Source organism: Rhipicephalus sanguineus, chromosome 1, assembly GCF_013339695.2.
Source record: "Rhipicephalus sanguineus isolate Rsan-2018 chromosome 1, BIME_Rsan_1.4, whole genome shotgun sequence".
Classification (NCBI taxonomy): domain Eukaryota; kingdom Metazoa; phylum Arthropoda; class Arachnida; order Ixodida; family Ixodidae; genus Rhipicephalus; species Rhipicephalus sanguineus.
The window spans coordinates 72,591,263-72,653,722 of NC_051176.1; the positions used below are offsets into that span (position 1 = coordinate 72,591,263).

Genomic DNA, 62,460 nt, shown 5'->3' on the forward strand with positions numbered 1-62,460 from the left:
TCGAACTGCGAAAGCCCTCAGCGAAGCCCATCAAACGTGTTAGACGTTTTTGTGGACGGTGTGCGCGCATCTGCCCTTATTGACACTGGCGCCGCCGTATCCGTTATTGACGCCAAACTTAGCCGACTACTGCGAAAAATGACGACGCCACTTCCCGGGCTCTCCCTCCGTACAGCAAGCGCCCAAAGTATTCACCCTACAGCGGTGTGCACAGCCCGCGTCATGATTAAGGATGCTCTGTACGCCGTGGAATTGATAATAATTCCAGCATGCTCTCACGACGTCATCCTAGGATGGGATTTTCTCTCCCACCACGACGCCGTGATTCATTGCGCACCCGCCGAAATAGAGCTCTCACCATTCTCTGATCTGACGCCGGCTGACAGTCCATCGTCTGTGAGCAAGGTACTCGTCAAAGACGACACCAAACTGCCTGCAAACTCGTCAACGGCTGTGTCCGTCTATTGCACCGGTCCCTCCGACACCGTTGCACTCCTTTCTCCCTCTGACCGCGTTTTTACCAGGAAAGGTTTGCTGGTGCCATTTGCGACCGTGCAAGTCACTCAGGGCGACACCGATATTTTCGTTACGAACCCATCCCCGTACATTGTTACGTTGGTGCGAGGGGAATGTCTCGGCAGAGCGGGAGCCCTCGAAGACGCAGAAGTTATGGACGAACCAGATGGCACGCACTGCCCCAGTTCCGGCACGCTCATTTCTGTTACCACGTCTGATTCATCGCCCGCTGATGTATTTGCTTCTTCCATTGCTGACAACCTTACGCCGGTCCAGCGTTCCCATCTTCTAGACCTCTTGGAAGAATTTCGCGCTTCTTTCGATATTGCTCAAACTTCTCTCGGCCGCACGTCCACCGTTACGCATCGCATCGACACTGGCGCCCAACCACCACTGCGGCAACGTCCATATCGCGTATCTCCCACAGAACGCCGCGTAATCAACGAGCAAGTCGACGACATGCTTCGACGCGATGTTATTCGACCATCTAACAGCCCCTGGCCGTCTCCTGTCGTACCTGTTGCGAAGAAGGACGGTTCTGTGTGGACTACCGACGACTCAATAAGATCACTCGTAAGGACGTGTATCCACTACCGCGAATAGACGGCGCGATTGACAGCCTACAAGGAGCCGAATTCTTTTCGTCTATCGATTTGCGCTAAGGGTACTGGCAGGTAGCTATGGCTGATGACGCTCGACCGAAGACCGCCTTTGTCACGCCCGACGGCTTCTACAAATTCAACGTCATGCCGTTTGGGCTGTGTAATGCGCCCGCCACCTTCGAGCGCATGATGGATACTGTTCTGCGCAACCTGAAATGGCACACGTGCTTGTGCTACCTCGACGACGTCGTTGTTTTCGCTCCAGACTTCTCCACGCATCTTCAACGCCTCCGGCATGTGTTGACGCGTTTGAGCGACGCTGGTCTGCAACGGCCCCTACAGAGGTACACACAGACGCCAGCGGTGTTGGCCTTGGCGCTGTCCTTGCGCAGCGCAAACCAGGATTCCCTGAATATGTCGTGGCATATGCAAGTCGTACGCTTACTAAAGCCGAGACCAATTACACCGTCACCGAAAAGGAATGCCTGGCGATCATATGGGCCCTTACAAAGTTCCGACCCTATTTATATGGCCGCCCATTTGATGTCATCACCGACCATCATGCACTATGCTGGTTGTCGTCATTGAAGGATCCCTCAGGCCACCTCGCTCGCTGGGCACTTCGCCTACAGGACTATGATATTCGCGTGCTGTACCGCAACGGACGCCAGCATGCTGACGCCAACGCCCTCTCGCGCTCCCCCTTGCCTGACGACGATGCCCCCTGCTCGGTACCTAACAATTTTGTTTCTTCCATCGACGTTCACACCATCGCTACCGAACAACGCAAGGATAAATGGATCGCCTCGCTGATAGACTTGCTCACTGATCCGTCGGCAACACCAACCACTCGCGCGTTGCGTCGTCAAGCCCACCATTTCACCATTCGTGACGACCTACAGCACCGACGCAATTACAACGCCGACGGCCGCCAGTGGCTACTTGTGATACCCCGCAGTCTGCGTTCTGAAATATGCGAGTCTTTCCACTCTGATCCACAATGCGCGCACTCTGGGGTACCCAAAACTTACCACCGCATTCGACAACTATACTTCTGGCGAGGGATGTACCGCTACGTGCAGAAGTTCGTTCGCTCCTGCCTCGATTGCCAACGCCGAAAACCTTCAACGCACGTGTCACCCGCCGGTCTACAACCATTACCTTGCCCGAACCATCCGTTCGGGCGCGTGGGCATCGACTTGTACGGGCCACTTCCTCTGACATCGGCTGGTAACCGCTGGGCCATCGTCGCTGTTGACCACCTTACGCGATACGCCGAAACCGCCGCTCTCCCAGCGGCTACAGAGCGCGATGTTGCCTCCTTCCTGCTACACTGATTCATGCTGCGTCACGGTCTACCCCAGGAGCTTCTCAGCGATCGAGGCCGTGTCTTCTTGTCGGAAGTCGTCGAAGCCATTCTAAAAGAGTGCCGTGCTGTTCACCGCAAAACTACTGCATACCACCCGCAGACGAATGGGCTCACCGAACGCTTTAACCGCACGCTCGGCGACATTCTCTCAATATACGTCGCCGCCGATCACACAAATTGGGATGCCATTCTGCCATTCGTCACCTACGCCTATAATACCGCCCCTCAAAGCACAACTGGTTTTTCACCCTTCTTCCTATTGTACGGAAGGCATCCGTCGCACACCATCGACACGATACTCCCATATAAGCCGGATTCAACTGAGTGTGCGCCAATATCTGACACAGCCAGGCTTGCGGAAGAGTGTCGCGAGCTTGCCAAGACGTTTACAACGCAGGAACAAGAGCGGCAGAAGAGCATTCGCGGTGGAACCACCACTTCTGAGTCCACGTTCCTCCCTGGAGCGCTCGTATGGCTCTCGGTCCCTACCACTGCAACTGGCCTCTCTACAAAACTACTGCCGAAACACGAAGGCCCCTACCGGGTCGTCGAGCGCACATCCCCGGTCAACTACGTGATCGAACCCATCGAACCAACTTCGGACATGCGCCGTCGAGGGCGCGACATCGTCAACGTGGAGCGCCTCAAGGCCTACTATGACCAATTCATAGTGACGAGCTGTTAGGTCGCCGGACGGCTCCCTTTTCGTACCCGGGGAAATTGTAGCGAAGCCTTTAATGAGTAATGGGTTGCGCTCTCTATAGCCTTCTAGTGGGTCGTCGCCTTTGGCTCTTCGCGCTCGCGCTCTGAGTCCGTGTTTGTGCCTTGACTGTCGCCATTGCATATCGTCGCCGACTACCGTCCAATAAACGCCTCAACAAAACAAGCAAAAAACAAAATTTCAATTTTCTGTTAAGTTTTATTATACCCTGTGTTTTCCCTACCTAAATTTAAGCACTCGGGCCAGATTATCATTTCTCCTCAATGGAAATGTGGCTGCCACGGCCGGGATTCGATCCCCGACCTTCGGGTCAGCAGTCAAGCACCAATACCACCAGACCATTGTAAAGTGGTCTATACTGTGCAGAGCGCAAAATACAGTGCACGAAGAAATTAACACGTACGTCGCACCCACTCAAACGGTTTGTGAGCGCGCGTGATGTGGCGTTGCTTTCTTGGTCCAGTGTAGCTAGGGCTTCTAAAATCATTCAGTAACAGCTGGCCCACCTATTCAGAATATCGCAACGAGTGCAGGGCCTGAGAACGTAAAAGAATACTCCTGGAATGCTCCCACGTCCCCTTCAGCCCTGAATTTTTAGCTAAGGGAAGCGCAAAAACACAAGTTTCGCTCAAAAAAGATTACCCTTTTGCGGCTGCTTTATAGCAGTTGATGACAGTCAGAACAGGGCGCGTGCGCAACCGCTTCATAGGGCCAACGTCAATTTACAACCGCCGGCCAATAGAGCTCGCGTCAAGGACACAGTCCGCGTCCTTGGCAAGATCTGTAGCCAAGCACGGGGGTTTCCTCGCCAAGCACAGGAAGCCCTTCGATGACTTCAGAACTCTCAACACGCCGCCACCACAACACCAGCGCGCCCGAACGGTCACAGCGGACGCGAAACCGGCGCCTCGTCGAAGTTACAAGAAGAGTTTCCCGCTTTTCCAGGCTTCTCATGCACTGTGTACGTGTGACTCATCTCAAAAGCTCTCGAACCCAGACGGAAGCGAATAAGCGGGCAGAGGTGAAGTAATACTGTTACTGCATTTATTGTTATATCGAACACCCACTGCAGGCTACACAGAACCACACAGGACAGACACGGAAGTCAGCCTGACAGCAGTGAGAATGGCCATATGACCAGCCCGACGGTGGATGGAGGCAATCCCTGTCATACAGTAAAATTGTGTCAACATGAATTTCTTCAACATTACGCCCTGGTCTGTTGACTGGGAACATGCAATGGTCAACATTAAGGAACATTTGAAGTTCTTGAAGCGTTCTTTATTGCTTGTGCTTGTACATAAATTGACGTTACAATATTATTGTGAAGCCATCTTTGATTTATTGGGATCTATTCAACCATGCATGCATGAGTATGGAATGTTTGTAACAACGCAAATTAAGAATATACCTTTTTTATAGTTTCTCTCAACTCTGGGCTCTGACAGGGTCCTTGGACCACCACGAGCGTTGGGTTGCGCACCAAAATACATATACTAGTAATTATACCTGCTTTTGTGGGGCGTATAGGGGGGGGGGACAGATGCGGGCGGTTCCATAGTGTCCGGCCTGACACCTCACAGCGAATTCAAAACAGCAGCCTCAGACACATAGCGCCATCTATTAGTAGGTCTCTATATGAGTATCAACAAAGCGCGTTTGATTACGTGAACTGCATGATGCAATAAACGAGAAGAGGCCAGGATTTTTTATCATGGCATCCATGACAACGCTCCAGTTCGCACGGCGAGCTTTGCGAAGGCTCAGCGAAGGTGTGTGGCTTGGAGGAGATCGATCACCGACCGTACGTTCCAGACCTACCACCCAGGGAATACTACATCCTCTTAAGGTTGCAGGAAGATCTACGAGGCTAAAAAAAATGCTGCTGATTACAGTCCGCACACATATTCAACACAAAATTTAAGACTATTTTATCAAGGGCATAAAATATTAGTATAGAGCTGCGAAAAATGTGTTCACGTGAATTAAGATTATATAGAAAAGTAACTTAGTGTGATTCATATCGCCATTAAAAATTGGTCAGGCGATAAACTTACGGAACCACATGTACGGCAGTCCTTGAAATCCGCCCGGCGACTGCGACTCATTCGCGGGGTGCGACACAGACACTAACAAAACACAGTGTGAATCGCAAAACAGCCAGAAGTTCAGGGGAACAGAGAATTTTGAAGAGATGCTTGAGAATTTCGTGAACGCCCCGTGTTTACGAGTTTTTCATCACGATTGGAATGCGTGGCGTCATATGCGCTTATACAAACATACGAACGTAGGCCTTGAACATGTGGCAATCATTTCCACTGGTTCTTCTCGAAACATTGAAAGCATTCTACATCGTCTGCATTTACATAGAAATATTTCGCGTTCTTGAACTTTACGGCAATCTGCGTCACTCCTCCAGATGCTGCCTTAAAGGACCCCTGACACCAAATTTGGAAACTCGAGATGTTTGTGTTGTTTGATAGTCCTGCATGAGTGGGCACTTTTGACCGATTATGAATAACGAACGTTGCCTTTAAAATATTTTAATTTGGTTTTAAAGTAAGCGTGAGTGCTCATTTGAGTTCTCAGGACCTTGCGACATCGTCACTAGTATGGTGCAGGCAGAGGCCGCTGTGACGTTCCACAAGAAAGGCGAGTATTGTGACTTCGCAAAGCCTTCACGAGGCGCACACGAAACCACGAGTGGCAGCCGGCGAGGGCTATTGTTCCTCGCCCCTCTTGCTCTGTTGTCGGGCTGCCCTCAAGGTGGTTATGGCTGCTTACGCCAGGAATGCATTTCTTTTTCCTGGGGGGGACACGCTCAAAGCAGCCACATCGTTTCATTCTTCACCACTCTACTTTCGTACGGCGCCCGGATCCCCCAATTTAAAAAATGCGCGTTCAGCGTCACCGAAACTTGAGCGCACGTGGTCTCGATGATAGGCAGGCGTTTTGAAGTGGCGCTAAAACATGTCACAATTAACGACGGTCACATTAATTATACCACACGTTAGAACATTCACGATTCAATTTCGGCATTACCAGATACAATAGGGCTACAAATTACATTTAAAAAGTCACAAACAAAAATTTCGTTGTCAGGGGTGCTTTAATGACCGGAGTGATCGCCGCCGTTGGGTTATCGAGCGAGGTTTGGTCCTTCCATCTGGTGCCTACATTCATTTGGTGCCGACATCTGTCCATGTTACAGACTTGTTCACGACTCGCCCCGTCACGGTGGTCTAGTGGTTATTGCGCTCGAGTGCTGACCAGAAGGTCGCAGAATCGAATCCCGGCCGCGGCGGCTGCATTTTCGGTGGAGGCGAAAATGTTTGAGGTCCGTGTACTTAGATTTAGGTGCACGCTAAAGAACCCCAGGTGGTCGAAGTTTCCGGAGCCCTCCACTACGGCGTCTCATAATCATATCGTGGCTTTGGGACTTTAAACCCCAGATATTATTATTATTAGTCTTGTTCACGACTGGTGTCACCAGCGACGCATTCGCTGTCGCGACCACGCTCCGTGTAGAGAGCACACACATTATATTGTTACGATTCAGTGACGCCTTGTACATGGCTTTTCAAAGCAAAATATGCTTCTCGCTGATATGTTAGACACAGCTCGCTGAGCTTACAGCTGTCTATTTCTGTGCACATGCGTCGTCAGCTTTGTTGTAAGCATATATTGAGTGATTAAAACTTAATACTCTGGAACCCCGGTTGTATTGGGGAGATAAGTTGGCTCGTCATGCGGTCTTTCGAACGGATATTCCACGTATATGTGTATATAAGCAAAGGCATACGCGAGAGATAAAGAAACGGAAAAGCACGGAAATCACAAAAGCGATCACCTGGTCCGCTAGCCTACCAGCACAACAGAGAAGTTTATCCAGGTAGCACGTACAATTCAGAATGAATGAATGATCGCCAGTATTGTAGCCAAGCGCTTTCGATCCGGAAACGCTTAAGAAAGACCTTTGATGATGATGAAACAACCTTATTTATGAAGTAAGTCCAGCGAAGTTCATTCGGGGCAGGCCTCAGCCCCGGCCTAGCCATAAGCTGCGAGCCATTGGGCTCGAGTGGCCTTCTCGGCTCGCTGGACGGCCCACAGTTCTTTTGATGCAGAGCTGAGCAGAGCCTCCTCTCAGCGCGCCCTGCGGTTCCAGACTACGTCCTCATGGTTTCTGTGTGCGTTGTCGTCTAAGATCGAGCACTCCCATAGTATGTGACGAAGTGTTGCGCTTGATTCGCATGCCTCAGATTTACCTGTCGAATAGAGATCCGGGTAACAGAGACGAAAGAAAACTGTGTTTGGGCAAGCGTGTGCTTGGGTGTCGGCGCCATGCAACTGTCTGCGTTTTATTTAATTTGTGTTGTGGTGGCGGGTATTTTCGTCTTCCTTGCTTCTATTGCTGCGTTATTTCATTGTACTTAGTCATACATTCCTCACATTGCCACTCTTCCCCGCGTGGGACCTCAGTCGAGACGGCGTCGGCGTTCGCAACGGCTCGGTTCGCGAGCTCTCGAGCCGCCGCCTGTGCCACCTCGCTGCCGGCCAGCGGTGTGTGTGTGTGTGTGTGTGTGTGTGTGTGTGTGTGTGTGTGTGTGTGTGTGTGTGTGTGTGTGTGTGTGTGTGTGTGTGTGTGTGTGTGTGCGCGCGCGCGCGCGCGCGCGCGGGGGTGGGGTGGCATAAAACGAAAGTGTCATTTGTGTTTTAGTAAAACTTGTTGTTGGGCTAGTTGGTGCATGTTACAAGAAAATTCGTCGACGCACACCACCGTGGCTCTTTCCTTTCGCCTACTTTCCTCGGTGGTGTGCGTCGTCGAATTTTCTTGTGTCATTTGTGTTTAGGATTTTTGTCCTCGTTATTCGTTAGGATTCGCAGCGTCTCTCGGAGACTCGGCCGTTAGTATAGTTACGTATTGAGTTAAAAAGAAATACCGATTTGGGTTCGGATACAACGCTCTCCGATTTGGTTCCGCTTCAATTCCTGATCGAAGGAACTCATATCTGCAATGGGTCACCTAGTTGTTCGGAATACTCAGCTTGTGCTGGGGCTATTTTGGCCCAGTCCATTTAATACTGCTTTATGGCTACGCGCTATGATGATCTGGATCTGTCTCCATGGCGCGCGTACCTGCTTTAGAATGAGCAGGAACAAAGGGGTCTCCTGGCAAATGGGAAACATGAGTTCATATCTTTACAGTCACATCTGATAGCGAATTTTAATATTATGCTCCAGGCGAGCACATAAATACAGACATTATGGTGCACCCAGAGTGTACAGCACACGGCAGAGCCGCATCGACGCCTCATTCCCAGCGCTCCTTCGTTCTCGCGCATGCGTCCTCTATAATAAACTTCAATATTGCAGTTGCTCGAATTTAAATATCTGCACACGTAAAATCTGCTACTCATGTCATACTTTTTCTTCGTGGATAACAAATTAAACTTCGTCGTACAAAATAGCAGACGTGGCCATAGGTCGGCAAAAAAAGAGCAGCTCACTTAGACCCACCCAAGAAATGTATATTGCTCTCAGGGATCACTCGGACTCAGACTCACCAAAATTTTCCTCAACCGGACTCACTCACTCACACTCACAAAAATTTTCCTCAACCGGACTCACTCACTCACACTCACTAAAATTTTTCTCAAGCGGACTCGCTCATACTCAGTATCACCAAAGTTTTCATATGCCGGACTCACTTGGACTCAAACTCACCAGAGCCGGACTCACCAGACTAAGACACACGGCTCGATTTGAGTCTGGGTCAGTCAACTCATGAGTGCCCTAGAGTATCATTACCTTATTTGATATCGTGTCGATGCTTTTGAACGTCTATATATAACCTAATCCGTGCACTACGCGGCGCGTTTTGATCTTGTACCTTGAAATGTGAGTTATCAGTTGTTGCCATTTAGTAAGGTCATATTTGTTTAAAGACACAACTTCCATAATATATTTTTATCGAGATCTTCCCGTAAAAAAGTTTGCGAGGGGTAAGTCAAAGGCTCGCCCCCGCCCCCCTTTCCCCCAACTTCCATAACTCACGCCTCTGATCAATCATAATTGCGCTGCAGTAAAACTCTAGTGCGTTGAAGTATGTGAGAGTAAGCATGGGTATAAAATTGACTAAAATTGAACCGCAGGTGGGTAAGCTATAGGTGGAACTCACCCAGACTCACTAAAGAAATATAAATTGCGCTTAGGGCTCACATGGACTCAGGCTCACCAGAATTTTCTGTAAGTGGGCTCACTCGGACTCATTCTCACCAAAATTGTCCTCACCCGGACTCACTTGGGCTCAAACTCGCCAAATTATAACTACGCCGGAACTCTCTCAGACTCACGGCTCGATCCGAGTCTGAGTGAGACGACTCATGACTGAGGTCGCTGGACTCTCGACGCGGCACAAGCGACGTGAGTGGGACTCACGGAGGCTCATTTTGACCCGGATTTTCTGTACACACACGTATGGTGCTATCAGTGTCACCGGATCAACTTCTGATCACCGCCTACCTGCAGATACTCGAGCCATTATCTCCGTGACTGTCGGGCACGACAATCACGCGGGTTTTGTTGACAGTCCATCTACGCATGCGCGGGAAACGCCTTATAAACACGTGGTCACCACCTACGCCGGCCAGTTGAGTGAGGTGACGAGGACCCAGGCACACTTGGGTTACCTCTGCTTTTCTACTAAATCAACGCAGCCAAAACATCGGCTTGCCCTGTGTCTGCAAATTCGCGAGCTCACCTTCAGCGACAGTACGGTCCCTAGAATATACTGGCTAGTCTGCCGTCTCCGCGCCGTTCCCATGCAAGGCCGCGTCCGCGCCGCGGATGCTTGCGTAGGGGCGTTGCGATCCATCGGAGCGCCTGCACGGTGCATATCGCGCAGGAGGAATTGGTGGAGTATCGCGCCTTACCGTTTATTTTGCGCTCCCGCATGAACTCCACGTTTTCGTTCTGTTTGTGTGGGCAGGGACTGGAACGTCTTGAACCGACCGAACATTGCATTCAACGTCGTCTCTTGTCTGGACACTGCAGTGATCACACTAAGATCAGTGGTGGATCCAGACACTCATTTAAGAGCGCGTAGTTACTCGAAGCAAAACCAAAGGGCGAAAAATTGACCTTAATTGTTTTTTTAAGGAGTTACTGTTATCACAAGACTGCCATCATAATATATATGCTGTTAAATTGTCCTTAAGAAGGTACCAAATATTTCCAAGATCAGTTTTTAATAAGCAAACAATTCTGAGAGTAAAAACGTTACTTCAGATATATTTAGTGTGCTAAGTCTCGTAATCATAAAGGTTGGTTCTCGATGTGTTACGGAGAGAATAAACGCAATGAAGTTCTCAGAATGGGTGAGTATATTAATTACAGACATTTTAATGTTGGATAAGACTTTTTTTTCAACGATAAGCAAGGTTCATACGATTTCGCTCACAGTATTATTAGATCTATTTACCGTCCTACAATATATATATATATATATATATATATATATATATATATATATATATATATATATATATATATATATAGAGAGAGAGAGAGAGAGAGAGAGAGAGAGAGAGAGAGAAAAAACTTTATTGTTGTCCTTGCTGTGGTCCAGGTTGGCGGCAGCAGGAGACTATATAGCTATGACGCCACAAATAAGTTGCGCCTCCAACGGGCTGAAACATTTACAGCAGCATTGGCACATCAGAGCCATGTGTATCAGCCGAAGAACAGACATATGGGATCTTTATATTTCCACGAGTATCTTGCCACAAGGTTCAAAATTATAAAATGAAAGAGGTCTTGGCTTCAGCTTTCATAATGTGCGTTCTATTTGGTTTTTGGCTCCTCCACTGAAAATATATAGCTTCGTTCTTTAATGACACTGTTGCATGCCGGAATAACACATTCGCGGCACAAGAAATGCTCAGATGTGTCGTTCAATGTCAGTTCGTCGACTGCTCGCCCACCGCACATGTTTCGCGCTGCTTATTTCTTCTTGCTTTTTTTTGGGGGGGGGGGGGGGTATAGCGATAGCTGACCGTTCTCTAACACAGCCACTAACACAATTGGCGGTTTCCTTTCATCGAGCACAGCAGAAGGGCTCCGTGTCACAATTGAGAGCACAGTGCAGCTGCTCGAATTCCTCAGGTCTGCTGGGTTTAGATATTTGATGATCTCAAATTTAAGGACAAGCTGGAAAATATATTTGGAATTGTTCGGCAGTCTTCTGGCACAAATGATCATCCCATTGCTGCTCAGTTTTGGATTACTATAAATACCCTTGCATTTTATAACCTCGCAAGACCACCAAAGTCGGGGAACTTCTCGCCGCAAGTAATCAGCTCTCTTTTATCTGGGAATGACAAATCACGCACGCCTGCCACAATTGACGTCGTTGACAGCCTCATTGATGGTGGAGACTTCAGTGGCGCGGAGACTGCGCTAGCGTCAGGCACAGACCACAGTGCATACGTGGGGAAAAAAAGCCACGATATGCTGACTTACTACATTACTGATTATGTGGCGCGTAAGACACTAAAGAAGACACAGTGCGAGACTTGCGCAACATGTCTCACATCAGACAGAAACACAGCTACGGGGAGTGATCAGGCCTCCCTATTCACGGCGCACTTTGATAACGGAGGCCTGATATACCCCTCCGGACCTCTCAAAGCAGCTATTGCAAAACTTGAAAATAGTTCTACCACTTATTTCAGCGTGATGTAAGCTGCATGAAAAGAGCATTGTGGATTTCAGCGCTTTCTTGAAAAAAACAGATTTGCCTCATCTGGGTTGTGAACAACATTCAAATTTCATCACGAAAAGCCTCATGAAGTTCTACATTTTACTTAGATTCCGCTTCTTCACGAAATCACTGAACAGCGAAAGAGAAGTAAAGCGGCAAAGAATGAAGCAGCTAAAGTTGAGAAGACGCAATTAAATGACGCTGACGAAACCCACGTCCAGGAACCAATAAAGATTAAAAATTCTGATGCTTTCAATTCTGTCTCGTGAAGTGATAAGCTTGACGGATGTAAGGGATGGTGGTCATCACTGGGAAACTTGTGTGACGCCAGACTTCGTGCTCTTCTGCAACATTAACTAGCGCTAATGCATTCCTTACTGCTTTGTACTCAATGTCACATTCTCTAATAAAAGCAAACACCGCAGGTCTTCGATGTGAAAAGGTAAGCAAACGCGAGAGCGGTGTTGTAAACGGCTCCGCCAGCCCACCCGTAAGCGAGAGTCGCGGGCGGGGCGTCTGCTCAAGGAACTCCGATTGCGCGCAGCGCCACCGCCGCAGGCATCCCCGAGAGGCCGCGGCGGAGAGCGGAGACGGCAGACTAGCCGTATATTAGCGACAGCGTTCAGCAGCGGGCGCCATTTCGGAAGGACACACCTACGCACACGGCTGGACGGTCTTCAAGGACTTTCCCTATTCACTTGGCAGGTTGGTTACTTCTAAAGCTGTGCTTTCGCTTTGCGGTTCTTGGTCTTGCTAGCCTTGCTCTTGCCATCAGGCGTCATTTAACCAGTATTGCTGTACTTTTGCAATAATTAAGTTGGGGGGTGGGTGCAGATCTGATATATGTACCGCAAAAGTTAATTGATATTTTTAGGTCGAATCTTAAGATGATTTGAGCAAGAAAATAAGGGCCAAGAAAGAAACTTTGGAGCATTTGCATATTCGATTTGGAAGGACAACGGAGCAGAATCGAACTCTTGTAAAAGGCAATGGGTTCTTGTGAAAGTTAAACATCTTTATGGCTAGCTATACACACATGAAGCGGGAGCTTGAAAAGAAATGTCGCAGGTTGCGAGCTAAGAAACGGTGCTCTCGAAGGTCCAATACTGAGATTTCAAAAAAAAATTTTCAACAAAGAATTCAATGGAGAGACGTCCGAAGGAGATGATGGCAAAGAGCCACGGGATGTGCTCAATAGGAATCTCTGTAAATGAACAAGACAACGTGGAACTTGCTCTTCTTGGTTTTCATTTAGGGCTCTTCTTGTTGGCCGAAATGTTTAGGGCAATTCTTCTTTGCCCTTTCTAGTTATTCATATGCGGTGTCTGCTCAAGGCGTTTCAATATGTCCGCCGCGGTGGTATAGCGGTTACCGTGCTCGGCTGCTGACCCGAAGGTTGCGGGTTCGATCCCGGCCGCGGTGATCGCATTTAGATGGAGGCGAAATGCTAGAGGCCCGCGTAGTTAGATTAAGAACACCAGATGGTCGAAATTTCCGGAGCCCTCCACTACGGCGTCTCTCTTAATCATATCGTGGTTTTGGGAGATAAAACCCCAGATATTAACCAATACAAGGCGTCCAATATCGAGCGCAGTGCCAAATATAGTAGTACTAATAAGGCGCGTTCTGGTAGCGCAGACACACAGACATGTTTCCGTGAAGCCACAGTCCAAGCAATGATTCAAGAGCTGTGTAACTCCCACTGCTGGTTACGCAAGTCACCATCGTAATCACTGTAAGACCTAAACAAACAGCTTATATTCCGAACGTAATCTCTGAGATAGCGAGGAGAGAATCAAACAGAAACATCAAGCAAAGTCTCTCGCATCTCGGTAGATGCGTTGCATAGTTTCAATCGACTGCCGTTTCGCCTAGGAGACGGGTGTTGATGGTGGGTTCAAAATTAAAACTGACTTTCATAGAAGGTCGTAAAGGGAACAAAAGAAAGAATATGTGCGTTTAACTTTTGCAGCTGGCTCTGGGCAGTTCATTCGATGGCGCTCACTTGCTTCCCGACTTTCGACAAGAGATCATCAAAATTTCTCTTTCGAAGGAGTAAGGATTTCCACTCATTGAGGCGTAGGGAAAATTTGAGGCTAATAGATCATTCACTAGCTTATGCACACAACATTGGGAAACATCTATGAATTGTTATTGAACAGTATGCTAAAGCATGCTACGTTGTTCAACTAGTTTTCAAGCGCTCATGAAAAAAAAAAGATAGCTGAAAACAAGACACGCCTCCCCATAGAGGCCATGCCATAGACCAGAACACGACGACATCAAAGCACCCCGCGACGTCGGAGAGCGCCACCATGGCATCTATATAGACCTTTTCGCTCTTTATAAACACAGGTGCAGGAAGGCTTCCGGTTTTGTGCGCCGGCGTAGCCTAGTAGTATTTGGCGGGGATCAAAAGCCCTAGCGAGTAGCCCGCACATTTTCAACATTTTTCTTCCTGTGTCTGGCAAAATATTTTGAATAAATATTCTTCTAAGCTCTACACACAGCATTATAAGAGTTAGTCCTTAACTTTAGCCGCCTTCGTTTTACCTGAACGCGGAAAAAGTGTCTTTCCTTACTCTGGCGCAACTTCGGCGCAACTCTCTCTGCTTCGGCGTTAGACAGTGATAATTGCAGTTACCAGAGGTTTCTTGGGGTACAACACGTGTTGCTGCTATCGCAATCTTGAAACCGACCGAAAAGGCGAGTAGCAGACGGCGTGAAGCAACAGCCCTGGCCTGCCATGCCTGGAGACACGGCACAGGGCAAAGGCGAAACTTGGCAAATTGACAGTTCTTTGGAACGGCAGAACGTGCGCTTCGCGTTCTTTTTGTAGCCTGATACTTTGACTGCCTCAATACGATTAAACGTGGAGACATCGCACTAGTCCGCTATCACCGCAGTTGAGTTCGGTGCAGAGTGCGGCGGGAGTGCAAAAGGTGATTGCGTATAATGCCCCCGTATATTTTGGCAGGCAGCCTGTGAAACAATGCACCGTAGTGTCATGGGGCAATATAGCATTAGTTATTCAGTTAATTCGATTTTTGATGGCGCAAGAGCGCCTTATACCAATACACGTTACGTTGTGAATGTTTATGATGTTTTCAACATGCATTGCGTAATATTTTTGTGCACGCAGGTACGCGCTATACAGTGACTCGCGGGACGTAGTGATGGTTTATGTCACACGCGTACATACGGTCATGTGTCTTGATATCAAAAGTGTTCAAATGGCAAGTATCGCCTATATCTCACTTTTCTCGTCCGTTTTAAAAGTAGGGTCGTGCAGTTGCTCGTAGTCATTGCAGCTATATCCATTCCTTGACGGTGCGGCCCGGCGTTTTTCGCTGAGAATGCAAGTCCGCGAAAGCTATAAACGCACAGAGGAACGTAGAGCCAGAAAATTAGCCAAATAAGAGCGAATGGCTCTTATTTGGCTAATTTCCCCATACAAGCAATGCTGGTGCGAGTCTCTACTCCTCAGAGAAATTAATATTTCACAACAGAGATCCAATACCAACCACTGTACGGAAGAAACAAGAGGCATATCTTTTGTAAATAGGAGACGACGTCGAACGCATGAGTACTCTGTGGCTAATCTTGCCATCAAAGTCCAACTCGGCACTTAGGTTCAAGGTAAGGCCGATGATAACCGCGATATGACGCGGTTATCAGGTGTAGGCGCTCATTGCAGTTGTGGTAATAAAAAGGAATGATGTAACGTTTCAATGCTTGAGTACTGGAGTGCTAATATTGGTCGGTTTGTACATGCTCATAGAAAACGAGAAACAGTGCGAACCCCATACAGTCGTGTGGATCAAACCACATACAGTCAGGTTTCAATGCCTAAGCGTTTCTCTGCCGACTCAACGAGAAAACTGTCCGTCCATCTGTCCCTTGGTCACGTAACACGATATCAAAATTTTGAAATAAGGTATAAAACAAAATGAGTTTTCCTGCCGGTGCTGAGTTCGAACCCGGGCCCTCAAGCTCCAAAAGGAAGTGTTTCAGTCTCTGGGCCACACACCCAATTTTCTGGTCTTTGATGCATGGAAATATTGCAGTAATGTTTGCTAACTATGCACAACATAATTCATCACATTAAAATTGCACTAAGATCCACAAAACACAGATTGCTTCAAACAGAAGAAGGCATTTCAAAAGTGAGGCAAACATACAGAAGCATCAAGAATCGCAAGCCGCTCCGGAACGGGGTCTGAAGTCTCAACATCACTGTGCACTTGAGCAGCTTCTTTTCGGAAAACAGACCTCGAGGATCGCGGTGACCTGGCGTGTCTGTCAATCATGCGATTTTTCCAAAGCGAATAAAGTCGCAATAGCATAAAGAAATCATATGGTGTATTGTTGGTGGTGCTCTGTTTTTGAAAGGGAGGAACCTAATATGAGGTCTGACAGGAAGCTCTTTTCTGATTCTTCTCTTTGGAATGTCCCAGAAATGAAATGCATTACGACAACGAATCAAACAATGTTCTATTATTTTGGGCGGATTGAAAAGTTTGTAATCTACAGTCCAGGGCACATATATTGCTTTTTCATTGAGCCATATCTTTACTAGTAAAATGCAGGTGTACACGTTAAAGAAAAAAACGTGTTTGCTAATGGCGATATACAGATTCTACGTACACGGAATCATACATCGTGATTAACCAGAAACAAATATGGCAGTTGGTAAACAGCTTCAGGTAAAATGTTATTCACAAGTGGAGCGGTTAGTGGTGCTCCACGGTTCAGTAATCTGAATATATTTCAACCTTATGAATACGTCGCGCTCGCCACGCAGAACGAATGCAAAACAACCCTTCTCCGAAATCCACGTTGAATTTCGTGGTAGTGGAAAAATTAAACCATTTCCCGCTAAAGGGGACCATGAGGCGATGCGAAGCCGGAGCACTTGCACGGTCGCGTTCCGTTGGCGTTCGTTGGGCATGCTACCGACCTCGCGTCGTGGAACGCGAAGGGGAACGCTACGCGCGTCTTGTCTTCCCTCTAGCCTGGCCGTTAATTCTCACAGGGCGAGCGGGGAACGCGGTGGACAGGCGCGCGAGAGGGGGACAGCGTAGGAGAGGAGAGAGAGGGGAAGGGGCCGCGCTGGCGCTCATCGCGACGTTGCGCAGGAGAGAATTTCGGCATGTCTAGCCCGCGTTTCAGAGGAAGAGTGGAGAGAGGTAGAGGGAAAGGGGAGAGGGTGAGTGGAGAGGGGGAAATGAAAGGGCGGGCGTGGAGATGAGGAGTGGTGGGGGGGCGTGGAGAGGAGGTGTGTGGAGAGGGTATGCGCATGCGCAGTAAGAGTGGTCACGCCGCTCACCACCACCGCCACCACCGGTTTGAACTCCGCTATAAGATCCTTAGCATCTAATAAAAGCCCTCTCTACCGCATCAAGTCAAGCCGACATGGGGGACTGTGAACATGAGTAAACTTTCTACATCGCAAAAATTTCATGTCACACACGCGTTTCAATTGTCGCAGGATTCGCCTGCGATGTCGCCGTTCCAGACGCCGACGAACGCTAGAAAGACGTTATGCCGATTCCGCCCAAAACTGTGTTCTAAGAGAGGCTGTCACCTACAATAAACCTCTACGCTTCCGAATAACTTAGAAAACTGCCAAAGAAAATTTTGCGTGGATTTGCTTTTCTCTGCTGGCCCAGTGTCGCGGGCCGCTGCTGCATGTCTCTGTCCGTGTCGTCATAGGCCGCTCCGTCCATGTCGAATTTGTCACGACACCCCACACGACACTCGGACACTTCTCCATTCACAGCGCGTCCACCAGCAACGCAACTTCTCTGTTGTCACAGAAGGCTGAATGAATGCAGCGAAAGTATACTCATATGTGCATCTGCGCACTATTTGGATGCGCCGGGAAAGGTGATAGCGGTACGCTTCAGCCGCACGTGATTTATTGCGCCCCTTCGCCATCGTCGTTCATCGAGGCTGTCGCCGAGCAAGTAGCAGTTGTTAGGTGCCGACAATAGCGTGCTACGGGGTTCGGATGCCGCTTCTAGTGTGTCGTCATCAGAATCCGAGAGAAGATATGCAGAAACTAGGGACAGTCGATGTTTGGCGTATTTCTGACAGTGGGGCATAGGCTCGTCAGAAATGACGTCTCCAGCATGTTCTATCTGTTTCTGCAGTCCCGATTATTGATATTACCAACGCATAAAGACAGCATGAAGACTTCGACGTGCGCGTTCAAGAACAAAACACAGAATTGCTCGGTTTAAGATTGGTCTCTAAATGAACATGATACATGTCTGTGCTGTATCAGCCAGTGGACCCTATAATGTGCCAGCAAGCCTAACCTGTTTGCCTTAAGAAAGTCTTCCTTTCATGGCGTGAATGGAGCAGTTCTGTATCCATTTCTCCCTGAAATTACAATCCTGGTGCAATGGTTCATAAAGCAAGAAACAACAGCTATGTTTTTTTGACAATGAATGATGGTATCAATAATATGTGATTCTTACTGGTTTTTGTAAGATTGAAGAAGCATGTGGAAGTACATATCTGTGTTTATATTTAATCCCGGAGCAAAAATATTGTAAAACAAGGACCGGCCAGTATGCTCGAAGTCGCAACAAACAAAGGAGGGTATCTTCCCATTTCTTTCATCAGCGGGATGCGACCAATGACTTTTGTACACCCAATCTCCATGGCACGCCTGAAATTGTTGCAATGTGGCTGTAAGCGCACACGAGCGGCTGGTCTGGGGCTGTAAGCCCAGCAGAATGTTGGCAAAAGGAATACACACGCTAGACAAATAAAATACGTCTTACACAAAGAAAGCATCTTTTAAATGGAATTTTCTTTATAGTATGATTTCCAGAGCCACTGTGCTGCATATTTTCGTTCGATGTATATGTTAATATTCATTCTTCAAAGCATACCACATTGCATTACATGTTTTTGTTTGTTGTGTTCACTACATAATGGTTGGTACAGATATAAAACTCTCTATGTGCCGACATACGGCATTTCCAGTAGTGCAGCACGAACGAAGCATTTTGCAATGTTCGTTGAACCCAAGCAAACACACAATGGTAGCATATATGATAGCTTAGGGCACATTAACAAGTGCACGTAGTTACAGGAACACTTGCAATCCTAAATACCAATCTATCTATCTATCTATCTATCTATCTATCTATCTATCTATCTATCTATCTATCTATCTATCTATCTATCTATCTATCTATCTATCTATCTATCTATCTATCTATCTATCTATCTATCTATCTATCTATCTATCTATCTATCTGTAACTGTGCATGCGAGATTTGAAAGTCGCAAAATTGAAAAGAGTTGTTTGTGAGCTCGAACAGTCACTGTTTTATTATTGACTGAAATACGATTCGTATTCGATTCATAAACTTTGTACTAAAAGATTGAGGCTGTTTTCTTTGACCAGTTTTCCGTTGCAGAGGACACCAGTGTCTCTTCTTTCGTGCCATAAATGTGAATGAATACATAACTTTACGAAGAAGCGGTTACCTACAGCTACTGAGGTGTATAGGCATATTCGTGACATACGGAAGCGCGCTCGTATTGATCCTATTTTGTATAACTAATTTGTTAATTTTATTACAGCGCTCCAGGAGATACATCAATACTGCAATGAAGTCGTGTATCCTGCTCGAACTATGGCTGCTGCTAGTGGGTGTGTACCTCGTTCACCGTTGTCAAGCCACATTTCCATCGAATGTTGGCAACACCAAGGCACTCAGCTACTACAACCACGACGAGATGACTGCCTTCCTGAACGAGACCAGTCAACGCTACCCGGGTTTCACCAAGCTCTACACTATTGGAAAGTCTGTAGAAGGTTCGTACAAGGAATTTTTAGACGCCTTTACACAAACGGTGAGCTCCTGACCGGGATTGCCGCAGCTCGATAACATTTAATAATTTATGTCCAAAGAAATGAAGTGATGGGGCTCCGGGATGGCGTCTTGGAGTGCGAAACCTATTCGTAGTGGTGTCACCTCCAATTTTATTGCTTATTTAACGAGCTCGAACTCAAAGGTTTCGTCGCGCTGTCCGGAGACGAGTTCATGCTGCATTTTGAGCAGACCAGCCGAACACCGTATCTCTCACTCATATTTCTTTCTCTCCCTTTCTTCCTCCCGCAATTTGTTGTTTGTAATTCGTGTTACACGAACAAGATAAAAGCCCGGCGTTGAGGTTAACCGTAGTTTGATTTGCGGCGCAATAACCGAATTTAACTCGAGAGTGTGGCAATCGTGGACATGCTTTTCATTAAACGCCATTGATAGTGAACATGCAAATCCAAGCTGGGTGGGTAAACAACCGAAATGACGCAGTAAGAGCTAGACATTCCGTAACGTGGGACTCCTAATCAACTTTGGTCGTCTCTTCTTTTTTTACTATGACCGAATTCTCAGTTCATGGAAGCTTTCTGTTTCAGTTCTTAGAGTTAAAATAGCATATGAAAAGACGTCTTACTTAGCTTTCATTCCACTGAAGCGCTATGAATACGGCGCGATGAGCATTCGATGGTAAGCAGCCACGATATGTTGAGGACTGTTCACAACCGCTGCAAAAATATTCGCATTAAGCAGAAAATGTGTATCTGCCAGAACAAAAGTACTTAGAGAAGCACAAAGTTTGAGACTGGATGGGTTTTATTTAAAAAAAATAACCCTTTTATCAGCTATCACTGACTGTCGCCTTTATCATAGTGCTCTTTCTTATACACGCAGCGCTACCGCTTTTCGAACGTCGTCTTACAGCTTACTTTCCCTGCGAGCTGAGCAACACCGGTGATTGGACCCTGATTTAAGCAACGCTGATCAAAATGGCGATCTTTGAGCTTGTTCTTTGTTTTTGGGGGATACCAAAGTGAGTCAAGAGACGAATTGCCCGACCATGCGGTGAATTTTGAAGGTAAACCACGTTGTCTCCTGTAGGAAACACATATGTGTGCTGTGCTATGTGACAGCGGGCATTGTCGTCGGTCAGTGTCCGGCTCATCGCGCGCCCGTAGTATCAGGCTGTTTTGGCCAGCCGTATGTTCTCCCTCCCCTGTTTCTTCTCAAGATGCACAAAACAGCTCTCAGTAATACTCACTAGTAATGATCAGGCGATTACGAACAAAAACCCGATGCATAATAACGCGTATGATCAGTTATCATGAAATACGTCTACTACGGGCCTTGCCTGGTATTTTCTTAGTCGCAGCGCACGTTCGGCTTTCCCATAGCACAACAGGTGCTTTATTTTTGCCCGTGAGCCAACCTTCGTTCCTTAGGGTTTATCTACTGGGGATGTATTTATCTAGCCGCCTACGTCTGAGCGCTCTCATGGTCGTCTCCTTAACTTCGTATATACCAAACTTGGCATAGGAAGACATAAGTGTATGACGCACGATTCGCAGGCCATTTCGTGAATAACTTGACTTCCCTTCTGTAAAAAATGCGCGAAAAACGTGGACAAAGGGAGAAACGGACGACACAAGCGCATACTAACAACTGAAAGTTTATTGAAAAAACACAGAATATGAAGAGCAAATAAACCACGTGTGCAAGTTTAAACAACAGACAGTTACAAGTGCGCATCGAGATACGCAATCTCCGCCTCGTGCAACGCCACAGATGGCCTGGCAACACAACTATCTCCGGTTTTGAAGATAAAATACGCTTCAACAATCTCACGTATAGTACATTCCTTGTGTCTTGCTAGAACTTTGGTTCCCCTTCCCTGTCGCGTACGTCGCGAAACTCTTTCGCAAGGGACGCGTGGCACATATCCACATACCGCTGTCCATGGTATGCAGGTGTGCGCTACAGGTGATTCATCGTCAATATCAACCCAGAACTTGGAAATCATAATGAAGGAGCCTGAGACGCAGAGAATGCGTTGCCGGCGTTGACGGCGTTGACGGCGTTGTCGATGGGGGGAAAAGCCCGATAGATGCAAAGAATAAAATCAAGGCTCGCGGCGGAGTCGAACCCAGGCATTCTGCATGGCAGTGAAGTATTCTACAGTGTGGCCGCGCGCATGTGCGTGAAACTGCTTGGGAAAAAGAACCTATACTATTTTCACATCTGGACAACGCCAATTGTGGTTGCAGTGTCGGCTATCCGTTTTTATAACAATCTAATAAACACTAGATATGTGCTCTCAGCAAGCTATAACAACGCGTTGCTCGTTTACGCCGACGACCTCTAGTTATGATATCCACATCATAGCACCGTAGCGGGAGCCTCGTTGCGGGAGCCTCTAACATGAGTGCCGACGTTACTTCGGACACTGACCTATCCTTTACACGCCAGTGTAGCCAAGTGCCTGACAAAACTACGGTAGACGCACAACAGCTCCATTTACACGAAGACGTCAGTACACCTAGTAATCCTCGGCTGAAAGCGAAAAACCCGGCACATTCTGTTACTCGGTGACTGCTTCGCGTGATATCCATTCCCACAATGCGCGATATCTGCTGCATTTTTTCGGTGTATTTCCTTACCTGAAACAGCAACGCCAAACGAAGTTGAGCGCGAACATTAGAAAAGCGTTCTCTAAAGTTTTGTAACGAACTTAGGACACACTTTCCAACTGTATGAAATTTTGCCGGTAGTGAAAACAACACACACAAGAAAGACACGAACACGACAACATGGGCGGCTATAATTACCGGCAGAATGTCATACAGTAAATAAGCAATACCAACTAGGCCAAGAAGAAGTTCTCCTCACACTTTCCAAGTTCCGTATTAGTTTGGTGCGACGCTAGCTTTATACAGACGGTTTTGTAGCGTTAGCAACACTTGCCTAGCCGGAGCCGATTTCGCGTGGAGGGTCATGAGCCATGCTGCGCATGCGCGAGGATCAGTAATGTCACACAGCTGCGTCATCGGAGCTGGCATCTCACGCGCTCTCCGACACCGCCGCGCGCGGCTCGCCGCTGCTGGTCTGCGCGTTCGGGAGGAGTGGCGTCATAGGCGCGGCAGACACGCTGGCGCCGGCGCGCGCTGACCAATACCCGGAAACACTGCCGCTCCGGCGTCCCAAAGAATTACGTCATGATGACGTCACCGACACCATCTTGAATAATTTGCTAGTTCGGCGGCCTTTTAAAAGGGGCAGTAACTGAAGGCGAAATTGGCGCTAGTGTTCATGGAGATTCAAAATTAAAGCAGCCAATGACAGCCTGTCGCCCGTGCCGACAAAGCCGTGCGCCCCGCGCCGGCCGCGGAGGCCGCGCGCGCGCCGCGACGCTAGTTTTGAATTCCTCGAAAGTTCCGTTGTAGCACGAAGCGAGTGTTGAGAGCGGGCACCAGGCTGGCCGTGCAGGCATGCTATGCTTGGCGGACACCTGCAAGTCTCCCGTTGTGGTTGGCGGGTCATTGTTCGCTCTTGAGACTTATCGGAGTGGTCGTTACGTCAGCCGTGCTCCGTCGCCGCCATACAGGAGCCCGTCCTCGTCGCTGTCCTTGACATGAAGTTTCGTGATGTTCCGTTACATGAAGCGAGCTTTGGCCGGCGTGTGGAGTTTTTGTGGTGTTTGCGTGTTGTGCGCTCTTGCCGCCGTGGTGGTTAACGGCACGCACCATTCGTACATCATGCAACGGTGCACGGATACTTCAAGACCGGCCGAGTTCCGCAAGATTCTTCGAGGTTCCGAAAAACTAAAGGTGAGCATGTGGCTTGCGTTCGCAGCCACACATATACGAGTTGCAGTTAGACAACACAGTTATTGTTTTTTTAAATGTGGCTGAATCGTGAAGAGCACGATGTTGCAGTTAATATCGCTGTTCCTAGAAGCAATATAATTAAAGCACTTGAGACTCATAGTTTAACTTTTGCGTCTATGACAGAACTGCGTGATGGAAGTGCGTTTTGCTGTTTTTGCCTGTTTATCACTCGCCATCGTTTAAATACGCGTTTCTGAGACTCAATATGCAGTTTTAGAATAGCGTACGAAAAGCTTTGCGTTGGCTTTTCGCGCAACTGTGCATGCGTCGTACGCTAACCGCTTGCGGGCTCCCGTAGTGACGGAAATAGCGAGCCGCAAATGCTAACATAGCGTACGCTATTCTAAAACTGCCTAATGTATCGCAGCTTGCACTGAGCCGAGACGACGAAACTACGTTTGCCTCATGCGACTGCGTAATTTTTATCGTTGGAATTAATAGTTTTCAATTGCTTTATTTCAGGACGGAAACGTTTTCGGAGTATTCGAGAAGGCGAGAACTGATGCGTTTGCCCGAAGGAGGGGTTAACAGCTGCGTTTGCCCAAGGAGGGGTTAACAGCTGTAGACTCAGCTCTCTGCGAAGTCTCGATCTGCAACTCAAGTGGACCAGCTTTCTATCCTGCCCCCAGTGCTTCTTCTCGGTGCGTGAATATGCTATGTACTTACGGCTGAAGAAGTAGTTTGCGTGTTTATGTATTGTCTCTGTTATTACCTATGGAAAAACCGCTCTACGGATTCATGTGTAGCCATGAGACATGTCCTATATGCAGAATTTTACTGTTTGTGTTTATCACAATGAAGTGCTCAGTGTACCCGACATGACGTCCTCCCTTCAGTGGCGTTATATTCAGCTAGGCATTGTATAAGCTGCGTATAAGCTTATTTCACCTGGTCGTTGAGTAATACGCTTTTCTTCGAATGTCATGTGCTGCTGCATAAACTGACCATGGCCTGCATCCCGTTGCCACCAACTTACTTTCAAGTAGTGTTGAAGTACCATATATTGTGTCTTGCTCTTTTTAGCGCAATGTACTACTTACTGTGCTAAATCTTATCTTTTTCATTTTGTTTATCTGTTGAAGGTGTCCAGCGTTTCATGTATATTTGTGCAAAATCTGCGCAAATATGTAAGTGGTTGTTTTGTGTTTCGTATCATTTCAACGGTTAATAAGTAAATCATTGCAGTATTATTTCATAATTACATATTTTGCGCTTCGTTATGTTTTTGTCATGCACTTACATTTCTTTAAACTACATGATTACCTCTCATCAGAGGCTCCTCTGCACTTTGCTCGGTATTGCACCAAATGAAAATCGTGTTTCTTATATGTGTGTACGTCAAAGGGCCTACACTTTTCAATGTGTTCGATTTTTTAATTTCTAAATTTTACAATGAACTTTTGTGTTTAGTCATGCACACTCTGTGAATTCTTCCCTTCTGTTCTCCTGAACTTGTATCGCGCCCCATTACATGCAAATCTTGAGTTTCGGAAACAGAACAATAAAAAGAGGTAACAGAAATGTTGTAGGTGGATTCATCCTTTATGCTCTAGCACATGCTGGCTGCGGGCAAACACGAATGCGCGGCCAAGCACAGCACGCGAGCGAGCGCACGCGAACAAAAAAAAAAAAAATCCCGGCGCGGGGCATAGGAGAGGAGAAAAAGCAAGCATACAAAATAAAAAACGGTGCGCGGCATGGGAGAGGAGAAAAAGCAAGCGCACAAAAAAAAAAAAAAGAAAACGGCGCGCGGAGAGGGAGGAAGAGGGGTGGAGGCGAGCGGCTGTTGTTACTGTTGCCCTGACGACGTAAGCAACGTAATCGCTACGTCATTGCCCTTTGAGCTTGGCGGCCTTCTGCAAGGGGCGTAACTCAATAGCGCTCTCGGCGCTGTCGGCGCTTACGTCGGCGGAGCGTTTGAATTTCGCGTCCTATGGGAGGTATACGAAGAAACCGACCCTTGCGCTGACTCCGCCACCGCCGGGCGCTGCTCGCCGCTGCTGGTCTGCGCCGCATTCGAGAGGAGTGACGTCGTAGCCATAGACACAGTGGCGCCGGCGCGCGCCCAGCTATTCGCCTGCGCTGTGCAGTCGCCGTCTGACACTGCGCTGGGGCCGCTTGATAGCGCCTCTGAAGGCTCTGATATACTCCAGCGTAACGTCGACGAGCGAGCGCGCGCGTCACGGCGACGTTACGTCAGCAAAAAAACAGCCCTCTATAGTCCGGCGTCCGCTGACCGCCGACGCGGCCGACGGCTGCTGACGCGCTCGGGCGTCGCTCGGCGCCGAATAGATCCTGCTGCATTTCGCGCCAGACGCGCCAGACTCGCACGTACAGGAACCTGCTTCGAGGGCTGTTTCGTCGGTTCCTGACAGGTGGCGCGGACGTTCTTCGCTTCACTGCGCATGCGCTCCTTTAGATGCGATCGCACCGGCGCGTTGGAGCCGGCTCGACTGTAGCGGAGACCGATTTGCGCCTGGCGTAGCGTCGCCGGCTCGGCTTGACGAAACGCAACGTCCTCGCGCGCGCTCGCGTCGGACGTCGGAGTATAACAGAGCCTTGACTGACGTTTGCAGATGGGTAACGCCATAGAGAAGGAGAGCGCAAATGCTGCTCGACGGTGCACAAGAGCCGAGAAGCTTATCTCACCGGATCCCGAAGTAGTTGCCTGGCAATTTGCGGTTCAGCGTACGAAGAATGAACAGAAGAAGGCTAATAATCCTAGACAATCTGGAAAGCTAAGAATAATCAGCTGAACCTTTGCTAACGCTACGTATATCCTGGCATAGCCGAGCTAAGCCACTGCAAATTTTTTTCTAACGCACTTTCTTCCAAACTGAGCTAGTCCAGAAATTTTTCTATACAACCTCACAGGAATCTATCTATCTATCTATCTATCTATCTATCTATCTATCTATCTATCTATCTATCTATCTATCTATCTATCTATCTATCTATCTATCTATCTATCTATCTATCTATCTATCTATCTATCTATCTATCTATCTATCTATCTATCTATCTATCTATCTATCTATCTGAATTGAGGTGTAAGTGAATTTCATCGTGAAATTCACAAGAAGACAACGCCGTTTTCTCCCTAATATTTGATCTAGCAGGAGCTGAATAAGGGCCGAAAACCCAGCCCAAACATTACATATCATGAAGGCCACAGAAATGGCAGTTTTTGCTGCCTTCATGGTAAGAGTGTATAATAGGGGCTGCAGTACAAAATGTCATGCATGTTCCGTCGTATAAAAAAGCCGGCGATCTAACGCATTGTGGGAATCGATGTAATGCGAAGCAGCCACCAAAGAGCTGCATACATCGTCTTGTATGTCATTGAGGAAATGCGTGTCATGGTTTTCATGTTAACTCCTTTACTTATGTTCGTCACACAGTCACGTGGCGCAATACCAATTTCGGGGTAGATCAAGCTAGCGAAACGGCCGCCAGCGCCCCATGAGCGTGGCATGTATGTCATGCTGTACATGACATGCGTGTCAGGATTTTCATGGTAAGTGGTGTTAGTTATGTTCGTTACACAGTCACGTCGCAAGATACCAATTTTGGTGTATATCAAGCTAGCGAAACTGCCGCCAGTGCACCATGAGCGTGGCATGTAAATCATGCTGTACATGACATGCGTGTCATGATTTTCATGTTATGACTTGTCATTGATGTTCGTCATACAGTCATGTTACGCCATACCAATTTTGGTGTACATTCGATTAACGAAGCGACCAGGAGAGCACAAAGTTGTAGGCGGCTAGATAGATAGACAGATAGATAGATAGATACGCTTAAAGTCGCCGAAGGTCGCTAAGAAATGCTTCGCATTTAAAAGTGCATGGCCACTAGCAGTGTTGTACTGGTGTGCTGGCTATAATTTCCGAACATTGCAATGATCGTAGAGTTTTTGTTAAGTACTCATAGGACTAAGAGTTTTCTGCAAGCAAAGTTGTTAGACGATAAAACATATATATATATATATATATATATATATATATATATATATATATATATATATATATATATATATATATATATATATATATGGTGCGGTGCAATTCAATGGATCCGGTGGAAAATGCGGTAGAAAAAGAGGTCGACAAACATGCGAAACACACGTTTGACTAACGTTTCGGCAGGAGGGCCTGCCTTCGTGAAAGTGACGAAGGCAGGCCCTCCTGCCGAAACGTTAGCAACACTTGTGTTTCGCACGTATGTCGACCTCTTTTTCTACCATATATATATATATATATATATATATATATATATATATATATACCGTGCTGTCTAATAACAATGATGCAACATGTTTGTTTATATTATCATTCTTCAGTCCTTTGAGAGCAATTTTAACGATTTTGAAGGAGATTGAGATGGTCTTTTCATATAGTTTTTTGATGAAACAGCAGTTTCTCTTTTTTATGTTTCGAGCAAGAAGATTCAGCACTTCAAAAATTACTAGAGCAATACAACTGCAATGGTTTAATATTCACCTATATCTAAGGTGTTCACAGAAGCCGGAACGGCATCCTGAATTCGACCAAGTTTCAGAAATGCAGCGTCTTTCGAGAACTTTTTGAAAATACATAAATTGGTAAGAATTCTAGAACGTCGTACGTGCTGTTATCTACTTACTTCTATTTGTCCTACCAAGAAAGATATTTGTAATATTTAGCTTGCGTGGGCAAATGGTATGGTCGCGAATTGAAGAAAACGTGGCCGCGAATTGACGAAAACGCGAAAATGGCCGTCGCCCCCCGAAGACGCTTGGCGATTCTAGCTCTCTTCAAAAATTTTATTATTTCAAAACCCCGCCACGGTGGTCTAGTGGCTATGGCGCTTGACTGTTGACCCGAAGGTCACGGGATCGAATCCCAACCGTGGTGGCTGCATTTTCGATGGAGGCGAAAATGTTTGAGGCCCATATACCTAGATTTAGGTCCACGTTAAACAATCCCAGGTGGTCGAATTTTCCGGAGCCCTCTACTACGGCGTCCCTCACAGTCATAGCGCGGTTTTGGGACGTTAAAACCGAGATATTATTGAAAACATCTGGTGATTTCGCGCTAGTAAGTCATACGGGCATAATATACTAAATTATCAGGAAAATCGGAAACATCAAGTATATTACGTTTATAGTAGCGAGACGCGCTCGCTACTTTATTATAAGGAAAACAGAATAGGCGAAGGAAATACAGTGCTATTGCAGCTGATATTCTTGTAGAAAATGTTGTTGCAGGTCCTGGAGCAGGACCTGGAACTAGTAATCGCTCAAAACTCCCCTCCAAAAAAATTTTTTCATGGGTGATGGCGTCGCGGAACCCCTGAGACGGCTCCGCGGATTCCAGTTTCAGAACCAGTGGTCTAGGTACACATCACGATAAAATGCTTATTACTGCGCCTTTGTCACACCGTTCTTTTCCTGCTTCGTAATCGGCAGTTTAATATCGATCCCAGTAAATACATCTCTCCCTCTTCTTCTAGGAAAACCAGACACGCTCACAATCATTATCTGACGCCATACTTTGCACGTACTAACCTTTTCAAACGCACCTTCTTTCCGAGAACCATTAGTGAATGGAGTACACTGCCTTCAAATGTTTTTCCTGAACGTGGCATTCCCGACTTTGAAAAATACATGCATCTTTTTGTGTAATCTACGCGGTTGATATTGCAATGATACATTATCTCATCCTATTACTTCAGCTGTGTAGCTTTACTTTTTTGTGCTTCAAACTGTTTCTAGAAGTTTGTTCACTTTTCTTCTAGAGATGTATAACTAAGCATCCTAGTTAGTAAGACTTGTTTTTCAGTAGTATTGTGTATTCTAACTTGCTGTATAATTTGTTCGATTTTTTTCGCCCTTCCTTCTTGGTCTACGGACTGCAGTATGTACTAAATAAATAAATAAATAAATAAATAAAAACACCGGCTATTTTCGATAGACATCGACGCAGATCGGAATCGATCGCGATCCAAAGTATTCGGTGTGAATCAGATAATATAAAACGTACTCATTATGCGATGACGTCGCTTGCGGCTGAGTCACGCGAACTACCATGTTTTACTCACGAATGTACTATTCATTAATCAAACTTTCAAGTTAACCCAACTGCATCTACAGTTCACGCTCACGTAGAAAGATAAGTTAGCTAGGGTGCGACAATGCCCATTGGCGACAAGCGACAGGCGATGAGTCATTTCATCGAACCGATGAGCACCCACTCGCAGACGTCGCACTCATAAAAAGCAAATGCTACGGCGTCACTGCAATTCACAACAAAACGTGGGCACCGAAACGCATACTGTGCGGCAATTCATGTCGAGGGCGGCTGCTTTCGTGTCCCGAGTATTGCTTCGAACAGTACACATACCTGATAAGGCTCCATCTACAAAAAACACAGTTTTTACGATGGATTTCCGGCGTTAGACAGTTTAGACGGTTTGCTTTCCACTTAAGTCGTCAGCGCATTTAGCGTCACAGGTGGAGTACGACAGCGTCCGACGTGTTGCTAGTAATAGGGGACCTTCGACTAACGCCCGAGAATCGCCTCTTTGCCATGAGATTATGCGTTGATCTTTACTTGCCTTTGATGAATTGGTCAAAACAAATGTATGCGCTCTTGGTGGGAATCCAGTTTTCTCGCCTATTCGCTGCAGCGCAGGTGCTCTTTCTGCCTTCATCTGTCGGTACACAGAACGTTTTCACTTGCGATAGCAAATTAGTTCTGTGTCGCGGACTTCATCCTGGCACCACACAGCAGTGCCCGAATCGCGAGCAATTCATCCGAATAATTATATCCACAGAAAGCATCGAAATACAAGCATCCGCGACGAGCAACACAGGCTAAAGCCACGCTTAAACTAGGCAAACAGGAAGTATTATAGAGTGCATTTCCGGTGAACGGACAATGCTGGTAGAGAATGGCAAGTGCTGGTGAAACCGCCTACATTGGAGGGCCTGAGGCGTCATAACCACGATAAGACAATGCGGAATGCCGTAGTAGAGGATTCCATGTTAATATTGAGCACCTGGGAATTTTTGCCTAACACTAAGTACGTGGTCAGTTTTCACTATCGCGCCGTCGAAATGCGTTCTTGGTTGACATTCAACTCAACACTTGTCATTGCACTTAGCAGTGAAACGTGATTGTCTCTAACCCGTATCGGGGGTCTAGTTGTTATGGTGCTCCACTGCTGACCCGAAGATCATGGGATCGAATCCTGGCCGCAGCGGCAGCATTTCGATGGAGGCGAAATGCTTGAGTCCGGTGTGCTTAGATTTAGGTGGGCATTGAAGAACACCAGATGATTAAAATTTCCGTACATGGTTTGGATTTCATGATTTTCCTGTTTCCACCTCTCATTTACGTTCATCATACAGTCTCGTCGCGCAATACCAATTTTGATGTATATAAAGCCAGCGATACTGCTGCGAGTGCATCATGAGCGCCATATGTAAATCATGTCGTACATGACATGCATGTCACGATTTTCGTGTTACTATGTGTCAGTTATGATCGTCATACAGAAATGTCTCAGTCATGATTTGCACATTAGGACCTGTCACATTTGTACGTCTTACACTATTGTCACGCCATGCCAATTTTGGTATATATCAAATTAACGAAACGGCCGCAAGAGCCCCAAGACCATGGCATGTAAACCTGCTTGGAGAGCTCAAAAAACGGCCTGGAGAGCTCAGAGTCGTAGGCGTACGTTCAAAGACTGTACGCTCAAAGTCGCAGAAGTTCGCTAAGAAATGATTCGCACTTAAGAGAGTGGTCTCCATAATTGGGCAATTCGGAACCATTTCTGGTGCAGGAATGAAATTTGCTAAAAGTTTGAGACTCTGGTTTGGCCCAGGGAAGTATAAACCAACGCATTTAGAGGGCACTGCATGGTCCTGTGCGCCACCGAAGTACCTTGGCGTTCCCATGGGATGCATATAAGTCAAGCGCTCATTACTGGAAAGTACGTGCGCCCAGCTTAAAGCGTTATACCCAGACGTTTATTCCATATAGCCTCTCAATCTTTGGCAGAGCTAAAGTATGAAATCTATTCCTGGCGACAAAAATGTTCTACCTACTGCAAATACTCCATTGTTCCAGATTTCATATTAAGTAATTTCGCGGAATATTTCCTCGCTTTATTTGGACATCAAGCTATGAGCCAATGAGGGGTGACAAGGTTTTTATACCAGCTTGTGTAGGTGTTCTTCGCTTGGTGCACTTCTTTGTCAGACAAGTGCAGTCTCGTTTTTTACAGCGAAAGCTGTTATGAGATCACAACAAGGGCCGTTTTTAGGGCCGTAGTTATCCGCCGCCGCGGGTGTCCGTAACCACTATCGCGCGAAATAAGAAAAAAAACGAAATAAGAAAAATTATCCAGGATGGAACGAGGTTGTGCCTGGGCCTTCTGCGTGGGAGCCTAGCATTCTACCTCAGAGCCATACCGGTGCTTGAAAATGCTTTGCAAAAAGACCCTATACAGGCTTCATGTCGGGAAGGAACCACATTAACATATGTAATGTAGTGTGGTAGAAGAGGAAAATAACAACTAGGTGTCACACAACGCAACTTGTGTAACCAGGCGTCACACAATGCGAATTGCTCAACGAGTGAGTTGCTGAATGCTTCCAACCCATTACAAAAGGCTCTGCCATAATTCATCATCGTCATTAGCCACAGCATCAACAAAGTGCACATAATACCTTACAGATGCTTAGCGGGCACCACGGTTCTCCGCAGAAAGACGAAAAATTGAATGGCTGCTTCCGTACTTCAAAAATTATGATGATTTATAGCGTAGTGGTTTCCTCGCAAGTGCACTTCTGTTGGTTGCCAAGGAAGACCATAAGGCTCCCATGATCCATTTCCTTAGGGTCTCAATAAAGTTAATTCACTATCTCTCTCTTTCTCACCCTAACGTGTGTTATAAATCGTGGTGGGAGAGTTAAATAACGACCGGGAGTGACACAATGCCAATTACGTAACTGGTGGGCCGTTCAAAGCTTCCAACCGATTACAAAGGGCTCAGCCATAATTATTCATCGTCATCAACCGTCGCATCAATAAACTGCACAAAATGCCTTACAGATCGTACCAGGCTTCACCACTGAATGACGAAAAATGTCGTGGTGAGTGCTTCCCAACTTCACAAAAATTACAATTTGTGGCGTAGTGGGTACGTTGCTAATCTGCTTGTATTAAAAGAGTTTGTAACGGGCTCTGAAAATGCCGCTCTTCCAGCTTTCGCTGTGACTGTGCTGCGGTTTCCGCGCAGGCCTGGCGTTTTTTACAATTTTCCGGACTGTGCGCATCCGCTGCTGCGAACATTCTTGAAAGTGAATCTCGCCGGTGTTTTACCAAGTCTAGTGGTGTCTACTAATGGTGGCTCGCCCCCTATTTGCGAGAATTCATGCGTGAAGTGCGTTTTTCACAGTCGGACTCTCTAATGACTATTTATTCTTTAGCTCAAGGACAGAACTATATAATGATGCGTTATTTCCTACACCATTCTACCGCTCACTATATAACGGACTGCCTGGACATCGCGTGCTTGTGCCTGTGAGGAAAATGCCTGTTTCACCAATATCCAAGGCATTTTTTTAGGAAGTGCACAAACAACACTACCCATAAAGGCCTGGTTAAGCAGCAAAGGCATCTTTTTATCTTCAATTAATTTTCGCCTCTGTGATGTTCCAGAAACTAAAGAACATTGTTTCATCAGCTGCCATGATGTCATCCTCTTTCGAGGTGTCCTACAAGGGCTGTTTAAAAATATTTGATCTAAATTATGATAGCATACGTTATCTCGTGCCACCTGAAAGCAATTCTATGCCGGTTGATATTCACACACTAATGGGTAAGCACAGTTCATGGAAAAGTGGCATGCTATGCAGGCATGCGGAACGAATGGTATCATCACGGTTGCGTTTCAAATGACTCTAGAGGTAAAATACTTTTATTAGTAGTTACAGTTCCAGCCGCAATGGTATCTACTGTTCATGAAATGCACTGCTCTCATACCCTTTTAGAACACAGCGTTATTTGAAACTTCTTTCTGTGTAACTCTGACTGTACACTTGTAGGCGGCCTTGAGTATTTTTCGCTACGTATGTACATTACGCACATTGGTAACAAGATACCGTGAAAGAAAAAGAAAGTGCCTGGATATCCGAGTGGTTAAGATGCTCTCCTTCGGATGGTGTGTAGGAGGGTTCGAATCTCCTCTCGCGAAGAAATTTTTAAATTCGAAGCATTTCGTAGCCAAACAGACACTTTGAGCGTATCTATCTATCTATCTATCTATCTATCTATCTATCTATCTATCTATCTATCTATCTATCTATCTATCTATCTATCTATCTATCTATCTATCTATCTATCTATCTATCTATCTATCTATCTATCTATCTATCTATCTATCTATCTATCTATCTATCCGTCTGGGTGCTCTCATGATCGCCTCCTTAATGTGTTATAGACCAAAACTGGCATGGAGGTTTGACGAATATGTCTGTGTGGCCATGGCATGATTAACGTGAAAATCCTGTCGAGTACGTCGTCAAACCCTTTGCACCCGTACACCACGGGCCGTGGTATGCGGGTATGCGCCACAGGTACTGACAGTTTGTATGTGCCCAGGAATGGCGAGAACGGACTTTGATCATTTAAATGCGAGAGTGTAAAGGAAAACCGACATCGGCAGCGTTGACCCGACGAATACAAACTATAAAAATCAGGATCCCAGCAGGAATTGAACACAAGCGTTCTCCGTGGCAGTCAGGTACTCTACCACAGAGCCAGGCCAGGTGTTCAAACTGCTTTGGAAAAAGACCCTTTTGTGGCGTAATGTTGGTGCAACGTCATTTGTGGTTGCAGTGCTGGCTATCTAATTTTATAACAAAAAAGTAAACATTACGTATGTACTCCTATGATACACTTTTAATCAGGTCCTGATCAAACGCTGGCTATATACAGGAAGCCAGACGAAACATGTCCGGTTTCCTGGCTATATCTAGCACTTTAAGCTGGGCCTGATCAAGAGTGTACAGACGGCGTGTCGGGGTAGCGTCAACTGTCTTTCCAGTGTTTGCTCATCTTTTATAGAAGATAACGAATATTACATTTGTATTCCTATGACTGAGCAAGCTATAATCAAGTGTTGATCCACCCGAGAGGAATACACTAACGGAAGTTACGTATGATATTGACATCATTTCACATTAGCACTTTGTTTCGATAATACTGTCGTGTGGGGTCTAACGTGAGTGCCGACGTTACGTCACACTATAAGTTACACTTTAAACGCCAGTGTAGTCGACATTCCTGGTAAGCCGACAATTTGCACACAACTACTAATTTATAAAAACAGGTCGATCCACCTCGTAGCGCTTCGCTCTATGCCAAAAAATGCAGCATACACAATTACTCGCCGACTGCTTCGCGTGAAATCGATTACCACAAGGCATGGGATCTGCCGAAGTTTATTCCTCTAGAATTTCTTTCTTTCTGTCTTAATTCTCTTTCTTTCTCTATCTCTCTCTGTACTGGTCGTCTTGCCATCAAGCGAGAAATCCGCGCTTGTGTTTTGGGAGCGAAGCAGAAGGTGAAAACGACGACGACGATGAAGAAGAGAACGAAGAGAGCGCGTGCCGGTTCATGATTGTGTTTTTTTGGTGACATCGCACAACCTACGGCGAGCTACAGCAGCTTTGCTGTTAAACGTTCAGGGCAAAAATTCGATTACCCACAATGCCTTCACATTCCAATGGACGTTTGCGGGCCAGCGCGCCCTCTCGCCAAACTTTGGCACCAGGGGGAAGTGTGACGCTGCATGTTTGGAAGAGTCAATTGCTCTAACGTTCCTCGTTATGAGACTGATAATCCCGAAACTATGCAGTTTTGTATGTTTACTGACATGATAAAAGAGAAGTGATCGACGCATTTAGATGACACCGACAACTCCTTGTCGCTCAGCTTACAAAATTATGGAAAATAATGATAAACACACATCAAGCGTATTCACCGTACAATGTGACGCCAGAGGTATAATACCGTAAAAAAGTCAGCTTATGAGTACGAGGTTCTATTTCATATACGAGTCGAGGAAAGGTATATATATATATATATATATATCTTTATTTATTTTGAAAGTTGACTGATGCATCAAGAAACAGCGCCTTCACAACTCGACATATATACACAAATGTTCGCAACGTTCGCTGATGCACAAAGAACCGAAGTGTTAAAGGTAAATATTTTAGACGTCAGCACATCGACATATTAATTTTTCGGAAACATATCCTGCATATGTTTACACCAATCAGTAGCTGTGAGAATACGCTGAATTTTGATATTTATGTTAGATATTCTTACCTTCTAGAAATTGTAGAACTGAAAAGCAATGAAGGCCAGCTGTTGACCATGATAACTAATTTTTTTTACTGTTTGCCATTTAATATAAAACAGGCTAACCCCACACACAGAATAGAATTTCTAGAAATGTTTGCCATAAGTTTGATTGATGGCTGTGTGGCTATTATTAATTGCTTATTCGTTCCCTTGGTGGTTTTGGCGCTTTTGTAAACGTTAACGTTTACAAAATGGCACTTGCCATTTCACTGTTTACGTATATTTGCCAGTTTTTTCTTCGAGCATATGAAGTATCCTTACATTCCCCTGCATCTATACGCGTTATTGTTGTGTTCATTCACTTCATGCTTGATTTACTCGCTTGTTTGCCATTGTTTTGTCCGTGTATTTTGTTCATTTGTGCGGTGCTTGTACTCTGATATTTGTCTTCCTGTGATATTAACTAAATGCCATCACTTTTTGTTCTTTTCCGGCCACATGGTATTTCCTCTGAACGTTTATAATTGCAAAAAATTCAAATTCACCTATGTAATCAATTTTTGTATATATAATGTGTCAAATTTTGGCAATCCTATGTGCGTGATAAGTTGAAAATAAAAAACTGAAAAATAAAAACGTCGCTTAGCATTCACTTTCTTTGAGTCATCCATCTGTTTACCTATTACGCGGCAAACTCGCCTGTTACAAAGTAAAATCCTTAGCGTGGATGGAAATTGTTGCGTATTTTCTAACCGACGCACTTCCCAATCATGGATCCCTTGTTTTTAATCCACTTTACCTTAGTGTTCCTACGTTTTTCTTTCCGAGGCTTACATTCTGGTCTTACGACAGGACCGCTCAATTGAAAACAAGCGTCATGTCGCAGCGATACCCGGTTACCGCAACCCTGACATCTCAGCGCCATAAGAATCTCGTTTGCGACTGATGCTTACAACACCTATCTATGATTCAAAGAGAATGTGTATTTGCTAATTGTTAACTCCACGTGGGTGTGGTGTGCGAACTAAGAACCCACAGAACAAAATTGTGCTTTAAGAACGTTTTTCCATTATGACCACGATGTGCTACCGAAAAAGAACAGCAGGAAAAATGAAAACAGGGATATGTCAGTCATGAAATGCGCTTGCACCTTCCCACACACAACTACAGGTCGTGACTTGGGGGTACTGTTGGTGACCAAGGATCCGGAAAATGAAATATTGCTCAAGCCCAACGTCAAGTACGTGGCCAATATACACGGCGATGAGGTGAGTGTCCTTTTTTCTTAAAATAGGTTCATGTTCCTAGATGATTTCACGTTTTCTTGGAAAAGTTTTTCTGCATTTTCTTCCCAAAAATTTTATTCACTAGATTCCTCCATTTCGTACAATACATTCATCGTAAATGCGGTGCAGTGTGCCCTCCTGCTGGTATTATTTCTAGTTAGTTTGCATAGGTGCCACCGACACAATAAGCCGTCAACGCGGACACAGTGCACAGTGTATCATTCAAGTAAGTGAAATGGGATCAGAATAACAAATGCTACAGCACTTCTCATGTTTGCGAATAAAGGAGAGGCTAAATTTTATGCAACGCTTTCGCTCCTAAATTGCACAAATTTATTGCAAATCAGTTCTGCGGAATCCGGCAAGCTGGCGGAAGGGTTAAGAAAGGGAAATTGACAACCAAACATTTGTAGCACGAAGCCACAAGGAAATACATACAGATTTCTCGGATAGAAAGCTTCTTAGTTGCCGAAAAATGCGCGCTGGTCCGGGGGTAGATACCGGGACGAACGCCTTTCCGAGGGGCTCGGTCTACCAAATGAGCTAACCAGGAGGCAAGCAATGGGCGCCGTTTTTGACAACCACAAGCGGGTGGTTGTCAATTTTCCTTTGTCAACACTTCCGCCACCTTTCTGAAAAATCCGTTTGATTTCCTTGCGGCTTCGTGCTACAAATGGGTGGTGGTCAATTTCCCTTTATTTAACAAATGTATTTTTGTGGAGATAACCTGCTCTTGTAGTCATTGTAGTCCTTTTCTATTTGGATGAAGTAGATGCTTACAGTTTGCCATTAAAAGAATAAGGCAAAACAAACAAGAACAGTGAAAGTTTTTCAGTACTCCTCGCAACGTCGTCCAATGTGCCGTATAAACATTGAAGAGCCTCCATTAAAAACACAAACTACGATTGGTCTCTGATATTGATCGGTGTGTTGCGGGGTGATTTGCCACAAGTGCATACGAAGTATGAATCAAAGTCATCTAAGAGACTGTAACTGTGCATCTTAATATAAGTTCGAAAAGCTGCGAATACATATTTGAGGAAGAGACAGGAGTCCGATGTTTTCAGAAGGCGCCCTCCACAGAAACCTGCGGCATTGTTTAGCAGGCACACCTCCGACGGGCAAAGCTTGCAATGAGCTACATGTATATCCACGATAACATTTGAAAACCACGGTCTATTGAATATTGAAGCATTTGATAATGATGGGCAGTATTTACAAGAACTGAGCTATCCTTCCAGCTATTTCCAGAATCTGAGATGCTGCTGCATTGATCGAATCATTAGCAAGCTCCTCAAAACTTGTAAAATGGAACTTTCGTGAGCTCGCTTGTCTTTAAACTTTCCAACAGCTTCATTGATGTAGCGATGACACAGTTAAAGGGCTGCTTAATATTTCGTTATATTTTTCTCAACAACCCAAAAATATCTTCCCTTGCGTGCTCCTTAAACAGTAAATCTGTAAATTGCGGACATCTTACCAAACTGCTTACCCGGAAGGCCCTAACTTCATTACAAACACTAAAGTGTGCTTCCTATAGATGACTTAATAATAGTAGCGTTTGTTAAAGCATTACAGCATATTTTAACGCCCGCTTCTTGGTTTATTTTGATGTATGGGGTGTGACCCGCAAGGACGGTTAGCAACGATCGACGCTGACCGCGACGCAGTGTTCGAGAAGCTTCGCGATTGTAGTAGATCATTTTCGTAAGATAGCGCAGATCACGCGAATATTCAATATTATTCCAGAGATTGCACGACCTCCAGTGATAAGGCTGGAAAGTTCGATGCATGATGTATAAAAGATGGCGCGTCCCAGCGATCATCAGTTTTTTAAACGGCCTACGCCGCTATCAGTGTACAGTGTGTATTGCTGTAGTTTGAGTTTTCATTTCCCGACAACTAGTTCGGCCAAATAAAAAGTTTCACCTTTTTTCTATTCAGCCAGGGCATGCATTCAGGCAGGCGAACGGTTCGAGCGCCGCTCAGACGACGGCGTCCGAGAGGGTTTCGTGTCGACGCAGTAAAGACAGGAGCGTCTGAACAGGCGTGAGGTTCCAGGAAGAATGAATTTTTATTCACATCGAACGCGCGCCTCTAAGCTCGCGCTGTAGCGACGCCGAAGCGACGCGCCCGGCGTTTCATTTGGACAGAAAAACCTTGAACACGCCGACTACTGTCTTCGTCGACGTCACGACCGCGTGGCAATATAATTACCTAGAGAAAATGATTTTAAAATTAAATACCCTGCCTCTTGATGGAGTAGCCACTATGTGCCAGCCAGCTCATTTTATTTCATGCTCATCGTCATGCTCATTTTCACCTTGAATCACGTGAGAAACAGTAGACAACCGTAATGCGAACAACGTGACCATCCCGCGTCGCTCCGAGAACCGCCTCTGGAAGTGCGCTACCCGCTACCGCGCAATAACAAAAAGATAACGGAGCACCGTAGACACAGATATGCTGGGAGTCGCAGCAAATGTTATCAACATCTACTTGTCTAATGGGACAGAAGCCAGGAAAGAATCTGCACTTACAGTACTTGGGTGTAGTGACGGACAATGCCGCTTTTGTAGGTACTCAGAAATCACCTCCTCGCACAGCTGCTTTGCGGCGCTTCTTTGTTTCTAACACGGCTACTATGAAGACCACCTTAACAATTCCCGCGAGAGAACGCTTGTAGACGACAATATACGGATCGCGAACATGTCTACACGCGTGATCCTCTTTTCGGTGTTGACTTTTCATAGGCTACAGTCGTTATGAAGTTATTGCTAAGCTTAAGACTGGCCGTCATGCACCAGAAGCTAATCCAATGTTATCGATAGGTCTAACCAGATGCTATGTTCGATGACAATAGTTGTGTGCACCGTATTCTAGAACTTACACGAGCGAAAGCGATTACGTTGGAATGCGCGATGGCGCATATATACTAAAATCAGGCGCATTTCACCTCTATATCAGATTTGGACAATCGGTGACTGTGCTCGCCGTTATCGTGTACTACGAATGCTCTTTGATTCCTGCTCGCAAGTACACCCAATAAACACTTCAATTATTATTTTATGCCTCGCGTTGCTTTGGTATTTATCGTCGCAACAACGTGTCAGTATGTATAAAAAATTTAGATAATGTCCAGGGATCGTTTATCTGAGCGTGAAACAGCGCGCCGAGACGGGACAGAATACGAAAGGCAGCACACATACACAGTGCTGATTAATATCTGACTTTATTATCACTAGGCAAGCAATAAATATTCCCATTTCCTATTTCTTTTTCACTAGACAAGCAAAAATTCCTATTTATTGCTCGTCTAGTGATAATAAACCCAGTTGTTATTCAGCGCTGTGTATCTGTGCTTCCTTTCGTATTCTGTCCCGTCTCGGCGCGCTGTTTTACGCCCCGAATGAAATAAATTGTTGATACTTAAAGGTGCAAAGATGTCCTAGAGGTAGGTCCCTAGCGAAGAATTTTTTTCAGGGTGTGGGGGGCACTTGATCAGGGCCTTGAATATTTGAGGAAAGCATCTATTTTTCAGTAATCATTTTCCGCAAGGAATTGCAGTATTTAAAATATGTGACTTTTTAAACACTATTTTATTATTAGTTGTGCATTTATTTTTGAATCGAATCTGCCTACTAATAAGATATTTTTATTGAGGCGATTTCGGGAGGAGGGGTAGGGCAGGCCTCTACTTAAGCGCCTCCCCCCGCCCCACCCGCCGTGACTACGCGCCTGCTTAGACAACTTTTGGGTAGCGTAGCAATTTGGGCGAGTTGGAACACATTGAGCTTGTAATAGAGCGCTAAGACGCAAGCACAGAGTAAAGAGCGGACACTCGAGCGCTGTCTAGCAACTGGATTTTTATTCACTTAGCATTGTTTGCCCGGCTTCGTTTAGTTGGAAGTTCGTTAATTATATTTGCCAAATAAACAGTTAAGGAGAACACAAAAAATAGTGTGGCTAACTTCAGGCAATGAGTGCTCAGCGATAAGCATTTGGTCGCATCATAGAGTGCGCCCGAATATATTTAAACCCTGCCTAGCGTTAGTTCGGGCATCATGTAAATCCTGGTGAGAGCGTTGTCATCATATCTCGAAACGACGTGCACAAGCTATAGTAGAATGTTAACTGCTAAAACGCTTATGTGCCTGATCTCAGTTATATAGTTAAGAATAATGCAACCAAAGCTAAGATAATCACTTCTCACTCGAAGAATAAGCTATTCCAAACAATCTATGCTATCTCACTTGAAGATCAAAATATAGAAAGAGTTGACCAGTCATACAATTCTTGGCTTTCTATTTCTCCTCATACCTCTATTGGGACAGACATGTAAATTACGTCTCTAAAAAGCTTTCTTCCGCGACAGGCGTTCTAACACAGTGTCGGAATCTACTTGCTAGAATAGACACAGAGACGATTTACGATGCATAATTGAAGGCACACCTACATACTTGCGCTTTAGTATGGTGCAAAACAAATAAGACCAATGTACACACAGTACTTCTCTTAATGAGAATCAACAGGCAAGCCATGCAAAGTATACAGGACATTCTTTGTAGTAATTATGATATGAGTGTGAAGAAATTGGTGTGGACAAAAAGACAACTTGCCACCGGCAGTTACCGAACCTGCAACCACCGAATAACTGGTACGATGCTCTGCCGATCGAGCTACGGCGGCAGTCGTCTTTCCGTTCACTATACTGGGTGCATGCAGCGCGTGATCGTTTTTTTTTTACGAGCTGACAGCTGATAATCACTCGCATACTAACTGAATGCATTAACTCTGCCAGAACGAGGCTCTCTTTTCGTCCACTTTAGGTTCTGCTCATATATATCATAATTATTATAATTATTACAAATACCGTAGTCTATACTTTCCTTGGCTTGATTGTCTGTTAGTTCACGTTAAGGTAGTGTCTAACAAAAAAAAAAAAACGAGCTCTTAAGCTCATCTTCTTTCGCACACAGTTCTTATGTTACGCAAGAAGCAAATTCGCAATGTCGGAAATACAGATTAATAACGGGCTACAATAGAAGCGTTCCCTGAAGATAACGATATTCGAATTTATAATCTAACTCGCTTTGTTGAATGCATACTGCACGATATTTTTAAGAATTTGCCTGTAACTACATAAGACAATTGGAATCCTTAGAGCATTTTCCCATCAATGCGTGCTCAAAAATTCCTTGTATGCGGTCAGTTCCATACTTTACAGCACACTGCCAACATCAGCCGTTAATAGATAACCCGCAATTTACTTTGGAAAAATACGGTTAATATTGAGACGTGCATTAGAAAGAACTGCGCTCATATTTTGTTCACTTGTAATGTATCTGATGTGATTATTATTCTGCCTGGTGTCTCGTTATGAGTATACTTCACTGTGCGACCTATTTCGTTTTCTTAATAATTGCTAATATTTTATATTCAAGAGACGCATGCTGCATTCTGCAGTTTGCGATAATTGTTTTTTATGGCTAGCATTGCTGTAGTAGTGTTTAAAATTCATTACCTTTTCCATGCCGAACTTTCTCTCCCAGCAGATGGTATTCTGTTCGTGAGTAATTCTAGCTGTTCCTTGAATAAAAATTCAATCACTGTAGACGCACGGACACGGATTGCTGTTGCTGCATTGTCTGGTCTTTAGGTCACGTCAAGCTTCGTATGTTCGTAGCTTTCAACCCAATATGACCATCTAGCATGTATAGTGCTAAATAAAGTTTATTTGATTTCATTTTTTTTTATTCGGTCTGCCACTTTCGCAGACTGTGGGCCGCCAGATGATGGTATACCTGATCTCGCACCTGCTGACTCAATACAACGTGGACCCGAACGTCCGTCATTTGGTGGACAATACGCGCATACACATCATGCCCAGTATGAATCCCGACGGCTACGCTGCCGCCAAAGAGGGCGCCTGCAACGACGTAAGAGGAAGGTGGGTTGAATTTTGCTATAGACGCAAAAGGGAAAATGTTAGCCGACCTTAATGTTCACGGAAGTATCTTGAATGGCGCCAACCCACAGAGTTTGTTGCGCAGAGGAGTGCGTGGAGGGTGCCACGCGGTGCTTTAACACGGAGTGGAGTTACTGTATATGGTACCTTTAGGTAGCAAAGTTCAGCATATGTCTTCCAAACGCCGCGAGCAACCATGCGTTGCGGAGAAGCTGAGGCTCGGGCCAATTTTTGTATTTTTTGACGCCGCCGCGCAGTGGACTGGATTGACAGTTTGGTCTTTGACACGGAATCTCCGGGCTTTGACACGCCAAGCAGGTTGATCGGCGCCACGGTAGGCATGTGGCCTGCAAAAAGAGAGTGCAGCTTCGCCGCATAGATGTGGTTGCTAGCCATATCTATGCGCAACTCTGCTACCTAAAGATAGCAGATACAGTGACTCTAACACGGAGTACGGAGGACACTTGCGCGCCGCCAAGCGAGCGCCGCGCGAAGCGCACGTTGCCACGGAGCCGGCGCGCGGCGAAGCTAGGGGGAGGAGATGCGCAAACTAACCATACGCATAGGCACTGCGTGCCCACGAAGACTCATTTTATATCGATGTTCTTTGACGGCGAACTAATGTGTTCGTTTTTGCAGTTTCGATGCACGCCTGTCACCATTCAATCAATTTTCGTTAACTGTCTGGGAGGCTAATCGAGTCATTTCTGCAATAAACATATGCTCCTATATCGTACCTATCCTATACAACTCTTCACACCTCCTTTTATTGCGATAGCAACTATATGGACAGTCTCGGCTGGTTTTTGTCCGTCCCCGTCGCCGCCGCCGTCATGCACCGAATACGTATAAGTATATATATATATATATATATATATATATATATATATATATATATATATATAAAAGATCCAAAGGAAAATAATTCTGAAAACAGTGCTTCCGAAGCGCGGAATCGAACCAGCGACCTCTCGCTCCTGAGCGCGTGACGGTAGCCACTACTCCACGAAACGCAGATCCTCCAGGTAGCTAACGGCGAGCGTTATATACACACCCTTTACCACTGGCCGGACTCAGAGACGGCCGGCGCTTATAATTGTTTCTTCATTACCAGCCAGATGGCGCGATGTGCGCGCTGCGCGTTGGGCTAGGGATGGTAAAATTGATGAACGGTTAATCGATTAATCAATTAAAGGCGCACAGTTAATCGATTACTCGTAATCGATTTCCGCCTTTCAGTTAATCGAATTAATCAATTAAGACTCTTCGATTAATCGATTACGGCAACCCCCCCCCCCCCAAAACACCAACCCTTGGCCGGTGCGCAAGAGTGCGAGGCGAGCGATGCCGAGACGCAGAAGGTAAGCGCAGCTACTCTTTTTCACTACAGCGCATATTTGTACGCTAGCAGAACGAGCCCAAAGCCGGCGGCGGCCCTATCCTATGCAGGCAGAAATAAACTCGCCCTGGTCGTCGCCTACAGCGTCTACCTCCGAGCCCTCCCCAAGGCTTCAAGCCCTGGCAGGAGGCGGCCCCACCCCGACGAGGCAGAGATGCGCTTGACCGCATCCCATCGCTCACAGCCTACTGCATTCACCTCCTCTCACCCCCTTTATACCGTGTGCTGGTTAACTGTCGGCAAAGTGCACGTGATCCTTGCTTGCTATATCAGTCAGTCAGTCAAGAACTTTATTCATCGGTCCTGAGCAGTTTTGGCCGCCGGGGGATCCAGGGGGGACACCCTAGCAGCCGCTACCGTAGCGTTATTATTACATTTTGGTGTGTACACTGTTTCCTTTGTCATGTCATAATGGCGAGCAATCGCAAGAGGAGCACGGTGTGGACGTTGGTCACAGAAGATTAAAAAACGACAACTGCGATGTGTGGTACAGGTGGTAAGCATTACTCGAAGCCAGCGACGGAAACTCTTTAGATATCACCTGCTTCTCGCCCACTTTAATAATGTGCGAAAGAGTCATCCTCCAAAGAAAAAAGGCCATGAGCAAAATTACAATGTTGAAGACCCCGTTCCCGAAGGCACGAATCCGCCTCTTCAGATAAGTTATCTGTATCTCGCTACATAGCCAAGATCCTTTGTGAAGCTTATCTTGAAAATCGGGTCGCTATTCCATTACATAAGCGATTTTTATGTTTCAAAATGTTGGACTGTTCTTAATTCGTATTCGTTCAAAAAGCTGCGCCCTCTTCGCAGGACCTCTTCCTTGGTCCCTGTGTTTTCAGCGCTATGGCTTTATTGAAAGAAAGCAGCAAGGCGGTGCGCGAACGCTCAACAGCGAAGTGTGTTGTTTCTGTAGATTTCAGACGTGCTAACGCATCGTCTAGTAGCTAATTTTATTTGTGTTCGTTTTCGGATCCGCGCTGTTTCATCGTGTTTCATCTAGCGATTTTCTTCGCCTGCAGTATCTATGGCAACTTTCTTGGGTATTTTATTTAACTCTCAAGTCCGCCATGGTGGCTCAGTGGTTACGGCGCTCGGCTGCTGACCCGAAGGAAGCGGGTTCGAACCTGGCCGCGGCGGTTGCATTTCGATGGAGGCAGAATGGTAGAGGCCCGTGTACTGTGCAATGTAGTTAACGTTAAAGAACACCAGTTTGCAAAAATTTCCGGAGCCCTCCATTTCGGCGTCCCTCATAATCATATCGTGGTTTTGGGACGTAAAACCCCACATATTATTAGTATGTAATTCGCAAGTTTTATTTGTTGTTTCTTTCTTGTTTAACAGCACTATACAATGGTCCAAGAGGTGCCACACTGTAATATGCGTTGTTTATTTCTTGACAGATTCTTATTATCGTTATATTTTACTCCTGAGCAAATAAAATATTATTGTTTACCAATGAATGAAAGAGAGGAAATATATTATAAGGCAAGAAGAGTTGCCTGAGCTAATAAGCCCGGGCGTCCTACGCTGCGCTGGTTAAAATGCAACGGGGGAAAAATAGCGATGAAGTATGATGATGGTGAGAGAAAGAAGTGATCCATATATATATATATATATATATATATATATATATATATATATATATATATATATATATATATATATATATATATATATATATATATATATATAATAAGACAAAGGAGTCAATGAAGCTAATAATATTTCTCATAACACTATATACCAACTAGCCCAAATATACCCTTTTCATGATTGTAAAGCTAGCTTTGCTGCGATGCAGTTAGCCCAGTTCATAGCAGGTAGTCTAGTCACTTCCGCAAACAGCGTGTTCAAGCGCAGTTTGCTTGCGCTATGACGCGGAAAATGTAGACTCAACTCTATTAAATAAACACACATAATAGACAAAGCCCAGCGCGTGCAACTACGTCCTCGTCCCCACTTGAAGCACAACAATATGCAGTGCAGGCGAATATGCAGCGCAAGGAAGCGCGCTCGTGGATTATGAAAATGGTCTAACACAGACCCTGGAGAAATGCAGCTTTCAACTAATGCTTGCACTCCCACGTCAGCCAGCCTATAGAGGCACCCGTCTTCTGCTCTTACGCGAAAGGACAGTCGCTAAATACAATGTGTTGTAATGAGAACTAACAGACAAAAAAGCCAAGGAAAGTATAGGGGATGTTATTTGTAGTAACGATCATGTAAATGTGAAGGAAGTAAAGTGGACGAAAAGGAAACTTGCCGCTGAAAGGGACCGAACCTGCGACCTTCGAATAACATGTCCGATGATCTACCAACTGAGCTGCAGCGGCGGTCATCCCCTAGTCCACTGTATGGTGTATATATGTTTTTCTCTGTGCTTAAAGAAAAACGAGCCCTTAAAGTTCTCCTTTTTTCGTTTTTATGTACTAATGTCTGATTCATGACACGCTGACAGTTCGGGCTCCAGTGGCCTAGTGGTTACGGGGCTCGATTGCTGGCCCGAAGGTCGCCGGATCGAATCCTGGCCGCGGCAGCCGCTTTTTCGATGGAAGCGAAAATGCTTGATGGGCGTGCACTTAGATTTAAGTGCACATTTAAGAACCCCAGGTGGTCGAAGTTTCTGGAGCCCTCCAAAACGGGGTCTCTCATAATCATGTCGTGGTTTTGGGACGTAACGCACCTAATAATAATAATAATAATAATAATAATAATAATAATAATAATAATAATAATAATAATAATAATAATAAGAAGAAGAAGAAGAAGAAGTGGTCTGTTTGAGGCCAGTATGTGTCTGTGCAATCTCGCATGGGTGACCTCAAAAAAAAAAGATATCACGTCAGTCTGCAATTATGTTATTATCGAGGGCTTCTCTAACGTACAAACGGAGAAAAGATTGCGTCCCTACGAGTGTGAGCGTCTTATTTACTTCCTCTTCCTCCTCGTCTCTGCTTTGCCTTTTGCGGGATTTCGCCAAGCTGCATCTTTCCGGTGCGTCTTTTCGACCAGTGTGGCAGCTGACAACACCTCCGATTTCGGTGCGCTCGAGGAGGCAGGCTTCGAGGAAATACGACCTGCGGCCGAATCGTTCATGGATGATGGCCACAGATCCTTCAATCCGTGACATCACCCAAAGACGACGGGCCCCCTGTAACCACTGGGCGAAAGTGCGAATTCTCACGAAGGCGCGAATGCGCACATGTGATCTCTAGCGCGTCTGGTAGAAAGGCTTCGGTCGAGATCAAACACAAACGACGCCTCTCAAACAATCAAGTATCTTTATTAAAGCACCCATAAAAAATGTTGATTAATCGATTAATCGAATAAAACATCACATAGAAATCAATTAATCGATGAAAGGCTAAATCGACGAACGATTAACGATTAATCGATTAAAAATTTTAATCGACCATCCCTTGTTGGGCGCTCTGCACGCTTTGAAGGCCGTCGCCCCGCTCTTGCGAACGCCGATGCTCTGCGCCCTACAGGGCGTGGTCCCCTTCGTGCGCTTAGCTCGATGAAAGAAGGTGGGCGAGCGGGGGGTGTATATCTTGTGCTTTCCCCTCGATGTCCGCGCAGAATTCACAGAGCGCACGAAGTTCACTTCGCTCGCTGCAGCGGCCGTGTTTGGAAAGAAGCGCGCTATTCAAACAGGAATAAGTAACAACTGTGACATTTAATTCGCGCTCGTCCTGTGTGTACCTGTGCGTTCGTTTCGTGCGTCCTGCTTTATGTTTCAGCAGTGCGCTTCCAGTGTCGAGCTGTGACGCATGATAGTTCGCGCTCGTCCTGTGTGCGTTCTTTTCGTGCGTCCTTTGGGCTCGAGCGACGCGCTGGCAATTTCGACCTGCTTTCCGTTCTTCGCGTTACATTCCAATTTGTTGCTATCGCATTCATTGCTTCGCCGTTGCGGCGAAACTGTGACTTCTAGGCAATCCCTCTCGGTCAATTTATGCACAACCTCACTAGGTGGTGAATGTGGGGTTCTCCGCAAGCAACTTAATGTCGCTAAGTGAAAGCGCCGTAACAAATGTGAACAGCCGTTCACAGAGCGTGGCTATTCAGTTTACTGTTCATCTTGCATCATGATTTAGCACTTTGCTGCATTATGCTGCAGACGGATGAATGACAGTTTGTTGTTTTCATGAATCTTCCTCCCCTCTTCGAGCTTCCGCAGTACTGCCGCATTGTAAGGTATATTCGTGTGTACGTACTGGCTTCGGCACAAACAGTTCTTAATGGTAGCGATTCGCTTGCATTCACAAAGAACATGATTCAGATCTTCTTGGACGTTGCACTGAACGCACAGAGAGACAGATTCTGAAAGCGGCCTTGCATCTCCAACGGGGCTCGTGCTTAGACTTGCGACATCTTCTGGGCCCATGGCAAAGCAGCACCTGTGCGCTACGTGCCACGAAAGCGCTGTTGACTTTCTTGCGGGCAACAAGCCTGAAGGAAACTTTGTAAGCTGTATGTGTTATGCGTTTATCACTGTATATATCATAATCGTCACGCAGCATCTGGAGTAGCATGTCAGGCGAATAGCAAGGCTAACATCTCCAGCTTTTCATTAAAACATCTCTCTCTCACTAATAGTAGCGTTAGTATTCAAAATTTTCACACCGCTGCCAAGTTATCCCGCTTAGCAGCAAATTTTATGGCCATTAGGGCAGTGCACCTAGGGTAGACAATTCAGCCTCTCACGTTCCGTCATCGTCTCTTGGCCTGCTGACAAAGGCGCGAGACGATGAAGCAACATACCTGCTGCGGCAAAACTGAAGATCAGTCAGATGTATGTCCTCATAATGTCGTTTTTACGAGGCTTGCCATACCATTCCATGAAAAAAATTCACGTACAAAAGCTACCTTGACATATAACGCGCACTGTGTGATGTAACACTTGGGGAAACTGTGGGATCAAATTCACAAAACATTTCTTTCGTAAGCACTATATCACTGCAAAAGTAATGAAACTGGGCGAGTTGCAAGCAATTCCTTAAAGGATGAGTACAGCGCGCGCAGAACGCACAAAGACGAAAGGAAGTAGAGAAACAAGCTCTGACTCACTACCTCGTTTTATTGGTCAAAACGAAGCACACGAACACACACACACACACACACACACACACACACATATATATATATATATATATATATATATATATATATATATACACCCGGGATAGCTCCACAGCAAATGTACAACACAAAACAAACAAAAATTAAAAAACAGTGAGGCCAAAGTGTGTGCTGAAACATATAATATACAATACTTACTCATCAATCGCTACAAAGTCATCACGGCGCGCTCACAAAAGCAAATTCTTTGTCTGCTAGACGTATCGAAGCTTCGCTTACACAATTATTTGCCCATGTATTGATGTGAAAGGCTTTAAGTGATTTCGCGAGTGAGTTTATTTCATTATTAAACTTAGCGCAAAATAACACGCACAGAGTGAAGTGGTAACATACACAGCGCAGACTATCAACTGAAATTTATTGAAGAACATTCACACATATATACACAATGAACAAGACACGTGATGAAAGAATAAAAACGAATTTTAGTGACTAGAACTCAAGTAATCTATTTCGATAGGGTGCAACACTATCGATGGCCTCGCGACACATGCCTCACCACATCTGTAGATACAGAACGCTTCCTCAATTTCTCGCTCCGTTTTTCCGTTAAATCTTGCCAGCACACTTGCTTCCGTCAGCCTGGGCGCGCAGCCGCAGTCCCTACAATGAAGCGAAAGGTTCGAGCATGGTGGCCCATTCAAAGAGGCTCTGTGGTCAAATAACCTATTATTTAAGCAGCGCTCTGTCTGCCCGACATAGTTTTTCCCACAGGACAAAGGTATGTTGTACACCACTTTCTTACCACAGTCAACTAACTTTGCTCGGTGCTTGACGTCGCACCCTTTGTTCTCCCGACCTTGCCTCTGTAACTTCTTATGCACCGCCGGGCAAAGCTGTCCAAGCTTCCTTCCACCTGAAAAAACAACATTACACCCATACCTGGCCCCTACTTTTTTCAAACGATGAGACACCCGGTGCAGGTACGGAATACAAACAAAAGGACCGCTGTTGTTTACCGAACGCTTTTTTGACCCTCTCATTTCCTTCTTCATTTTCTGGTAAAGCCTTTCTCCAAGGAAGGCCAAGTGGCGCTCCGGGAACCTCGAATGGGAACCTGTTTCGAGCCACAGTTGAAGGCTGCTCAAGCCCTGGCGATGGGTAGGGCTGTTGCAGATCGTGTGCCGGAAACTGAGAAGCCTCGATGCATTGCAGAGTGCGCTGGTGTTATTTCAGCTGCGTGTAGGAAGCCACGTGTGCAGGTGAATGGATATGCCGAGAACACACGTTATCTGGTGGACTACTTCATCGAAAGGAAGATTAGACCCTTGGTGGCGGACAAAGAAGGGACTTTCGCGCTTCTGCCGGAGGACGTGTTCTCTGAAAAAGCGGAACAAGCTGTGCAGAAACACCTAAAACATTTGTTGGAAAACCGGTTGAAGTTAAGAAGAAGCTGGTCACTATTCTGCAGGAGATGAATCTGGAACGCCTCTGTGCTGCGGTGAAGAAAGTGAAGGGCTCTGTTTTACAGATGTTTTTCACTGTGAAGACGCACAAGCCGGAAAAACCGTTTCGCCTTATTGTGTCGGAACGCGGGACCTGGCAGTGCGAAGTGCCTGGATACCTTCAGAAACACCTATCGTCCCTATGTGTGGTGGACCCGCTCCGTGTCAAGAATTCCGAGGAGGTAACAGAGTTCCTGAAGGAAGGCTCTGAGAAGGTACTGTCTGGTTTCAGTATAGATGTGCAGGACTTGTTCTATTCATTGCCGCATGACAAGCTACTTGTGAGTGTAAGAAATTGCATCAGGGATGACAATAACGAGCAGGAATTCCAGCAAAGGTGTGGTGTGTCGACAAGTGCCCTCCTTGAACTTCTGGCTGCGTACTTGACTTCTACAGTAATTTGTTGGGAAGGTGGTGTTTTCACTCAAACGTCCGGAATTTGTATAGGCTCATGTGTCGCGCCTGTTTTGAGTGAAATATTTTTGGGCATGGTTGATCGTGCATTGGAATGTGCTTTAGAAAGTGTTGTAATTAAAATGTTTAGGTATGTCGATGATTACCTGGTGTTGGTAGAGGACTATAGGTGCGTGGATACGAGGGTGGATGTCTTGAAAGTGTTTAAAGAATTAGGTGGCGGACTTGAGTACACATGTGAAGTGCCGAATAATGGACGCATACAGTTTTTGGACCTGTGTTTAAGTTTTTTGGCGAGTCATGTATGTTGGAGGTATGCTCCCCGTAGCGCGAAGGCCTTGATTGATTACCGTTCGGGAATCTCGAAGGTTGTGAAAGATGGGGTGGCGGTGTCCTGCCTGAAGGCTTCACTGAGAAAGTCTTGTCCACATCAGATGGAAGAGAGTTTCGCAAGACAGGTGGAGCGCCTTAGGGATTCGAGGTTCCCAGAGCGCCACTTGGCCTTCCTTGGAGAAAGGCTTTACCAGAAAATGAAGAAGGAAATGAGAGGGTCAAAAAAGCGTTCGGTAAACAACAGCGGTCCTTTTGTTTGTATTCCGTACCTGCACCGGGTGTCTCATCGTTTGAAAAAAGTAGGGGCCAGGGATGGGTGTAATGTTGTTTTTTCAGGTGGAAGGAAGCTTGGCCAGCTTTGCCCGGCGGTGCATAAGAAGTTACAGAGGCAAGGTCGGGAGAACAAAGGGTGCGACGTCAAGCACCGAGAAAAGTTAGTTGACTGTGGTAAGAAAGTGGTGTACAACATACCTTTGTCCTGTGGGGAAAAACTATGTCGGGCAGACAGAGCGCTGCTTAAATAATAGGTTATTGACCACAGAGCCTCTTTGAATGGGCCACCATGTTCGAACCTTTCGCTTCATTGTAGGGACTGCGGCCCTGCGCGCCCAGGCTGACGGAAGCAAGTGTGCTGGCAAGATTTAACGGAAAAACGGAGCGAGAAATTGAGGAAGCGTTCTGTATCTACAGATGTGGTGAGGCATGTGTCGCGAGGCCATCAATAGTGTTGCACCCTATCGAAATAGATTACTTGAGTGCTAGTCACTAAAACTCGTTTTTATTCTTTCATCACTTGTCTTGTTCATTGTGTATATATGTGTGAATGTTCTTCAATAAATTTCAGTTGATAGTCTGCGCTGTGTATGTTACCACTTCACTCTGTGCGTGTTATTTTGCGCTAAGTTTAATAATGGAATATTACCAACTCGCCCAGCAAAACGTCCTTCTGGAGTTTATTTCAGTGATTGAACAAAATTACACTATCAGACCACGCAGAATGGCATTGGCAGTTTTTGCAATGATCGGCTAAATGTGAAAAACTGCTTTTATCTAATGACTTTTGATGTTCTTTCAAGGGTGTGTTGTTTCGCCTGCGCGTCTAACCAAAGTAAACATGGCCGTACGTTAAAGGTAGCATACAAACTACTCCTGTCCAGCACATTTCAAACTTAGCTTTTTTTGTTGAAAAACAAGAACGTTTGTCTTCGCCTACCTGTCCATTTTGGCGTGTTTGGTGAAAATGCGAGCTAAGCCATCAGCAAAAGTTTGAACGAAACTGATGTCAAACCGTTAAAGGTCAATCAGCAGGCTGTAGAACTGCTACAATCGTTTAATATTGAAAATCTGCATTCATCGGTAAAAATAGCAAAATGCATGCATCTAGAAGTGCTCTTTAGCTGCAAAACACACAAACAGGATCAGCCGTTTAGAGCGATAGTAACAGAAATAAACACATGACAATAGCAGGTATCAAGCTATATTCAAAAACATCTTTCGACGCTAAAATTTGTAACCGGCTATCAATTTCTCATTCTGAAGTGGTTGTTAGGTATTTGAGAGATGAAAATCCTGAAGGCTGTAGTCCCTTCAGTGTTGACGCACAAGACTTGTACTACTCTATTCCTAACGCAAACTAATGAAAAGTGTCTGGTTGTGTATCTGTGAAGATAATGATGAGATCAAGTTTGGAAATGAAAACAAGATATCTGTCGATAATTTTCGGAAATTTTGTGTTTCTTTTTTCCTAAATGCACGTTTAATGGGTGGTAAAGTGCAATGCATGCGCAAAATTCTGGGGATTGCATGGTTTGCATTGACTCAAAGGCAGCCGCAGTGCTCAGCGATAGTTTCTGGGCCTGACTTCATAGAAACATTCAAAATGGATTGCTTGGTTTAGTTGAATAGGCTTTTCGCTTTGTTGAAGAATATTGAATATTTATGATAAAGCAGTGCGTTGCTGTTGTGCAGTTAACATATTGAAGATATTTAGAGTATGGAAGTGGGCCTTAATGTCCCCCGTGAGGTTTCACAAAACAACCATCCCCTTACAGTTCCTTGACTTAATCCTGCACCTGAAATCAAGATATATTTGCTTGATGTATATTCCTAGATCAGTAAAACCACTTCTCAGCTATAACTCAGGCCACTCGAATATTGTTAAGCATGGAGTAGCAGTGTCCTGCCTCAGGGCGTCCTTGTTGAAACAGTGCATTCACACCAATGCATCTAGGATTTAAACGTTAAAAACAGACTCAAATTGGCTGCATTACCAGTGTACATTACTTGTAGAGCGACAGAAAAAAATCATTACGATAGTTAAGAAGGTTGAACCAAGAAACACTAGATCGTAGAATGGCACGCAGCACAAACGCTTCGCAGTGGTCCATAGCTTTTCACATGAACTTAATCATGTTGCCAATCGGTTTGGCGTATATGTTTTTAGCGGTCCAAACAAGGTGCAACGAATCTGCCACGCGGGGAATAAAAAATCGACAGGCAGGAGAAGAAACAGTGCCCTTTTTTTCAAAAGAAAATTCTAAGGTTGCTATCTGGAGGACAGGAATATTTTATATGCTACCTTTAACATGCGGGCATGTTTACATTGGTCAGACTGGCCGCTGCATTAACACTCGCTTGAACGAAACTCAATGTCATTAGGCAAAAGTAGTTATGCGCTCTTAGCTTATCACTGCAAAAACTGCCAATGCCATCTTGCGTGGGCTGATACTGAAATTTCCTTTAGTCACAGAAATAAACCAACATACGAGATTACTGGAGGCTCTCACATCAAGAGATGCGCAAATAATTGTGTAATCTACCCTTTGATAGTACTAATAGACAAAGAATTCGCTTTTTCTGAGTTCGTCGTGTTCATTTTTTACTTAGTGATGAGTGTTGTACATTATATATCTGTGGACACATTTTGGCTTAACTGTGATTTTTTTCTTAACTTCCACATGCGCTTAAGAGCTATACTGGGTGGATTCTGGGCGTTGACCATGATGCGGAGTGGCGTGATGGTACGCGAAAGCTTGCGGCGCTATCGGGTGATCCGCCCTTGCAGCCAGTGGTAGCGTCCGAGGAGTAGATGATCACTGTTCTCACTGCGCCGGGGTCCTTGTTCGAGTACGCTTGGCCAGCACCTCTAAGCGGATCAGCTGCCGATGGAGTCTTGAGCGAGACGATGTCGTAACGGGAAGCGTGAACGACGTTCCCGGGCAACAGTACGTCATGCGATGCCATGGCGGCGCCGGAGTAAGCCTGCCCTTGGGCCACCGAGGAGGCCTGGACGCCGTCCTCGAATGGTGGTGGCATAGGTGCTTCCGGCAGTAGGAGGATGGCGGGCTCCATGACCACAGAGCTCGCAGACTGCGCCAAATATTATCAACGAGACAGACACAGCCCGCGTTGCCTGGCTGGCTGTTTTATTCTGCTCATCGTGTTTCTCTTCCTTCCGCCAGCTCCCCGCGCGCCCAAGCCCCTGTGCCTCTGTTCGTCACTACCTTGTATATGTGTTATGATGGACAACTGGGCGTGTTCGTATTGCATGGTCCGAGGTAAAAGGCACGAAGATGACGATGGGCAAGAGATATGCGCGCACACACACACACACACACACACACACACACACACACACACACACACACACACACACACACACACACACACACACACACACACACGCACGCACACACACACACACACACACACACACACGCAGGGCTCCACCCCGCAGGGTCGTCTGCGCAAGCAGGCGTTTGGTGTGTAGCGACACCGCGGTCCCGAGCTAACGGGGGGTTCCGACTCCTCCCACGGCCTGCCGTGCGTGGCATTGCCGTGCCCGAGAAAAATGGGATCCTGGGGGTTTAGCCGACGCCGGGTGATTGGACCTTTAAGGACCCCCGGCAGAGGCAACACACCCCTTTGGCCCCGGCTTCACGTAGACAGCACCCCTGGGCTGAGCCACCCAGGGGAATGCGACTGTCGCCTTTTCCTTTCTCTCTCTCTCTCCTCTCATCTTCGTCTATCTCTCTCACTTAGCATATTTCCTGTCCTCTGCTCTCTTCCATTTACTTCCGCTTTTTGTTGGCGGCGAGGGTTAACCTTGTGTATGTGCCCTCTCTTAGGCACATTATCTTTGGTTATAGTAGCTGTGTACAGCTGGCGTTGGCATGCCTTACATCAATATAAGTGCTGTCGCGTCCCCATGTTGGGCTCAATGGAGGGCGGCTGATATGGCTGCCAAAATTATGCACAATATATGGCCTCATCCTTCTTTCCACGATTGAATGATCGCCCTGTCACAAAGAGAGGGCGCACTGAAGACACTTTGAATGCCTTACTGAAACCAAAAGAAATTTTTCCACCCTTCCACGTCATCCACTGCCAAACACTCGAAAAGAATGCCAGAGCAATCTCTCTCTTTGTGGTGTCCAAATGCCTCACCGAAACTCTCGCCCACGGTTACCAGGCAACTAGAATGCCTAGCGGAGACGTTCTCCTTGAAGTGCAAAGTAAAATCCAATATGAAAAACTGTTCAAACTTGCTTCATTTGGAACCACACTTGTCTCAGTCACCCCGCATCGCTCCCTCAACAGCTTGCGAGGTGTAGTGTCAGACCAAGACTTGCTCGACCTGACAGAAAGGGAATTCTTCGAGCGCTGGAGCGACCAGCATGTGATCAATCTGCAGCGAATTAAAATCAAGCGTGACGACAAAGAAATCCAGACAAATCACCTCATTCTCACATTTGCCGCAAGCGCACTACCAGAACATGTCGAAACAGGATACTTGAAACTAAAGGTCAGACCCTACATCCCCAACCCGTGACGCTGCTTCAAGTGCCAGCGTTTCGGTCAAGGCTCTCAGAGCTGCCGTGGCCGTCAAACTTGCGCCAAGTGCAGTTCACACGAACGCCCTGCTGACAACTGTGTCGAATATCCACACTGCGCAAACTGCGACGGTGGGCATCCCGCCTATTCTCGCACATGTCCGTTATGGAAAAAAGAAAAAGAAATAATCACACTCAAGGTCACAGAAAACGTCTCCTTTATGGAGGCGTGAAAACGCCTTTCTTTTGCGCAGGGACCTTCATTCGTGGACGTGGCACGCAAGGGGGCAGTGCCACAAAGGTTCGCGGCGGCCGCGCATACCAGGCAAAGTGGACGGGCAGCAGCGCCATCCGCCCCCTGAGCGGAAGCAGCCCATGCTGCTCCGCAACCAAAGGTCACGCAGGCCTCCGCATCTGCTGGCCCAAGGCCTTCTTCTCAGGCAGAAAGCCCCACACCTCTGACACCCGTGCGCGCTAGCCGCCAGCGGGCATCCAGCGCCTCTGCCGAGGCGATGGACACAATGGCAAGCCCAACGGCGTCTCAAGCGCCGAAGGAACGGCGCAGCTCGTTGGAGCGCGCCAAAAAAGAAAAATCCCGCATCACAGGGCCTGGAAAGGGCCCTGTGACTTAAGGCAATAGTTCCTCCAGTACACACAGCACTAATTTACACTCAAAATGGATACACAAATTATACAGTGGAACGTGAGAGGTCTTTTAAGAAACCTCGACGATATCCAAGATTTGCTACATGAACACTCACCAAAAGTGCTGTGTGTACAAGACACACACTTAAAATCCAAGAACACGAATTTTCTACACCAATATGTTACATTCTGAAAGGACCGGGATGCTGCTGTGACGTCATCTGGTGGCGTAGCCGTTATAGTTAATCAACGAATTGCATGTACCCACTTAACACTCCAAACGTCCGTTGAGGCAGTGGCTGTCCGAGCCGTTCTCTTCAACAATCTGATCACAATGTGCTCACTTTACATACCCCCGCACTGCCAGCTCCAAAAACATGAGTTCGAGTCCTTAACAGATCAACTTCCAAAACCATATTGCACACAACAGTCTATGGGGTGACTCTCGCTGCGATGCGTGAGGTCGTCTTATTGAACATTTCCTTTTCACTTCTGGCGCATGTCTCTTGAATAAAAAACAACCAAGATATTATAGCCTTGCAAACAGAACATTCTCGTCCATAAGTCTCAGCATAGCATCTCCATTACTTCTGCCCCTAGTCAAATGGAAAGTTATCAATAATCCTTACGGAAGTGACCACTTTCCAATACTTCTGAATACACCAATTACAAATGAATGTCCCCCTGAGGTTCCAAAATGGCAGACTGAGAAAGCCGATTGGGAACAGTTTCGGAAAGTTACACTGTTAAGTTGGACGAACACGTCTGTCTTAAGTAGAGACGCAGCTGTAGAATACTTTACAGCATTTCTGATTGATGCTGCAACCAAATGTATTCCACAATCAAGTGGACACTCTGGAAAACGACGAGTTCCATGGGGGAACAATGAGTGCGGAAATGCGCGCAAGAAACAAAAAGCATGGAAGTTGCTGCGCGACTATCCGACAGCGGAGAATCTTACAAATTTTAAGAACATAAAGTCACAAGGTAGGAGAACGCACCGACAGGCAAGAAGGGAAAGATGAGAAGTTTTCATCGGGCATGAATTCATATACGCAGAAAGCTAAAGTCTGGAGCATGGTTTGTAGGGTAGCAGGACGGCAAGCACATTCACTCCCTCTTGTAAACACACAATGCGACAGCTTGGAGGCCCAGGCAAACTTCCTCGGCGCACACTTCGAACAGGTGTCAAGCTCGTCGCACTATAACGAAGCTTTCCAACGATACAAAACACGAATCGAAAAACAGAAACTAGAGCGAAAATCCCCAAAACACGAAGCATACAATGAACCTTTCTGCATAGCTGAGCTACAAGCATCGCTTAATTGCTGCAACAATTCCGCCCCAGGCTCCGACCGTATTGTATATGAAATGTTGAAACACCTGCCATCTGAAACCGAAAAAGCCCTCCTTTCGCTGTATAATGCTGTTTGGTTTTCCGGCGAGATCCCATCGGCCTGGAAAGAAGCCATTATTATTCCCATTTTAAAACAGGGCAAGGACCCATCCTCAGTTTCCAATTACAGGACTATAGCCGTAACAAGCTGTCTGTGCAAGTTTTTCGAAAAGATGATAAACAGGCGGCTCCTACACTTCCTTGAAACAAACTCTCTACTTGACCCATACCAATGCGGGTTTCGAGAAGGTAGATCCACAAGTGACAACCTGATACGTATCGGGGCACAAATCCGTGACGCTTTCGTCCATAAAATATTCTTTCTGTCTGTGTTCCTCGATGTGGAGAAGGCCTATGATATCACATGGCGCTTTGGCATACTTCGAGACATGTCACATTTAGGTGTACGGGGTAGGATGTTCACCATAATCGATAGTTACTTGTCCAATCGGACATTCCGTGTTCGAGTGGGCAATGTTTTGTCCCGAATATTTGTCCAAGAAACATGAGTTCCGCAGGGTGTTGTATTGAGTTGTACACTTTTTATAATCAAAATGAATTTCTTGCGCCAGTCCATCCCACGTAACATGTTTTATTGCACATATGTCGATGACGTACAAATCGGTTTTACATCTTGCAATCTCACAATGTGCGAGCGGCAGGTGCAACTTGGTTTGAACAAGGTAACCAAATGGGCAGACGAGAACGGGTTCAGTCTTAACCCGCTAAAAAACACTTGCGTATATTCTCAAGAAAGAGAGGCCTTCATCCCGATCCGGACATTCCCCTCACGACCAGCGGCTACCTGTGAAAACGGAGCAGGAATTCCTAGGCGTAATTCTAGACACGAAACTAACCTTCATATCACACATAAAGTATATAAAAAAGAAGTGCATAACAACAATGAATGTTCTGAAAGTGTTGTCACGCACTACTTCGGGTAGTTACACAAAGTGTCTGATGAATTTATGTAGAAGCCTCATACGCACGCGCCTAGATTACGGAGCGATAACCTATCAGTCTGCGACACCAAGCGCCTTGAAGATGCTTGACCCTGTCTATCATCTAGGCATTCGACTTTCTACAGGTGCTTTTCGTACTAGCCCCGTAGAAAGCCTTTACGTCGAATCGAACGAGTGGTCGTTACGCCTCCAGAGATCCTACCTCTCTTTTGTATATTCTCTCTAGGTGAACGCGAACGAAGAACACCCCTTACACTCTGCTATCAATGATTTGTCCAGTTCTGTCCTGTTTGACAACCGTACTGTCATGAGACAGCCCTATGCACTTCGTATGAGGGGCCTAGCTGAAAAAATGCGTGTGCCACTTCTTGAACACCGTCTGCTGGCTCCTGCTGTATATCCGTGGCAGTGGAAACTCATAGATTGCGATGTATCCTTCGTGGAAGTTACTAAGCACGCGCCTGCTGCACATATCCGTAAGCACTTCCTCGAACTCCAGCACAAATACACTTTTCCAGAATTCTTCACCGATGCCTCTAAGTCTCACACTTCTGTGTCCTACGCCGCGGTCGGTCCACCCTTTTCGGATGCCGGCGTTCTGCATCCTAACACAAGCATTTTCACAGCAGAGGCATATGCAATATTGGTGGCCATTAAACACATCATACAATTAAACATAGAAAATGCAGTTATAAATAAAGATTCCCTAAGTGTTGTAAAAGCTTTAAAAAGTTTGAAAAAACATAGAAATCCTGTCCTTGTTTCTCTTTACTCAATCATATGCACAATCTGCACGCGCGGACAGCATGTTGTTGTATGCTTCGTGCCAGGGCATCGCGAGATCGAAGGGAACGTGTTGGCGGACCGGCTGGCTGCGTCCGTTCACTGAAACGCTGCCGATACACCCATGCCTGTCCGCGCGCTGGACCTGAAGCGCTTCTTAAAACGGAAGCTCCGGGCTCATTGGCAGCACGTATGGAATAAGGAAAGGCAAAATAAGCTACATCCTATAAAACCGCACCTTGGAAATTGGCCGCCGATATCCAAGACTCGTTGTTCACAAGTAACGCTCTGCAGACACCGAATAGGACACACACATAGTACGCATTCACACCTTTTGTCCGGAGGCGACCCACCGTTTCTGACCACTGTGGTGACCCCCTCACTGTACTCCACATCCTACTGCGATGTAGGGAACTAGACGCTCTCAGGAAAAAGCATTTCTCATCAATATACCTTCAGTTCCCATTCCATCCCGTTATGTTCATTGGCAAAGAATCTCTCTTTAACTATCAGTCCCTCTGTGAATATTTAAAGGATATAAATTTCAACGTTATTTTTCCAGGCGCTCCGTAGCGCGGCCTCATCATTGAGGCCGCTGCTGCGGTAATTCTATCAAAGGAAGCACCTGCTTCCCGGAATTGGGCTCAAAGGCCTTGAGGAGGCATTCGTGCGGTTTTCCCGCCTGTCACTTGTAGATACCATCTTCACTCGTCATTCATCCCACACCCATAGATCACACCACTTGACACTACCATAATTTTACTCTCTATAGACATCTTTTACGCTGTCACACAGCATGTAATTGTAGGTCTCTTTACAGCCATAATACATCCTGTCATCGTAATCATTGATCATCGTTAACACCTCATAGAAAGACATGGCGCTTTTTGGCCACCCATGGCCCTTGCGCCACAAAAACCCACTAATCAATCAATCAATCAACACAGGGCTCCGCTTCCAGCAATGTTTATTCCTGGGATAAGATGGGTGCTATCTATACAGACACTGAAGTCACATTTTATCGCTGCGCAATCGTATTAAGAAAATACAGCTCTTTTTGTGATAATGATATGGAAGCAACAGTCACGCAACAATCACTTGCTTCAACAGTCTTTTTCGCCTCAATTGTCAATCTAGTCCATTTATCACGGCTCCTGGTGATGACATAGCCCGTGCCAAAATCCCATGAACACTTGCAATCTCGACAACATATTGCCACCTGGTCCACGAGTCTACTTATGTCGTTTAATTTCCTTTGGGAACAGAAAGGGCCCACTTTTGAGACGTTTTATTTAGATTTGAAGAACCTGTATTATTCAATGACAAATAATCAGTTACTTCTGTGCGTGCAAGATTACACAGAAGGGTACACTCTTAGCAAACGACCGCTTAAAACAACGCATATAAGGCGGAAAGTAGGTCATATTTTCGACGCTTATAAACGGCTCTCTAAGCGGCCTACTTATACGGCTCTCTTATGCGGCCCTTCTTCATGCGGCCTCTGGCTAAGCGGCTCTTTCTTCTGCGGCCTAAGTTTATGCGGCTCTTACATATCCGAGGCCATCTCGTTGCCAGAAGGCCGTTTAAAAGTGACCGCTTAAAGTACGCATACCGGCGATTTGGTTAAGCGGTATTTCAGGTCAAATCTGTCCGGCTTATATACGGCTCAATATGCGGTCGAAATATATGTGGTTCTTTTCGCAAATTTTTAGAAAAAGAAAAAGAAATTCTTCTACGTTGTAGTTGATCGTGCAGTGTTCCTCTTTTCTTTCTTTTGTTCT

At 46.0% G+C, this 62,460-nt stretch overlaps 1 protein-coding gene across 1 annotated transcript; it reads left to right on the forward strand.

The window, feature by feature from the left end:
- The first annotated feature begins 19,600 nt into the window (after positions 1-19,600).
- On the forward strand, positions 19,601-44,568 carry LOC119399555 (carboxypeptidase M-like). Its single transcript, XM_049418727.1, has 4 exons — positions 19,601-19,812; positions 37,242-37,339; positions 43,135-43,307; positions 44,565-44,568. The coding sequence occupies exons 1-4, from the start codon at positions 19,605-19,607 to the stop codon at positions 44,566-44,568; spliced, it is 483 nt and encodes a 160-aa protein (XP_049274684.1). The 5' UTR covers positions 19,601-19,604.
- The last annotated feature ends 17,892 nt before the right edge of the window (positions 44,569-62,460 follow it).

Coding starts and splice junctions, on each gene's coding strand:
- LOC119399555 (XM_049418727.1), top strand. CDS start 19,605: ATGAAGTCGTGTATCCTGCTCGAACTATGGCTGCTGCTAGTGGGTGTG. Junction 19,813..37,241: donor TATTGGAAAGTCTGTAGAAG/GTTCGTACAAGG, acceptor ACACAACTACAG/GTCGTGACTTGGGGGTACTG. Junction 37,340..43,134: donor CCAATATACACGGCGATGAG/GTGAGTGTCCTT, acceptor CCACTTTCGCAG/ACTGTGGGCCGCCAGATGAT.